Raw genomic sequence first — 72089 nt, forward strand, 5'->3', positions numbered from 1 at the left:
CTTCCACCTTCTGTGGCAAAGGTAATAAAATATAGACTTTAAAAGTTGTAGAAAAAACGTTTTTCAGAAGTTTACCGTCATTGATGCAGCGTCTTTTACACCACCTTTTCAACATTTGCATGAGTTATTCGCACCTGTTTGTGTTCTTCAAGACGTCCTTCGCAGCTTGGTTTCCCTTTTGGAATGTTTGATTGCCAGACAGACAAATTTTTTTATCTCACTATTCGTTGTATACGAGCGATCAGGCACATTCAGAGACAAAATCTTGCTAAACTACAGGTTCGTTTTCCGATTCATGTTCAAAATATCACATTCACTTGAAATCAAGTTGTTCCTCGATCGTTAACTGATTTTTTTTTGTGGCCAGACAGACAGACATACAAAGGCAACCATTTCCTTAACCCCATTTCTCACTTCACACGGTGCATCATGGTATGAGGGAGTTTGGTCACAGTTCAACGAATTACTAAGACGGCTTTGCCACCTTTCTCACAGCCTGCTGTGTCGACGCCCCCAAGACCCTCGTCTGCCTTTTTCTTTAGCCATTTGGCCATGTAGATAATGCCATTGCACGTGCAGTCCCAGGGGTTGTTGGTCAGCTGTATAACCTTACAGGTATCTCCTGATGTACGACTTCATCATAGTAATACAATGGAACCAAAATGATTCGTATCGACATGCATGTAGAGGTAACACTTTAACAGGTGTGAGAAACTTACTTTTTTATTGATTGCTGTCTTTTACGGAAACCTCCTAAGTTATTTTCTTTATCACGAGTTACAACATTTGTAAATCAATAACTTTGCGCATGTTTAAAAGGTCTTTGCCAATTTTTTGCAACCATTGTATCTCAAAATCGTACATCCAGTCAGAACCGACTTGGAAGACTTCCAATTCCTTGCCTGGACGGTGTAATCATTCTCATTGGTTTCAAATACGTATTTGGGATCATTTATACGTTGATCTTGAAGATTAATTTGTGTAAATAACCATTGAGATACAATGCAAAACGATCCTTTTTCGAAAACAATTGCAAATAACATTCTCAGCATGAAATATTAATATAAGGTTAGGGGTGATAGAGGGGGTCATACATGAGATAGGGTGGTGGGGAAAACCCCAGACTCAAACAAGCAAGTGGATGAATGAACAAGAAAAGAGGAGAGAGAATGAATGAAAGATAGTCATTTATATATAAGAGGGGTGGGGATTAAGGAGAGTAAAAATGATCAGGGATATGCATATAAGATGACATAGTGGTGTACGACATACTATATTGCAGCTCGGGAAGGAAAAGAAAGATTGCACTAACTCAGGCAGGTGGTTCCATGGGTGGGATAAAAGAGGAATAAAGGAGTGGAAGGGATCAGTAAGCATACTTTTTGGGATTTATCAAGGAAGGGGTTCCTGGAAAAATGTGTACATCTTCAATAGGCTGGAAAAGGGTGGAGGACAGATAGAGCAAGCGAAACAAGCCCAAATGACAGGGACAGGCATTTGAACACAAACCTGTCTGTGATGAGAGCATTTAGCCAATATACAGTATGTATATATGGACTCGCAGAGTACGCACCCACTCGGAGGGTCAAGTTTGCGTATTACTTTGTTAAAAATAAGTATAGTCTGTATTTTGTGAGAAGACTATTAGATGTTTGCATGATGTGTGCTTAAAAGGGTCTAATGGTCTCAAGGGTACGTTCCAATAGCAATTTGTGTCGAAGGGGGTCGAAAGGATCTAATCTCTCAAGCAGGTAAAAGAGTCTAAACCTCTATAGGGTCAAGGGTCCAAGCTGTCTCTTCTGTCTGAAGGGTGTAAGGAAGACCCTTCAGACCCCTCAGGACTCCTACAGACTCCAAGATCCTCAATACCCCCAAAGACCCATATAGGCTATGAGCCAGACCACCCAAATTGACCGGTCGGTACCATACAGATGGAGTAAGGCTCATTGTGATTTTTAGCAAGATATATGTCCCTAGATATGAAAAAAGTGATAGTGTATAACTCTCGACCATCTCTGTGTTATCACCCGAAATATTATTATACGCCCGCTTCACTTCGCCAAAAAATGTGATATTTGCTAAAATTGGAATAAATTTTTTTTTAAGGACCACAGAGTGCCAATAATTTGCATACTGGATGCCAACTAATATAGTAATAGAAATATAGAACATCTATGGGGGTTATTTGTCAAACTTTTGATATAATGACAAAAAATATGTTAAATTTAGTGAAAAAGTGGCCAAAATCGCTTCGAGTTCAGAATTCACATTGTACGTTTTTGTCAATATTTAAAAAATGAAAACTCCCAGAGTAACATTTGACCCCTCAAAATCTTCGCAAGGAACCACTGCATTGGAATATATCATTACTTTGTAATATGGTGGTTGTTTGGGGCACATATTTTGGCAAAGTTCAACCATACCCCCCAATTTTATTATTTTGGAACAAAACATAGATTTTGAACATTTTAGGTTTATTCATCTACTTTTGGTATCTGTGTAATTTTTTGTTTAACTATTTAATATTACAAAAAAATAGATAAATTTGTAACATCCCAGATGCAATATTTCACGAATTGAAACATCTTCATATATCTACAAAAATGCCTAAAAGTAGTGGATAGCCTTAAACATTACTGTATTTCCATCTGTATTACCCAACTAAATTGTTATTTCCTTTTGTCATTCCAGGTAATGTGGTAATAGTGGCGGTGGTGGTGTTAGTGCTTGCCCAGCATGTGTAGTTGCTAGTACAATCGCAATAAAAGAACAAACCAGAGATGAGGCCGAAGAGCCAACTAGAAGACACTGTATAATTCACAAGGAATCACTGAGTATTGATCCAAATGAACAACTTACCAGTCCACAAAGTTTTGAATCATGGAAAACCCTAATAAATGCTGCTCAAGTAAGAGATCACTCCCCTATACTTGACATTGCTAAATCGGTGACAGACAAGAAGATTCCAGTGATCTTCTACCATAGGAAATGCAGGAGCATTTTCACGATGAAGAGAGATCTGGAAGCCCTTAAACGTAAAACAGATTCAAGCTCAACTGAGGAAGCTGTTGCTGGGTGTTGCAATGCTAAGCGACCGGCAAGACGATCCTCATCAGAATCACGCATCTATGACTACACATGCATTTTCTGCGAAAATGTCAAGAGATACAAGGGAACGTCAACTCGGGAAAAACGAGTCCAATCTGCGGAGTTGAGATCGGACCAGAAACTTCGAGCTTGTGCAGTCCGCAAGTGTGACACCAAGCCACGAGCCATAACGAGTAGGGACATAGTTGCTGCTGAAGCACATTATCATGCTTCCTGCTACAGGGACTACACAAGACCAGCACCTGGTCTCGATACAGAGCCTGCTCCTTCTCAGGAGAATGATATTTATCTCGAAAAGCAAGACGAATCATATGCAGAACTGTTTCATTATATACGAACTGATATCGTTCCCAACAAGCAAATTGTCAGAGTTACAACGCTTACAGAGAAACTGCGAACGATGATGTCTGCCAGAGGCATACATAGTCTAACAGAATCCACCAAGAAACATCTCCGTCGGATATTGGAGCAGGAGTTGGGAGACTGTATTCAGATTTTCACTGACACAAAAGGAAAACTTGTTGTTGTACCTGATTGCATAACAATGCAAGATATCGTCAGTGAGTATTGCGATATGGAAAGGGAGCTGAAAACTTGGAAAGATAAATCAACAAATGTCTCAAAGATCATTGATCAGTCATCGTCATTTTTGAGAGCAACAATAAAGGACGAGAAAAAAACCAACAACCTGGCCCTATCACCCGTCCGACGTGGAGAAGGAATCATTCACTACACCAGAATATCTTTGACGGTTTCTGATCGGTCTACTAACTGGTGATCCAGAACACAAACACCCTTCAGGGAGAGTAACAATGCTCACGGAATCCTTCAGTCAAGATGTGGTATATGCAGTGACATGTGGTATGCAGAAGCCACCAAAACATATACTGCTTCCATACATGGTTAAAACACTCACTGGGAATACGGAGTTGATACGGACGTTGAACAGATTAGGCCATGGGATATCTTACTCTCAGCTGGAAGAAAATGACAGCCTTGTGCTTACAGAAGCTCGTAGCTAATCTAAATCAGCAGACACTCATACCAACAAGTATTTAACCATATACGTTTACCGACTTGGCATGGGACAACATTGATAGATTGGAAGAAACATTGAGTGGAAAGGGAACGTCACATCGTGTGAATGGTATCGTGGTACAGGCCAGAGTTTATGGACCACATCTTCCGAAACAACCGCTTCCTGAGATAGCCAAGAAAAAGCAAAGATCTTTGGATATCTCTGATCACGAATTGACAACATACATTGCTGGACAGCGCGTTGGACCACAATTGCTCATAACAGACACGAGCATAGTAACAGAGTACACAGCTACGAACAAAAACCTCATCTGGATACTTACTCGAATGACCGACGCAGAGAAGCAGCACATACCAAGCTGGATGGGTTTCAATATAAACACCAGAGATTCTCTGACAGTCTCAAAGGATGTTGTTGGTTATATGCCCACGATCAATGCTCCAGCTACGGAATTGACTACAGTCGCTGAAATATTAAACCAGTCAGAACTTGTGAGGAAGGCACTACAGTTAGAGGAGATTGTCGTAGTGTTGGACCAGGCATTATACGCTATAGGCAGCCGAAATCATCTAGAAACACACTGACAAGTATTCACGAATCATTCTCCATCTGGGTACTTTCCATACAGTCTGCAATATACTCGCAATTCTAGGAGCTCGTTTTCAAGATTCTGGTCTCCGGGACCTGTGCATAGAAACAAACCTCACAGCGGAAGGCTCACTCGCCAGTGTGTTTTCTGGGAAGATGTACAACCGCGCAGTGTATGTGCACAAGTCTGTGTATGAAGCATTCATGAGACTGGCATGGGAGGCATTCATTCCATGGGTTGAGAAAAACAAACCAGAAGAAAAGAACAACATAACGTCTGTGTCAGAAGAAGTGAGTGATTTGGTCGAACATTTGTGTCAAAGAAATTTGACAGTCTTCTGGCAAACCCCAAATACATGGAGTTAGTCACCACCTGGAACGAATTCTTAGACCATCTTTGCCATGAAAATGGAGAACTCTCAGCCTTTTGGATGTCTTATGTGGACATTGTAGAAAACGTCTTGCTTGTTCTGCTGCGTGCTGCTCGAGAAGGAAATTGGCTCTTGCATCTCTCTGCTATCCACAACATGATCCCCTGGTGTTTTGCATACGACAGATTTAACTATGCACGATACCAGCGTATTATGCTGAGATGACCAATCTGACAGCCATTCATCCAGCTGTGTACCAGGCCCTCTTGGGTGGTTCGTTCTCTGTTCAACTATCCAGTCACAATACATTTGGACGCATTCCTGTTGACCAAACGACTGAAGTCGCTGTGAACAAGGATACACAGACCCCAGGAGGCACAACAAGGTTGAGTCTGAAATCAGGAGCAGTCAAGCACTATTACATTACAGCAGAACACAGGAGTGCCTTTCTTGGTCAGATGAGGGAAATGGTACATGAAGACGGATCAAATGTTCCACATGCTGACCTGCACGAAACGCGTGTGAGGAAAGATGAGGATGCTGTTTCGACAATCGTACATCTGGTGAAGAGCTGGGTAAATCCATTTGAAGAAGCCCACATACTTATCAGTATCTCGACAAAAAAAAGCCCCCGAAGATATCTGCTCGGATTTGAAGAATGCCAGAGGCATTGGAGTTCAATGCTACACAAACTTCAAAGCTGAGAGACTCGAGACAGACCCACCAATCAAACGCTTCCATGATCCAATGAAAATGAACAAACTGAAAACCTTCAGTAATTTATGCAAGAAGAAACAAGTCAAAATGAGTGGTAGATCTGTGATTCTTCAAGCTGACAGAGCATTGTTTGGTCGCATCATTGTGATGGCACAGGGACGAAATCTGCAGATGGCTGATGTACTATCCCATCCTCTTGGTCCATTACCATGGGCACTGGCAACCCCAGAAGGTCTCCACCGTAAAACCAACAAGGCTGCTCTTGCTAGTTATCTACAAAAGAATGTAGCCCCAGCTGACCAACTTCCTGATCATTCTGCAACCATAATAGATGGAATGAGCATAATCCAGAAGGTGAAAGGGGATCAAGTCAACTTGGGGGAAATTGCCCAGTTTGTTTTGTCGATGCCACTGAAGGATGGTAGCACTAGTGACAGGATCGACATCGTCTTCGACACCTACCAAGATACATCCATCAAGAACTGTGAAAGGCTCACCAGAGGAGAGGAACTTGGACTGAAGCTTCAGGACATCATAGCATCGCAAATTGTAAGGCAATGGAGAAGTTTCTTGGCCCATGTTGGGAATAAGTCGAGCCTCATTTCCGAATGGAGGAAACCAGATTACACCAAGTGTCTGAATGGAAAGGTCTTATTTGTAACAACTGAAGACAAATGTTACAAAATAACCACGGAAGGACACCAGGAGGTGCTTGAGCTGCAAAGTACACACGAGGAAGCAGATGGTCGACTCTTCCTTCACGCTGCTCACGCTGCACAGACTGGATATCCAGCAGTCGTAATCAGCTCCGATGACACTGGCGTATTCATCATGGCATTGGCGTTTCATACTGAAATTGCATCAAAATTGTTCCAGAAATGTGGCACCAAAGAACGGAAATGAATCATTGACATTACCAAAATTGCAGCTTCAGTGGGCGCAGATGTTTGTCATGGGCTTATAGGGATGCATGCTTACACAGGTTGCGACACTGTCAGCACATTTGCCGGCAAAGGCAAACTCGGAGCGCTTAAACTGCTTAGGTCTAGCAAAGAGGTCCAAGAAACGTTCGCCGAGTTGGGATAAGAATGAAATGTGGTCCGAGGAGCTTATGGATAAGCTGGAGAATTTCACATACCTCCTATATGCATCCAAGTCTGGTACAAAGGAACTTAATAGCCTTCGATACCATCTATTCTGTGCGAAGAAGGGCGGGATTGAGAGCCACCAATAGCCTCCATGCAATGACTGCTTCCGAAAACATGTACAGCGGGCCAATTACCAGGTAGCAATTTGGAAACGAAGCCTTCAGAGGCACCCAATGACCCCCAGTCCAGTTGGAAAAGGATGGAAATGGGATGATCAGGATGGAACAGCTCTGACTGTGGACTGGATGAGTGGACAACCAGCACCTCAGGCTCTTCTGGATTTGTTGGCCTGTAATTGTTCCAGGAGCTGCAAGCTACTAAGTTGTGTCTGCATTGCCAGTGGACTGAAATGTACAGACATGTGTAAACTTGCCGCCTGCGACAATCAGCCATTGTCTGTCGAGTCAGGCGACGACAGTCTAGACGAGGATGATCCATCTGACGAGGAGCAAGAATATGGGTTCTGAGCCAAATATGCTGCGCATCTAAAAGGAGGGACACTTTCGTGATGTCATTTCAGACATTTATTTTCTGTTATAAGTGATTTAAGTATAATATGTATGACGTTCATTGTAATTTAAAGTTGCCCGATGCATAAAAGGAGAGGTTCAATTTATAAGCATTATTTAGTATGTGTTTAATTTAAATGCCTGTAATCGGTGTCAATTGTGTTAAAAATTGGTTGGTAATAACAATGCATAATAACAAGGCGTATTTGTTAGAGAGATCAGTTAATGATAACAGAATTATGATAAACCTAGAGTGTGCAGCAATTTTGCATGTATTGTGAAATATAATGTACCTGATGTTACATACCTACTTTAGGATACTAGCTAATACCAAAAATTACACTGAGATACCAAAAGTAGATGAATAAACCTAAAATGTTCAAAATCTATGTTTTGTTCCAAAATATCAAAATTAGGGGGTATGGTTGAACTTTGCCAAAATATGTGCCCCAAACAACCACCATATTACAAAGTAATGATATATTCCAATGCAGTGGTTCCTTGCGAAGATTTTGAGGGGTCAAATGTTACTCTGGGAGTTTTCATTTTTGAAATATTGACAAAAACGTACAATGTGAATGCTGAACTCGAAGCTATTTCGGCCACTTTTTCACTAAATTTAACATATTTTTTGTCATTATATCAAAAGTTTGACAAATAACCCCCATAAATGTTCTATATTTCTATGACTATATTAGTTGGCATCCAGTATGCAAATTATTAGCACTCTGTGGTCCTTAAAAAAATATTTATTCCAATTTTAGCAAATATCACATTTTTTGTTGAAGCGAAGCGGGCGTATAATAATATTTCGGGTGATAACACAGAGATGGTCGAGAGTTATACACTATCACTTTTTTCATATCTAAGGACAATATATCTTGCTAAAAAATCACAATGAGCCTTACTCCATCTGTATGGTACCGACCAACCCCCTTGGCTCATAGCATAATAAGACTCTTAAGACCCCAAGGATCTAAAGAGTCTTTGGGACTTTTTGGGTCTTAAAGGGTCTTCAAAGGTCTAAAGGGTCTCAGCAGTCAAAAGCGTTGTTGGGTTCGATAGGTACATTCCAGTAGTACGTAATTAATAGACATACGTGTCATCAGCATGCTACTGACGCTAAACGAGTACGTAATTAATTGACATCTTGTGACACACACGCATGAACTGAGCTTTATACACAAGATTGTTGCGGTCATGGTTGGTCCGGATAACTCCGGTCTGAATCCCTGAATCACATTAGTGTGACCGGAAGCCCCAATTGACCCTGAGCAAGCGATCAGGCCTATGTGTCGCACTGCCCCCCGGTGGAGCTGAAGATTTGAGCGAGGCTCCTGCCGAGTCATCACACGACCTTGTGATTCAGGAGGCTGAGCTTACCTTGTCACGTGATGACCTATAACCTAAGAATTTTCCTTCAAATCACCACACCACCCTCTATGGCCTTTGCCGCTGCTTTGGTAAACAGAATGCACCACACTTAACAGAGACCAAACATTTTTTTACACGGTTCCCATCGTGTGCTGCCTTTTTGGCTGCTGGTTGCATCATTGGTTAGGGGCGCGGCTATGCCGCTGATGCAGTGCCCCAATATCCAATATTATACTGGTTCTCATTTCGCCGACCTCGGAAGGATAACAGGCTGAGTCAACCCCCTGGTGTTAATTCAATGGAAACGGGGCTCAAACTCAGGACCCGAAGATCCCAAGCTACCACCCTAACCGCTAAGCCAACACCAGGCATTTTTACACAGTTCATTTGTAATCACATATGTACATCAGTAATTATTGAACACAAGCAAACATTTCCCTGACCTGAATGCACCCACGAACTCTCGGAATATTGAACATCTAATTTTAGTTTGCACTTCTACAATCAGGGCCTGCTTTTGTTCCGACAAGGACAGAGAGAGAGAGAGACACAGTTGGGGAAGACAAGGCGGACCCCCCTGACCTGGTGCGACAGTTCTGGGAAAGCAGTGCATCCCTTTGGGAGTCTAGGTGATTGCACAAGTTGCAAAGATTTCACAAGAAGAGTGGGTGCCTGGAGTCCCCCAGGGAGGAGAGATGGCGACGAGTTAAGTCAAGGTCAGTGCTTTGCTTGGTCCTGATTCAATTCACAAGATGAGCCTCACAAGCAGCACAAAGCACTTCCCACACTGCACCTCTCCACACACCAATAACATTCACCGAGTTTGGTACCATGTGAGCCAGCCAGCTCACGTCCGGGTAAAGGCGAACCCCTCATACCCCTTCTCTAACATTCATCTATCAACCTTACTTTTTGAAGTTTTTTTTCCCGGAATGAATGTGGTGCCTAAGTTATTTGTGATAAGTGATTGTTCAAAGGAGGAAGCTGTGGATAGATAAGACTTTCTCATGTGTGCCTTTGTTTGCTTTGTAAATATGTGCCTTGTTGGATTATAAAACCTCCCAAACTGTGCATTAGAAATAGTGTGCTGCATCATGGAGTTTACCCCAGCTGATTTGTTACAAATGGTTAGAGGCCAACGTGTAAGCCTACGGTAAAGCTCGGCCATGTCCTGGAATTGGTTGCGCATTTGGAATCACAGTACCCGATCTTGGGGGGGTTAATTTGCCGGGAAGGTAAAGTAAGATTTGGATGCTGGACCCTACCTAAATTAAGGGCCTCAGATGGCGTGTGTGGTTGTTTAACAACCCGTCACACTGCAGAGTTAGCTGCAGAGTGATGGCTTCAGGATCCAACCCGAGGTGAATCCGTAACAATATCGATATATAGCATGAGAGGCCGTGGCATGTGAGAGGGTACAGTATCTGGGTGAATAAGACTCTGCCGAGATGGCTATATATGATGCTGATTGACGCTGCATCATATGATGATAAATAAAGCCTCCATATCCAAAACATATGCCTGGTGTTGGCTTTATGGTTTGGGTGGTGTGCTTGGGATCCTAAGATCCTGAGTTCTAAATCCGACTTGGCTGTTGAATTAATGCCAGGTGGAGTTGACTCTGCCTGTCATCCTTCTAAGGTCGGGAAAATGAGTGCCAGCTTGCTGGTAGTGGTAGTGGTCCTGTGTTGGAGTGGTGACCCGTCCAGGACTGTGTCCAATAGCCAAGGAGACTGCTTAGGCAGTACCAATGCTTTGCACAGAGTGTAGTGCCAATGGATGGATGGATAGTTATCTTGAAAAAATGTTGATTTTTGAAAAACTGTTTCAAATATACTCATTTTGCTTGAAAACCGATATTTGTAGGTCATGCAGCCTCAAGTAACACTCAATTGTGCTCGATTAAATCTCTTCCATTTGACACAGAAATGAACAATAAATGAAAATATTCGCATTTGTTTACACATATTAGCATGTTTCCACAAAATATTAGCATATTAGAAGTTTCCACAAGCACTTAACTCCAATACAAAAGCACTAATTAGTACAATGACAAGGAATATTGTGTCATTTCTCTGGATATGTAACATTATGATGGCATAAGCATCTAGTAAGCTTTTTCCTGAATGCTCTAACTCGAACAGGACCTTATCAAGATACCCATTGCTGTGTTTAGCACAATCAATCCATCATGTTTCTTGAATCCATCATGTTTCATATCCATCCTTGAAAAAAATCCATTACCTGTTTATCAATTGAAATGGTGAATAAACAGTTATTTCTTTTGATTTCAGGTCTGTAGTGGATGGACCCTTCAACACCAAAATGCCCTCATATAGACCCAGGGATGCCATGGGTACTCTTTGAACCCTGGCAAGCTTGAGAAGTTCACTCTCGAACCCTGGAGGCTATATAAAATTCTATAATGCTGACAAAAGGAGAAAAGACTCTGTCTGCAGTCATTCAGAACAGTATATAGAAAGAGAGCTTGCATTACCCAAGTCAGTGACTGGGTTGTACAAGCATCACAACTGCTATGCATCAGACACGAGAGTCAAAAGTATTGCACTTGCAGAACAAAAAAATGGCAGGGACAAGATGAGTGGGACACACCGAGTCAAACAGCCACCGGATCTGATCTACTCCTATAGAAGTTACAACCAAGAAACTGACATGATCCAATGTACCACAGTCTGACATATCTAAGTGTATTATTTGTCAAAAGAACAAACGTTCAGAGCAGGATCGACAAAACTAGAAGTCAATCCTCTTAAACTTTTCTCTGCCGTGGAAACGTTGAAACATGCTGCTACCATAAGAAACGATGAACGAGTTGCACTTGTACTCTGAAGGTTCTCGAGCAGGTTTTGATGCCATTGCTGGTGATATTGTTGTTCACAGATCAAGCTGTAGTTCATACATTCACAACAAAAGCCTCCAGTTCTTGCAAGGAAACAATTCCAGATACAGTGCACATCATGAGGCGTTTAGAAGTCTTTCTAATGAAATCATAATAAGAAAAATAGGGGCATTACCCCTGGGTGCTCATCTGGGAGCAGCTGGATAAGATTATCAGTGAACCACTGGTTGGCGTGGATGACACACAAAATATGTAATGGAAAAGAAAGTAAATTCCGATTTTTTGGGGGGAAACACCTGATTTTTATTTTTATTTTATCCATCCATCCATCCATTGGGACCATACTCTGTGCAGGGCAATGGTGCTGCCTCAGCAGTCTCCTGGGTTATTGGGCACAATCCTGGAGGGGTCACCACTCCAACACAGGACACCAGCAAGCTGGTACATATTTTACTGACCTTGGAAGAATGATAGGCAGAGTCAACCCCACCTGGTATTAATTCAACAGCCAAGCAGGATTTGAACTCAGAATCCTAGGATCCAAAGCCGACCACCCGAACCATTAAGCCAACACCAGGCATGTTTTTATGCCATGAAGAATCTTTGGTACATCACAGGTGATGAATGTTGCAGTCAAGTTTCATCAGAATTGTGTGTCGTTTCTGAGAAAAAAGCAAATACTGTACCTATTTTGGGGGGCAACACCCAACCCCGATAAACCCCTTCGAGGCCCAATATATATATATATATATATATATATATATATATATATATATATATATATATATATATATATATATATATATATATATATATGATTTATTTTTTATTTTAATGCCGTGAACAAACTTTGGCACATCATCGGTGATGAAGGCTTTTTTTTTCTTTTCTTTTTTTTTGTATACCTTGTTGAGGCTCGTGTGAGAGCTAACACACAACGCACATCAAGGGGGCATGAGACAAGAGGGGCGGGAGTGGGAGGGACAAAACAGTGGGGAACAGACACATTAGGTGAACTGTGGAAGGGAGAGGGATGGGGATGGGACGGGGAACATGGCGAAGAGAAGATGGACATTACAGGGACTTTCAGGAAGGAAAGCAGGGAATTTAACGGAAGTGGGCTTGGGTGGATTATCGGGGGGTAGAAAAGATCGAGGATTTGGATGGGGGTGGTGCAAAATGCATAAGAGGTGGTGGTGAACAGCTGTTTTGAAAGCCTGGAGGGAAGAATGGGAAATAATAGAGTGAGAGAGTTTATTCCAAAGGCGGGAAAAAAAGAGGAATGAAAGAGTGAAGATGAGCAGTGATTCGTGATTTTGATAGTTTTACCAGAAGGGGGTTGTTGGCTGACCTTGAGCGCCCTGAGGAAATGTGGTGGGGACAAATAGCAGAGAGAGCAGGTGGGCGAGGCTTGAGAGGAGACGGTAGAAGATAGAAAGACCACCGACCAACCTGCGGTGATTGAGTGAGAGTCCCAAAGACTCAGCCTCATTGCGGGAGATGCCAATGATCCGAAATGCCCTGGTTTCTACAGCGTGAAGCCGAGAAAGGTGAGAGGCAGGAGCACCATCCCAGAGGAGAGAGCAGTACTCCATCAGGCTACGGACAAAAGCTTTGTAAGTGGTCAGGAGCTCAGGAGGGCCGAGGAAAGACTTTGTGCGACGGAGGATTCCCAGTCGGCGACTGACTTTGGAGGCGAGGTTGGAAATGTGGCTTTCCCAGGAAAGGTCATGGCAGATAGTGAGACCCAGAAGCTTGAAAGAAAGGACTTCTTCCAGAGGATTGTTGAGAAAGTGGATGGGTGGGTTTTCTAAATGGTCTTTTCGCAGAGACATAGTGAGAGTGTGAGATTTGTCCGGATTGAAAGACATGTTCCACGTGTTGGACCAGTTTGTGATTTTAAACAGATCTGCAGTGAGCGAAGAAGCTGCTGCTTGCTGATCTGAGGGATAACCGATGGTACGCAGAGGGTGGAGTCATCAGCAAAGAGATATAGAGGATTTTCCAGAGAGTCGGAGAGATCATTGATGAAAGCCAGAAAAAGAACAGGGCCCAGAACGCTACCTTGAGGAACTCCAGCCTGGACAGGAAGGGGGGATGAAAGAATTCCATTTAGGGCCACACGTTGATTGCGACAGGAGAGGAAGTCTGCGAGCCATGAGTGGAGATGGCCTTGAATACCATGGGAAGAGAGTTTGGTGGGTAGGGCAGGCTGCCAGACTGTGTCAAAAGCACGTGATATGTCCAGGGATTTGGCTCGGATTTCCTGTCTGGCATTGAGGACCTCCATCCATTGTTGGGAGAGCAGAAGCAGTATATCCAGGGTAGAGTGACCTGGTCTGAAACGAAATTGATGATCGGAAATCAAGCCATTAGAGAAGAGGAAGGATTTCATGTCTGAAGCGATGATGGATTCCATAACCTTGCTGATGATTGGGAGAAGGCTGATTGGTCTGTAGTTGAAGGGATCTATTTTTGCACCTCTTTTGTGCAGAGCAGTGATGTTTGCAGATTTCCAAGCAGATGGCAGATGACTTTGAGCAAATGAGAGGGTGAATAGAACAGAAAGAGTGTGAGCAAGAGCAGAAGAGCAGGCTTTGAGGGCACGTGGGCTGATGCCGTCTGGACCGGTTGCAGAATCAGAGTCGAGGTTTGACAGCAAGCTCTCCACCTTGTCAGGAGGAAAGGACACAGAGTCCAGGGATAGTTGGGTGCAACTGGGTAAGGTGGGTCGAGAAAGTGATGGGTTTTTGACACAATATTTAGCTGCAAACACCAAGTTTAGGCATTCAGCCTTTTCACGTGCGGTATCAGCAGTGCGTCCATTTGAGGTAAGGAAGGGGATGGAGGGGGAACATACACCAGAAACAGATTTGATTAAACGCCACCAGGATTTTGAGGAGGGAGAGAGGTTTGAGAGTTCAGACTTGAGATGAGAAAGATGTTGTTTTCTGGCTCTCCTGAGGGTAGATACAAACTTGTTCCAAGCTTTATGGAAGGAACTGATATTGCCCTCAGTTGGGTTTGCTTTCCATGAGGCAAAGGCAAGTTGTTTCAGGCCAACTGCCTCGCCACAAGCTTCAGTAAACCAAGGGCGGGAGGAAGGGTAAGACAACTGAACACGAGAGGGGATAAATCTGTGCATGAGGGAGAGCAAGTTTCTTTGAAAGAATTCCCAGGATGAGTTGATGTTGGAGAAAGTAGTGATAGGAGACCAGTCTATAAGTTTGATGGCTGCTTGGAGACCCTGCCAATCGGCTTGAGTGAAATGCCAGACTCGACGGTGGTGAGGTGGTTCTCTGATAACAGCCAGAGAGATGTCCACTTTGACAAGGACGTGGTCAGAAGAACCGCTTGGAGCGGAGGAAGAGCAGCAGATATTGTCAGGGAAATTTGTCAAAATCATATCCAGAAGAGATGGAGTACCATTGGTTGAGATCTGGGTCAGGAATTTGACCGATTGAGTCAGTCCCAATGAATCGCAGAAAGCTTTTGCTGAGGTGCCATGACAGGTGAGAGAGGTACCCACACCTTGCCTACTGGCGTGATGACAATTGAAGTCGCCACATAAGAGGAAGAGAGAGTTTGGATGAGAAGATAGAAGATGGTCCATGTTTTCGGATAGTGAGGTGTAGATGGAGTCATCACTGTTAGGTGGACGGTACAGTACACATATAAACATGAGGTGGGAGTGGAGGGGAAGCCGTAGCCAGAGGTATTCCTGGGGGTGTCGGGGAGTGAGGGCAGTGCATGGAGAGTGAGGAATAGAGTCTTTGATGAAGAGAGCAACTCCTCCACCCGGACGAGGCTCAGGTCTGTCATACTGGAGGAGGGAGTAACCAGGGAGTGATACTTGGGAGTCAGACAAGTCATGGGGGAGGAAAGTTTCTGTTAGGCAGATTATGTCTGGTTTGTCAGTGGCAACCTGTATGGAAAGATCTGAAAGGTTTGAGCGAAGGCCCCGGATATTTGAGGTCCACACTTTTAATGAAGAGGTAGGGGAGGAGGCTTTGGGTGCAGGGGTGGGGGGGAGGGGGAGGGTAGAACAGGGGACGAGGAGGGAAGGTAAGGAGCGTTGTTGGAAGCGTGTGGGGGATTGCAGAATAGCTAGGGGAAGGGGCTGGATGAGGAGGAGAAATGGCTCTGTGATGCTGGGGGAGAGGGGGGACAAGAGAGGGGGAAGAAGGCAGTTGAGGATTTGAGGAGGTCAAGATTTGAGGAGGCTGTGGTCAAGTTTCAACAAAATTCTGTGTGTTTTCAGAGGGAAAAGCAAATACCTATCTTTTTTATCGGGAGGGGGGGGGTCAAACATGGACCCACTTTGATCCCAAATCGACCCCATCAGGCCCCGATTTTGTTTCGATGACATGAACAAACTTGAGGTGCAACGTACCAAATATCATTTTAACCAAGTTTGGTCGCAATCCCATCAGCAGTTTCAGAGAAGAAGTTTTAAGTGTTTACGGACTGATGGCCGGGCGCCATTCCATAATCCCCCTATTGCTACGTTCCAGGTGAGCTAATAATTGATGGGTGTGCAGTATGCACGATGGATGTCTTATCTACGAGAGAGATTTGTTGAACTACTTTGTGATGTTATTGTGGATTAGGCAAATTATCGAACAGAAAAGTTGAAAAAGGTATCAAAAACACATTTGGAGAGAGAGGATTTCCTTTTTGATTTGACTTGGTACCAAAAGGCATATATGCAGAGGCACATGCCTCCGTTTCCAGACATACAGCTGAAGAATACATCGAGGGTATTGACTATGTCGAAATGCATCTTGATGCGAAAGCTGAAAGGGTATGCTACATTTACTTTGCATCACAGATTGTAGAAAGTGAAATAAAGAAAGTGCAAGACATGCCATGGCCGCCATCATCTCAAGACATCTCACGACAATCTGCTGAAGATTTCTTCCCATTTGCACTTTTCAGTCTCTTACCTTGGATTCTTGTTGGGATCGTTGAGAATTCTGATGAAATTATATCCATTGAGCAACGAGTCGATGTGCCTGAAGCTACGGAGAACCAAATTACTTCCATTGCCTAATATATTGTGTACTGCACTCGTCATGGGAGAATTCGCACCCCAAAGCATGGAGCACTCGCTGCTTCAGTAAACCATTTGATGGGAAATTTGGAGCTGGCATCCACTCTGAACCGGTTAGGACATTGAAGCTGATGAAGGATGATCAAACATTCCGAAGTTCGATGATAAACCTAGGCAGATCATTTTCCATTGATGCCAGTGTGCTGGAAGAAGGAGATGGTGCACATTTTGAACCTTGTATGGTTAGGAAGGGGAAGAAAATGTCAATAATTTACTCTTCACTGTTTAGATCTCGAACAACAGACCTAGCCAAATTACCACCATGTAAGGATGCATGCAGAAAGCAACTAAAGCATGCAAACTACCAAGTTACTATTTGGAAAATATGCTTGGAACCAAGGCCAGTGGTACCAACAGCCCCATGGCAACGGTTGGGAGATAGATGGCCATCATGTCAAAGTGCACTGGATGGATATACCAGCAGCACCACAATCTGCCCTTGAGTGTTTGAGTTGTAAATGTAAAAAATGTCCTGGGAATCACTGCACATGCACATTGCACCACCTAAGATGTACTGGGGTGTGTACATGCAATTCAGATGAGTTTGAGAATAGACCAACTGCTTCCGATATGGATGATAACCATCTTCTTTCTGAGGATGACTCAGATCTTGAATAATTTGAGACAACATTGTGAGGAATCACCACAATGTGCAATTCTGTTTCTGACCACCAAAGTGACACTTTTGTTCTATAATTTTGTTTAAAAAGTGTTTCAAGATGAGACAGAGGTTGTACTGCTCCAGTCTTGTATAATTTCATACTGCATTGATTACAGCGAGCAATGTGAAGAAAACTATGATGGTATTGTCTCAAGTAATGAGTGGAACAGTAGTTGTAATATCTATTATGGTTGACTTTGTAACAGCATTCAAAGATTAGGGTATTGTTTGGTACTCTTAACTCAATTTCAACTATCTGTGTTGAATGGTAATGTCTGCTTATTACGAGGATTTTTAGTAATGTCAAGCCTGGTGTTGATTTACTGGTTAAGGTGACTGGCTTGGGACCTTAGAGTCCTGAGTTTGAGCCCAATAACCGTTGAATTAACACCAGGTGGGGTTGACTCAGCCCATCATCCTTCCGAGGTTGGTAAAATGAGTACCAATGTGTCCTGGAGTAATAACCATTTGGGGTAACCTGTGTTGGAGTGGTGACCCATCCAGGACTGTACTCCTTGTCAATTAAATTGTCTTGGCACCCCTATGTGCCTTTATGGCATGGAAGGAGTGGTATTATATTATTATTATTATTATTATTATTATTATTATTATCAGCGATGTACGGTGGCAGTTGATAAATACCAATATCTTGCTTTATATTCAATGTGTTATCTTCATTTGTTTTTTTAAGGGAACGTTTTGACAAAAACTATGAAGATGAGTTATTACATGATGTCATGCATGGTCTATTCACTAATCTAATTGAATTATGTCAGCATATATTCTGAATTTTTCATGAAAAGACATGGTAAATTTGGTGAAAAGTCCCTAAAATCACTATTTTCTTCATCTGGTATGTTTTTTTCATTTTATCATGATGCTTCTCGTATCATTTGCAATACATGTGCCAATTTTATATTATGATTGGTCAATCAACGCATGTTATATCACAGGAAACATGTCTTGTGCTCCGTGTGCTCCGTCCATGGCTTGCCTCATGCATATTTATGTTTTTCCTCATGCACATGTATGCTCCACCCATGTCTTGCCTCATGCATATGTATGCTCCGCCCATGTCTATCCTCATGCATATTCATGTTTTCCCTTATGCATATTTATGCTCCGCCCATGTCTTGCGTCATGTATATTCATGTTTTCCTTTATGCATATCTATGCTCCGTCCATGTCTTGCCTCATGTATATTCATGTTTTCCTTTATGCATATTTATGCTCCGCCCATGTCTTGCGTCATGCATATTTATGTTCCGTCCATGGCTTGCCTCATGCATATTCATGTTTCACCTCGTGCATATTTATTCTCCGTCCAGATGTGGCGTCATCTTCCCTGCTGAGGGCAGGCAGGCGCTTCCCCGGTGTGGCGGGGCGTGTGGTTTTGTGGAAAAGGCACGGTTTTTACCGATGCACTTGGACTTTAACCTCTGCATTTGAACCTCTGCAAGTGTTGGTTAAACTGCCTCGAGCATTCTTATTCAAGAATCTGGACACATATGCCGTTCCAAGATAATGTGAACTCTCTAGTTCTTATTGTTACTCTTTCTGTTTCATAATCCTGGGGACCATATCAGTTTATATTTTTCCAATTCTCACTCTTCACAGCCTTGTATTATAACCATTACTTTTAGGATATTTCTCCAAAAATATCAAAACAGTTGTTAATCATTTTACTATTTTGCTTCTCCGACTTAATGTCACATGCAAACTTCATAACCTGTTAGTTACTTCTAAATCTAGATTCCTTATGTGATGGTCCCACTATTAACCTTGGCAAAATCACATATAGTTCTGGCATTCCATCATGGCATGTGATGATGATAGAGCATACACACACACGCGCGCGCGCGCACACACACACACACACACACACACACACACACACACACACACACACACACACACACACACACACACACACACACACACACACACACACACCTACCTTTGAAATAATTCACAGCTAAATTGGGAAAAACAAGGAACAAATTTCAACAGAGAAAGACTAATCCACTGATGATTCACAGACAGTGTTGCTTTTATTATTTCGACCAACATTGAGGCACTGAAAATTACAATGGAAGAGCTAATTTTGAACAGGCAGAGCATTGGATTAGAATGAATATGACAAGAATAAAACACATTCAAACACAATGCCCAAGAAAAAAGAAATTCAAATTGATGTTTGCAAAATTGAGGAACTCTTTGATTGCATTTACTCAGGCCAGATGATGAAAAAGGATATGGATCACTTTGAAGGAGTGCAGGATGGCCATCATTCTGAAAATTAAATAATATCATGAGAAGCAAACAGCCCTTGTGTTTGAAAAGTAAAGATTCCAATCGATGTGTAATATCAGCACTGACGTATGACAGTGAAACATCGTCACTTACAAAGAAGATGGAGGAATGATTTATCAACATGTAAAGAGCCGTGGAGAAATGGTCAGAAATAACAAATAACTCAACAATAACAAATATGCAAGAAGAGAAGCCAATGGATCAAACAGAAACGAAATTTCACAACAAATTGGAAATCTAATAAAACAAAAAACTGAAATGGAACTGGGATGGATACACAGAAAGAAGAACGGACAACCGATGGACAAGAGGAATCATACCAACTGGCAACCTATGTGAGAAGAACAACAAAGATTAGATGGAGAGTCAATAATTTTAATTCACTGTGGTACAATAGTGCCGAATCTTGGAGAACATAAATAAATGGACAATGTTGAGGTTGCTAATTTCCTTAACTCTCCTCTGTGTAGTGTGTGGCTGAGCATTATCAATGTTACAGAATAATGGTCACTGGGCTTTACGTCTTGTCACAAACTGCATGTTTCGACTTTTTCAGAGTAGGCATGCAGCGGTCGTCCTTGATGGTTTCCCCACGATGTGTGAAGTCGATCATTGTGTCGGCTTGAGCATCCCAGAAGACAGTTCCCATAACCAAAAGTGGTCTTGAATTTTCTTCTCGGTGGGGATTTTGTGTGTCGCCACTCATTACTCTGCCTTTTGGACTCCGGTTCAAAATGATGGAACACCAGGGTTTCATCCCCCAATACAAGGTTCAAAGAAATTCATCTAGAAATAGATATCTCCAATAATAAAATGAACAGTTCATCAGGATTTCGAAAAATATGTTTGGACTTGGAAAGATTTAGCCAACACTGTTCGCCAACCAACACTGTACCATATATAAAGCACTGTAGTTTTGTTTATTAAGACGATGGAAAGAAATTTAAATAGTAACGTAGTCACTAACCTTTAGTTAAATGAGAAGCATCCACTTTAATACATCTTATGAATGCTCCCTTGATTGGAAGCTATCAATAAATAAAGGAGTAATTTTGGTTAAAAGGGAAATCTTCCTGAATCGGAGCACGCGTATCTCCAGGAGATGATTTGTAATCTTGGTGGTTTATACAACTAAATATTGTACAAACTGAAAACATGCAAGCATTAAATTATTTCGTTGATAAGGTACCAAGAGATATTTGGTACCAAGAGTTAACTGGATAAACAGCTGATTGGGAATGATGACTCTTGAAATTGGTGAAGTTTGGGCCCATGATAACGTTTTGATGGGTTGCAGGTATCAGGTGTGGCTGAGTAATGAGGAGGAATGAGTGTTTAAGTTGTCTGGAATGATATAAATGTTGATGGCATCGGTAAAGATTTCCCTCAAGGCAGAAGTATATTTACTCAAACTACGAGTAACACCCACGGACTAGAGGACACCGGTTTGTTTTCGGGGCATGAACAGACTCTCAGAATCTGTAAAATGGTCTTTCTGTGATACTCTTGATTCTCTGTATTTTTTTTCTCCTCTATTTCTTGAGGTACAGATAAAGTTAACTCTTTTGAATTACCTTAAAGGAACCACTTCCTTATGGCATCCCTGTTTAAACCTCAGTGTGTGTTTGCTTTTAACGTCATTTTACTCCATTCTGCAGCCTTCCTAGTGACTGTTTTTGTGGTAATTTGCCTTTTCCGCCAAGAAAGATTCCGTAAACAAGATTAAAGGCTATCTGAAAACACACTCTGTCGTTATCAACTGACGTTCATTTTGTTCACTCATTATCTCCCGCCTAGTTGAGCTGGACTAGCACTTTGAAAGCGTCCAGCCCTCACAAAACCCTTAAACTCCATCTGCATTCTGCAGAGAAGTGATGACATTCTTATGGGAATCTCATCGGAATCAATCAATGGCAAATCATAGGATGTTTTTGGGAGGGAGGTGATAAATGATCCAAGTAAGGCCTCGATACATTTCACACAGGTGGTAATCAGACAGACGCAACCTGTTTCTCGACAGTGGAGTTTTTAATTTTTTTTCAACCAAACAATGAATCATATTTACACAGATTTCCTGTTGCATTCAGTCAAATAAGTTTTATTAGTAGCACACCTCCACACACCAGGTTGAGTTCGTAAAGTTAGTAAAAGTGATTTAAATTAATCATACGACTTCTAAGGGATGGATTCAGTGTGGACTTAAGCTTGACTATAACCCGAGCAATGTTATCTGTCAGGTGGAGCCATCTACCTCCTTCCTCCCCCTCCTCCCACACCCAACCACAATAGATACACATCCTCCTCGAGCATTACAATATACTAAACATTTCTTCTTTTTAAATTGCCCATTATACCATCATCTGAAGTCCTAAGGTCAGGCTACTGAACATATTGCCAGCACCGAGGACGTAATACGGGGTGAGGAATGGAGGGAATCTTCCTCAATCTTTCTTGACCTGATTGAAGATGATCTCACAAAGGAGGTAAGCACAGAGTTGTAAGAAGACCAAAAAAATTTCAGAATGCACAAAGAAGCTATCTGTGTATATTATCAAACATTTCATACAATACGTACAAACAACTTGTCTACAAGGTTAAAGAAAACAAATGAAGCAAAGTCATTAATGACACTCATTTAAAGTCGGCAAAGTCATACTGAACAATATCTACGAACACTCGATTACAACCAGTGAACAGACGGTTAAACAAGCAATTGTCCGCGAAGAAAAAGCATAGTTATTGTTAAACATACAATGATAATAGCGTATAATATTCCACAATAAGCAAATGGCAAAATGGCCACAGTCACGATATACTGCAAGACAAACGTCACAGAAACAAAGCATGAACAAATTCTATGGAATGAAAGTGAGCGGCAAGTGAGACACTGGTTCAGGCCTTCTTGAGAAAGTGGAAGACGTACAAAATGGCAGCAGAAGTGAGCATGAGGGACATCATGAGGCCGAGGTATCCAGAAATGGACATCAAGCACTGTGGTTGGGTGGGCAGATGGTCTGGCTCTTGGTATCCCAAGAATTTCTGAAAGTTTTCTTGCGGCACTTTTATCTCGTGTATATCATCGTAAATTACTGATGCCGGTGTCATAGTACTTGTCGGTATCGCTGTTGTGGTATTTGGAGAGACGCAATCTGAGGCCGCATCCTTTTCCGTGATGTCTAAGACGGCTTTGCTGGTGTTTTGGGTCCTTTTTTAGGACAGTTTTGCACTTTCCATTCCTCATATTGTCGTTTCCTCTCACATCTTCCACACCTCCTCAACTCCCCAACCCTCATCCATACTCCTCGCCCACTCTTCTCCTCTCACCACCCCTCTCCTCTCACCACCCCATGCCGCCAGCCTGTCGGTGTCCACGGGGATATTGCTGGGAATGGCTGTGAGCCTTTTGCTGGAGCAATCAACGCTATTCTTATTGTTGTTGCAGCTACAAACACCACCATCTTTTTTGCAGAGTGCCTCGTTCGCTTGGGAAATCCATGCAGTGGACAAAATGATGAGCAGACATGCAGCCAAGACCGGACCCATCATCTCTGCAAGAGCACCTGCGGTGGGTAAAGGACAAAATCAGAGGTTTTAGCAAAGAGACAGGGAGTAAGTAGTAGTTGACATTTTCAATGTAATATTGTCATGAGCATGCCTAATGAGCATACCAAATTACGTCATGAGCATACCTAAGATTATATGTGGCATACAGATGGTGCACCATTGCGATAATGGTCGACAAATAAGCGTGCATGTGAACATACTTTACATTGTGAGGTTATCTTAACGGTGTTTTTATAATGCCAGTAATATTCATAAGACAATTGAGGACGAACTTGCCAGACTACACCACTAAAGGGCAGCCAGGCGATGGAACTAGCAATTCCCAATCCAATGCGGCCCACAGTTGCGAATTACAATCTGATGTGGCTTTGTTTTCAATTAGATTACCTATCTGCTTCTTGTTTAGAAACTCTGTGTATTTGTATGCACATGATAAATATGAGGCTCTGTCATGTAACCAAAATCTGACCTTGTTTTTTCTTCCACTCTATAACTGTTATCTTGTATTAAAAAAAAAAACCCTTACATCTTATTGGTTGAGTGTTACAATTATGTCCTCTTGAGAGTTAGCCACAATTCTTCATCAATGAGCAGCACTTTATGGTGTGCTGAAGAATATCAAAATATTGGACAAAAGCATTAAATTGATAACATTTCACCAGAAAAATAATTTGAGTGTATCAATTGTAAAATTTATCATAAATATTTTTTCCATCTCTTTAAATTAATTATGCTCAAGCAACAGTTTCAAAACGTTCATTGAATATCAGCGCTTGAGCCGATGGATTACGTCACATTGTTGTGGATTGTTGAAGGATTATAATAATCATTATAATGATTTTGGTCTTCATAAAGCATTCACAAATCGATTAAAAAGAACACAGTTTGGGTTAAAATAGAGTCCATTAGGTTGCATTCTGTAGCTCGTGATCTTTCCAGCAGAGTCTGGAGGAAAGGGAAGGGGAGGGATGCATTGTGGAATATGCCGTCTGAGCGGCTGTCTTGTTTTGGTCCAATCATGTGGACGTTAAATATCTCAAGGGTTGTTTTTCCACCGAGACGAATGGAATTACTATATGAATGGAATGTGTGTACATAATGTAAAGTATATGATGCAAAAAATGTGAACTCTGTTGGTGTTATCTTAGTTGTGTCAATTTCAAGACACAAAGGTCAAACGGAGTAAATGGAGAAGTGTCACACGTTAGTTTAATGAAAGCAATTGCTACCTCCCATCCTGCAAAGTACAATTGTCATATGACCTAGTTTTACATGAGAATATAAACATCTTTCATCACGATATGATGGATTTTTGTGATAAGTTTGCATGAAAAGTGAAGGCTGCTTCTCTTTTAGAGTTATCAGTTTGAATAGTGGAATGGATTTTTAAAACACACAAAAATATCCCAAGCGAAGTAAAAAGTAAACTATATTTAGCCTGTATTAGACCAATTCGACGTACAGTCGTGAGACATGCGGAATGAAGGTCGATTATGACAGAAGAATGGAGAGGACAGAGCTAATGACGATGAGATGGATGTGTGGGGTAACACTAAAGGATAAGAAGAGTAGTGTGGACATTAGAAAGAGGCTCAAAGCTATAGTAGTATTGAGGAAGAGTTGAGAAAGAGAAGACTAAGGTGGTTTGGGCGTGTGATGAGAAATACAGAAGACTAGTCTGTCAATAAAGTCACTAGTTTAGTCATTGAGGGGAAAAGACAAAGAGGTAGACCTGGAAGGATGTAATCAGTAAAGACATGCTGTTGTTGCGGTAAATGGAGGAGGATGATTTGGACAGGGTGAAGTGGAAAGGAGCAATCAGCTGACCAAACCCCTATAAATACAGTACAGGGAAATGGTCATTTAAGTAGTAGTCATCATAGTAGGTGTCGTTTGAAAACCAAATCTATGTCTTATAAAAGAGGATAAAGGGTTATCTTGACATTTTTTAACTCCCCAAGTTCAGCTCCCTCCTCCAACCCCCCTCCTCCTCCTCCTCCCACCCCCACCCCCTGATCATTGTGTATGTAATATGTAGATGGAGAAAAATTATTCTGAGTCTTAAAGACCTTCATAAAATAGGAACAATTTTTCTATAGACATTTACATTTTATCCTGTTTCCCCACAAGTAGCCTTTACATAATTTACATAATCGGCTGATTTTACACTCCCGCCTTTTGAGAACTTTCTCGTCGATATAATGACGTTAATAACTGGCACATACACACTTTTAGGATGGTCATGGAATGGATTGGCATTTGATAGGACGAGAGAACCATGGAAGAACAAGAAGAAAGAACAATCCCGTGATGAATGGAATAAATGTAGAAAACAACAAGAATAATGCACTGTGATGAATGAGCTTAAAGCACCGCCCACCGGAGTGTCGTGTCGTCATCCAGCACGCCAAACACTTTGAGAAAAGCCTTCTTTCAACTGGGTCAAGCCGAGTAAATGGAAAGGTTGAAGTGAATTTAAATAACGTAATCACAATTGTAAGATTTGGCAAATTATGCCGACAAAGTTTGGTGACAATGCAATCGGAGAGGAGATAGGATACGTAACGGCCAGCCACCATTACATTATTTATGCAGATAGGAATATACAGCAACAATAAATAATGTATATTAATGTAGAAATGAAACACGGCTGAACTACCGATGTTATCTGAATATTATTCTCATACCCTCTCCCTCTTTCTCCTTTCCACGTCACGATCCGTATCTGTGTGATGTCATAGACACCTTCCCCCTTTTATATGACCAACATCTTTCCACCTTACTTACTATTGATTCATAAATAGCGTCACTTCATCAACACTGCTGATTACTGCATGAAACCTACCACTCATTTCTATGATCCAGTGGAGTACGAAAGAATTTGAAATTAAATGATATGTCGGGAAGAAAAAATGAGAAGGAAAGTGAGACTTGTGGAAACAAAGCAGGAGAATATGAAATTAGTTTTTACATCATTGAGGAGGTTGAATAAAAGTCTGAACATGCGTTTAGTCTCTTGACGAGGAATTGCTAAAAATACGGAAGAAAAGTCACAAAGAAAATAGTTGATGTTTTAACTCCACGCAATTTGTACCAGTGAATGACGGCCATACCTTTCATACACCTGTCGTTGTGTTTGTGTGTTGTGTGTTCTCCATCCTTAAATAATATAATACATTCATACATTTGAACAGAAGTCAAGGCTGGGAAGAATCAAATAAGGGGAAATGTATTGGCGATGGTTTGGAACTGTTTGAGATTTCAAGTACAGCATAGTGTGCGTGTGTGTGCGATCACCTGTACAGTAGTTAACCGGTGAATTCAACACCTTTAAACACTCAAAAATGAATCAAAATCTCATTCAAACATGCATGAGTGATCGATATAATTTATGTTAGCGATATTTAGAATTGGTTGTAAATTTACGCAGTGCGGTGTAAATACTGTAATGTGTTATTTCTTCAGTATTGTACCGGGAAAAGAAGAGGGAAAGTGTCAACAAAACGACGACTTACTTTGACAGCCGATGCCAATTGTAACCTGTTTTTATCGTTATAATATAAACGGTTATGAAGCAGATCGGAGTAAAGTAAAAGTGAGGTAACCCTCTCACTGTTCTCCTCCAAATGATCCCATGAGATATGCCCCCCCCACCCCCACAAACTATGTATCAAACTGTCCCCCCACAAGCCTTGTTTTCATTTTGTCCCCAAGGCTGTGAATGGGCAAAGTCCCCCAGGTTATGTTTCCACTATCTCCCCAGAGTTATGTAGCCACTGTCTGCCAGGCAATGTATCAGCTGATTCTTATCGATCTGAAACAAAATGTCCTGAAAGTGTCCAAAGTTATTTACATTACACTGTATTTCCTCTATGACCACCAAACAGATTCCTCAATGGTCCTAATAATCCCGAAGGTTGATCTGTAACTTCGTGGCCTAACGTAGAAATGGAAACATGTAAAATGAGGGTGATTGCTCAGTTGAGAAATTAATGTCATGTTTGTTGGACAAAAATTGTTTCATTTAAATTAAGTTGAAATTGTTGTGCAATGACTGGGTAGAAAAATAACTTTTGTTATTTTCGTTAAACGACGACGAAGCCACTGATCGGATGCCGAGGCCACAAACACGAACACACACATTAAATAATGAAATAACATGATAATGTGACACGGATCGCTTCTGTTATTACAGTGTACTAGTATGTGTCAGGAGTGTGATTATACGTTATAAGAATGATGTGAAATGCGACACTCGACCCGTCGTAGAAAACAGCACTCTCAACAACAACAGTGAACTTGAGTTATGATTGATGTCAGTGTGGATGATTCTGATTGATATTAAAATCAATTTGGTGGGTTTTTTTTTGTTTGCATTCTGTAAACATGAGTTCCATTCACCCAGAGCTTAGAGACAGGGTACAGAGAGGTTTCTTGGGGGTTGGGGTTAGCGGCAGATTGGATTTGAGACTGCCCGTTTGACTGTGCTGGGATTTTGGGTTTAGGTTTGGGGTGAACAAAACACAAACCTGATCCGCACACATTGACTTTATCATTATAATCTGTACACAATGCAAACAGAATACAATTTGTATTGTGTGATATAAAAATAAATAAATAAATAAACAAATATCCGTATCTGTGTGATGTCATAGAACCTTCCATAAACAGGTATATGTGAAAGATATATATATATATATATATATATATATATATATATATATATATATATATATATATATATATATATATATATATATATAATATTATATATACATACCTGGAAGTATGTGATCATGAGATGATAGGTGTTTGCATCATATTCATATATCAGACATACGGTATTAACATTCATTGGTTTATACTTCCTTTAACATTCCGTGTTTGACATAATTTCCATTCACAACTACATTTTTATTCAATTTTTGCCGAGTTAACTTTTTTGAGAAGTTATATTAAAGGGTGCAATATACATCATGTCTTATGGTCCTAAAGAATGGTGCAGAGGTGCTTTAGTCTGGGTTTGATTCCCGCTCGGATTGATGTCTCGAGTGCAACGCGTTGTATCGATGTGTGTGTGTGTGTGTGTGTGTGTGTGTGTGTGTGTGTGTGTGTGTGTGTGTGTGTGTGTGTGTGTGTGTGTGTGTGTGTGTGTGTGTGTGTGTGCGCCGTCCTCAGGTGGATGTTAAACCAGGTGTTCCGTCTGTTAGCATCGGTTAGTGTGTTGAAGATCTCACGGTGTGTTTGACAAAGAGTAGGCGAGTTATCGCTGGCACTCTGAACGAATTACAAAATTCCTTTCGGAATCACCTTCACTCGACCGTCAGGTCTGACCAGCCAGTTTGTGAAAGACTTCAGGCAGAAACTTTTTCGGTCCAACTCCACCAGAAAGGTGGAATAATTGAGTAGTAGCAGAAGTAATGGTGATATTTATACTCATTTGGGTTGTTCAATAAGTAGTAGTAGTAATAGTAGTAGTAGTAGTAGTAGTAGTAGTAGTAGTTGTAATATTCAATTCAATTGTCGTCTGAGTCGCACAGTGTTCATCGGTCAGTGAAACCTCATGTCATACCATGTTTTCCTCTTCCTGAGACCATCACGATCCATTCGCCAAGATTTCGGATCAGCACTGCGTGATTACCGTAAAACCAACAACGTAGATCATTATAGATTAGACAAACACAATAATGGTGATTGTTCAGTAAAAGGATGAAAAATGTACAAAAACAACTACGTCGTTGTTAACGTCGCTTTTAGACTTTTTTTTTTGTTTTTAACAAAAAGAAATGTGTCAAACGGACTTACTGATGATCCCTCTAGCTATATTGATCGAAACTCGAGTTATTTTTATATATATATATATATATATATATATATATATATATATATATATATATATATATATATATATATATATATATATATATATATATATATATATATATATATATACCTATCGGATGAGGTGATGGAAGTGAACCATACCTTGAGGTTATCACCACTGGTGTCTCGTATGTCAAAGCTCCAAAAGGTTCACCCTCTCGAAAGTAACGGTCCGCGGACTCCGCGCTCTCCTTTGCCCCTCCGTCTGTGTACCCCGCCTACACTTATCGAAACAGATCTGCTCAAACTTTCCTCTCCTCCCTCACTCTTTCCACTTCCAGCTTCGACCCTCTCTTCTCAAGCCCAAGAGAGTATAGAACCCTGAGAACTAATTATCATCTCCAATGGAAGAACCATCTGGTCCCACCCTCACACCTCATCCTCCAACGGCACCATAAACAAATTACAAATTTCTGCCCAAATCATCTTCTTTATTCTAACAACACGCCTGGCCAGCCGATTGGTGAGAGACTAGACAAAATTGTTCACTGGGCGACCCCACAAAGTGAATATTTTTTGGGGCCGTTAAACTGTAGTAGTTGTAGTAGTAGTAGTAGTTGTTTTGTTAGAATTTCCACAATTCGATTTAATGTCGCTCACTTTCTTCATCTCTGCAAGCCCATGGTTAGAACTGCAGTAGTTCTAACTACGAACTTGCATCTTGCCGGGTTGCAAGAGCTATTATATAATGGAGCGAATGGATAGTAGTAGTAGTAGTAGTAGTAGTAGTAGTAGTAGTAGTAGTAGTAGTAGTAGTAGTAGTAGTAGTAGTAGTAGTAGTAGTAGTAGTAGTAGTAGTAGTGGTAGTAGTGTTATTTTCCCAAAACAAGCTGTTAGAGCAAAACAAGCTTATCCCATCAAGCGTGGCACCCACTCAATCTCTCGATCGACCTCTGCAGACCCCAGGGCCAGTCTTATCAGTCCTACCAGCCCCGCAGATGGTCCAACATGATGTCAGTAATCTATTTATTATGTACGTAAGCTGAGGGAAATTGTGAAAATTCAGAGGAAGGATATTATTAACCCTCAACGGCACGCATACCAAAACTCACACATTGGCACACCTGGGGTCAATTTGACCCCATTCAAAACGGTCATTGATTTGGTCGATACACAAGCCAAATGTTGCTACATTTGTCAAATATATCATACCTAGTTAGTACAAAACAGTGTAAAACATTGAGAAGTTGATGATACATTTGAAATGTATTCGATATCTAGTGATATCCGTAACAAAAACAATCGGAAATTAATGTGCGAATGGCCACACATTTTACGAATTAACTTTTTTACACAGAAAGCCGCAACAGCATAACATACCAAACTAAAATATGGCAGTTTCCAAAATATTAAAAGAAATATGAGTCATTTTTCATTGTAGTGTCTAGATTTATGAGGTTCATTGTTCTAGTTTTGCTTCGCGATTTGTACAAGTAGTAACAGTGGTTGAATGAGTACCACAAACATATTTGTTGCAATTTGAGCAGACAGTTGAGGTCTTATTGTCCTGTGGCCTCCTGCATAATTGGCATCGTTTCCTGGCAGGATTTCTAGCCTGGCGTGGTCTCTGGATTGCTGCAGAAACCTTCCCAAGTTGATGTAATGCGGTCACGACAGCTGGAGAACATGAACATTCTGAGTGCGCAAGTTAATCCAGTCGTTGGTGAGGCCGTATGCCAACTGCTTGAGCTATTTACGACGTCGTCGACCCTTTCTGTCATTTGCAGCCCATTCAGGATTTAGAGACATCCATATGACAAATCCAGCAACTCTAGCCACATCCAACAGGTTGTAAAACAAGACCATAGGCCATCGGTTTGATTTGCGCTTGCAGGACAGTAATGTAGCCAGGTGATCCATGTTATCCACGCCGCCCTTTTTGGCATTATAGTGAAGAATGATGGAAGGCTTCTGTTTTTCGCCTTCCGTAGTTTCGTCGTGATGCATGGTGGATAATGCCAGAACAGCCTTACCTTTAGCAGAAACATATGATGTGATTGTCAGATTACCAGCAAATCCAAACAAAGACGAACGCTCGGGTCTATTACTTGCAGGCTGCATTTCAGGTGGTATTTCAGCTTTGTTACGGCGCAGAGTTCCAACAATTGTGGTATGTTGTTGAAGCAAATTTTCTGCCACAGGGATGGACGTAAACAAGTTATCACATACAACATTTCTGCCACTTCGAAGCCAAGGGCCAGTAGTATTCGACACCACAGTTGAACCGAGACCAACTTGTCTGGCCTCAACTGGTTGTCGACCAAGATATACCTCGCCCTTTAGTGGATAAGAGGTTTCTGCGTCACAGTTCCACCATATTTTTATACCATATTTTGCAGGCTTGCTTGGTATGTATTGCCGAAAAGGACATCTACCTCTAAATGGGACAAGTTGCTCATCGACCGTCATATCTGGTCCAGGAATGTAACATAACTTCAGACGATCCTGGAATAATTCCCATATATCACGGAATGCGGCCAACTTATTTGTTGCTCTCATTACAGCTCTTGTGTTTTTATTATCAAATCGCAGAAATCTCAACAGAATTTTAAAGCGATTTAGAGACATCGTCGCAGCAAAAATGGGTCTTCCAGTCTCAGGAGACCATAATTCACGTATCGGTTCCATATGTGCTTGGTGTAGACCAGCAATTTGTAACAACCCAATGAAGGCCTTCAACTCAGGGATTGAAAGAGGCGTCCACTGTTTCACGTTATTGGGATTTGCAGCATTCCATTCAGCATAAACTTGAGTTGCTTCCCTATTAGTTTCTCTCATGATGATATCCAAAATAGTTGGTGTTATGAAAAGATCATATGATGCCTCCATTTCCTGGACGGTACCTGCTCTTGTAACAACAGGTGGGTTGCGAAGAATGTCTTGCAATTCTCGTCTATGTGGTGCAGCTGCATTGACATCCCATACCTGAAAATACCATAATTATCACATTCGATATGACACAAGATTTCGACGTACAAAATGTCAATCAAACTTTCGCAAACCAATTAACACAATTAGGCTCAGATGCCAATTAGCTAGACAACACGGTACACTAACAGCTTGCCATTTTTTCCTGTCAAATGGTTATCGGTAGGAGCAGCTGGTTGAACAATACGACCCTCAGCACGCCCAGGAGCACGACCTCTGCCCAGAGCTCGACCCCTGGCACGACCGCGACCACGTGGCCTTTCTGCTCTGGCCTGGCCTTGCTGAGCATCGTCGTTATCAGACTGCTTGTAAGAATGGCCAGAATCAGCAGATATTTCATCTGGCTGTTCATCAACGTCAGAAACCTGATCTTCATCTGATGTATCACGGACTGCAGCCTGATCTGGGATGTAGGAATCATCATCGCTTGGATCAGACAAAGACTCACTGTCACTTTCATCTTCAAATATTTGTCCAAGAACATCAGCAACAGAATACCATGCTCTCCGTTGGTTGGCCATGGTTTGGAGGAAAATGCCAATACACGAGCGTTATGAACTGCAGTTTCGATTTCTGGAATATCCCATTTCCAGGAAAGAGCAATTCCCAGAACCGTTCCAATCCCCTTTTTGTCACAGAATGATACAGATTATAACAGAATGAAAACAATTGGGAAACACGTTTATTGTTATTCGAGAAATAATAACAATTTCAGAAAAGAAAACGGGATAAAGTGTTCATAGTTATGAACGTAAATGTTTTTTGGGAGTTCTCCCAGCGTGGGTCATATAGACCCCACTATTTTCTCCTGCAAATATCTCCCACATGCGTTACCCTATATTCGCTAAATTTTACAGCGATAACAAACATATATGGGGTGAGGATAAACAGAGACCGTGGGCTGATATCGGGCTAATATTTTTTTTTATATACACAAAAAACCTGCATGTTGGGTCAAATTGACCCCAGGTGTGCCGTTGAGGGTTAATATGAGTGAAAGAGGTTACAGTAGGTGAGTGTGAGAGGATTGGGAAGAGAAGGGGGAAGAGGTGTTGAAGTTACGAGGGAAAGCAAGAGGTATAATGATGGTTTTTTGGGTGGGGGGGACGACAAAATCTCGCCATATTGGCTACGTCATAAATATATTCCTCTTATCGGCTTTGTGGATCGATTATAATCACTTGATCCAGGAATATTTCCAGTCATTTGATTGTTGTTCCTATCTGTTGAAGTTTTAATGGTGGCTCCATGCGGTGGGCCTATCTGCAGTGTCGTCCATACTTCATAAAGGGCTTGAAAAGAGGGACATTAAGCTGGTTTCAGGTCATATGGGAAAGCTGCGATGGTGTCGGCATGTTTCGGTCGAATTAAACGGTTATACAATGTTCAATTATTGACCTTTTTGACATTAATTGCTGTTTGCACCGTTAAACGCTTCGATCCCTGATTTGCGATTGCACGGTTTCCTCTGAATAATCATGCAAACACCGTGGGACGAAAAACGTTATAATTGATAAATACATCTACATATAATGAGTTTGAAAAATAAAGTTCGGCAAACGTTCGGTTGTACACCACCGTCGTTGCCGTCGTCCGTTACACCGCCACAATCACTCTCGACTTTAAAGTGATCAAACGTGATTTCTGAATAACAAAAACCCGACTTGGAGCTACATGTTGTATATTTTTTAGCCACATACTCGAAATGTCGTGTTTTGAGGAAATTTTGGTTTTTCCTCAACGGGTGAAAACTATATCTTGCCGGTCACGTCTGCCTTTCTCCAAGGACCGATGACGCACACGAAATGCCTTTATTCAGTCAGGTGCAGTCCATGCCGAGTCTCACGATACCTGAATGGCGGAACGATACGAATTTGCGACGTGGAAATGCATCGGCTCGTTTCTTAAACTTGGGCGATGTATGTCTGCGCTTCGTTAACAGCATTCCTGGCACCACGTAAGTATGTATAATGTATATATATATATATATAATTATCGCATAAAAATTATGATTGATCTTGATTAATTTCATGTCTTGCACATAATATCCTGAGGTAGAAAAAAACTCGCTCCTGAGGTAAAAAAAAAAATTAAAAAACTCGGTTCTGAGGTAAAAAAAAAACTCGCTCCTGATGTAAAAAAAAACAACAACAACAACAACGACAACAACATCATCACATGGATCAGGTTTCGAGGCTGGTTCGATGTAATCGTCGTTCGAGTGCATTGTGCCGCAGCTTGACAGCTGAGAGGCGGCCCGGGACCTGCCTTGGCTCGTGTGTGCGCACCGAACCGACGGGATGCAGACCGCGGAGGAGCCATGGGACACGTTGGAGTCTCGGGACGTGCAGTCACTGACTGTGCGGCGCTACGAGCCCGGCCGGGTATGTGTTGTACACGTCGCACGGACGGACACCCGTGTGTACAAACACTCTAGTCTAGTGTAATGTGTGTGTTGTGTGATTATCTCCATTTCCCGGTCTAAGTTGTCTTGTTCTCAGAGTTTTGTTCCGAGACCTCTTTTCACGATCGTCACTGAGCTCCGGACACCTTCCAACTGTAGTTGATTTGCGGTGACGTTCCCAGGGATGGTTTGGAGGGTCTTGTTGAGGTTCTTCTTCATCATTACATTTTGCTCCAATTATATCACTGGAACAATTTTTTTGTCCCCTTCAGATTGCAGGATCTTTTCACTTCATCCTTTAGTTCTTGATATTTTGTCATTTTTCTTGATTTCTGTGTTTCGACCAAAATCACTGGGAACTGAAACCTCAATTAACAATAGCAGTTTTTATTTATTTATTTATTTATTTATTTCATTCCCAAGTGCTATATCCAGTCGCAATGCTGCGTCTGTGTGTGTAAAGGTACAGCACTATATCTAATTACAGCGCGTGCGCTGTATACAATTGCACCGAGTTTGAAATGTCCCCGGTGTCTACCACGTCTCTGGTGTCCCGGTGTCCCTCACCCCTCCCCCACGTGCCTGTGACAGCCAATGACGGCCATCCGGTAGATGCAGTGCATAGCCTAGACCGAAATGGCGACAATTGAGGGAAATACCCGAGTATTTCAATGGAAATTTGTGAAACTAATGTGTTATATATGTGAAAACCATTTAATTTATTGCTTGACGGAAAAAAAGCAAGAAACGCGCCCCTCTCATGTACGAACGACCGAAAGACGTCATTTCCGCTCACCATCACATTTCGCGCCGAAAGGCGTCATTTCCGCCCACCATCGCATTTCGCGCCGAACGCTGAAAGCTAAGTTCTTCTTATGCCATCATTCTTTTGTGGCCTCCTGCCACGCTGTATCGAACAATTTCATTCCTTCTGTTATATATAAAGGTGCTTATCACAATAATAACAAGATTTTTACATTTCAAATATTAAGTACGCTTTTTAATTGTTTTTCAACTGAAAAAGCATAAATTGCATATTTTAACATTAGTGTACTCATTTGCTTCACCACACGCACTGTCTTGAAGGATTTCACTTGTTTGCATAGTAATCGAGGCTCGTGGAAGAAGCAGGATGAGCCACCACCTCGTACGTTTTTCTCCCCTCCCACCTTCGTGTAGCGAGTGTTTTAAATTAATGTTTGAGTTGTGTAATTAATGTGCTTCAGTAAACTAGTAATACCCGCTCCCTTCAGGTGCCAAAAATAAGGTGTCAAAAATCCCCCTGTCTCTCTGGAAGCGGTCAGTAGTTGCACTATCTTACGTGTACAAGCGAAAATTGCAAGTAGTCACCTTACCCTCGCAGGAGGAGGAAGGGGGGGGGGTATTTTGTACCCTGGGTGACCCCAGCAGGTATGCAAAATTTGGTGGAGATCGACCAAGCCGTTTTCGGTTCTATGAGGTTCAGACATGCACAGAGAATTGCCAAGTTTTGGTATGATCGGTGTGAAGAGCCGTTTCATTTCCACCGATCGGAGGAAACGTTGACTTCCGCTTTAAACAACAGGTATATGGATATCTAATCGATTGTTACATGTCAGATTGTGATGAGACAAACTTCGATGGGTGAGTAAATCGAAACGCTAACCCGACTAACGTATTCAACCGGTTAGAGTTTACATTTATTCCGTTAAGTTTTATTTGTTTTGTCCTCTATTAATGTTGTTGTTGTTTCATGGTTCCGATTGGTTTTTGTCATCTCCTAGTACCTAGTAGTAGCTATCATTGAGGGATCATTCATGGATATTTTTCTGATTAACAGAATGTTTTGAACATCTGATCCGTTTCTCACCTACTATAAGTTTTCTGGTATCGAGCACACTTAGCAGTATCCTTTTGACCTTGTTAACGTGCAATATTGTTGTTTGTTAATTTTTTTGCACAGGTCTGTGTGTTGGTCAATTTTTTTGAAAACCATTCCAAACATGAAACTTGCTGTTTTTAGGGATAAAGGGCCCAAACAGGAGGCATGAATAAATAATTTAATGTGTTAAATAAGGTGGTGTCAGACGGCCTATCCTAATGCATCAATGGCGGTGAACTTCCGATTTCAATCCGGGACTTTCAAAATGACATTAATGCAAAACGAGACCATTCGTTGCACGTGCTGTGTGTTTTCAGTGACTCGGTTCTGCTTGCCAAGCACTCCTCCTCCTCTTCCTCGACCAATCACATTTGCCGATCGCGCTCTCATGGTGGGGGAACATTGATATCAAGACAAAATGCCGTTGTCCGGCTCACTTCATCCAAGAAAATCTGTCTCTTTGTTGCATCTATTTCTCAGATTGTTTGAAAACCGTCAGTTTCTCCAAGCGGAGTTGGCAGAAGGTTTGTGATTACGCAAATGCGTGGATAAACCTCGGTGGTGGCGAAAAACGCATCTCAGACAATCGCCAGCTCTGGACTATTCCGTTTGATCCATCAGCGTCACATGGTTACTATTGCGCCTGTTATTCAAAGTTCACAAACAAAACTAATATAGATCGTGCTCGGAAACTCAAAAAGCAATAGTTGAAAAGGAGGAGAGGAGATGTCCAGGCAGCCAAGCATCTGTTGGAGTCCTACCAGGAGAGGACAGGAGAGGGGAGGAGGGTACCCATAAATTGATTGATTGGGCATCCTGTGTGCTGCCAGAAGCTCCATGTCTTGGCTCAGAAAGGGTAGGGGTAACCATTCCCATGTCCTTTTTCTCTAGACTGGATGGGATTAAGTGTTCTTTGAACTCGAGAGTTTGTAATAGTGAAATTATCTTTATTTTTATTTTGGGTTTTCGAGGTTGCCCTGGCTTCAAAGTGCTCATGCAAGCAAACGTGACCATTGGAGAAGGTGATAAGGCCCATTATGCTTGAGTCACATCCACGGCCTCAGTCACTCTCCACAACCTCAATCCAATGCAACACCCATTCAGGGGCAAGGCAAACAGCAGGAAGATGACAGGGCCAAAGAGGTACATAACAGACGGGACGTGAACAGTCTCCACATGTGGGGAATTTTTGGTGAGTTGGGGGAAGGGCTGTTAGGTGAAGGTTGCATTAACGCAGATGACATGCCATTTGACAACACCTTCAATTCAGAATCAATATCTTTACTTATACATAAAGCATAACCGTCCATCAGCGAACGCCAGCAGATTCATGCGATCCCTCCTTTTCCTTTCTTTTTGCAAGGAGACCAGTACTGTGATGTCCCAGGTGATATGAAGCTATTTGAGTGTCACATCCTCAGGATTACGGAATGGCCTGGTGCGTGTGTCTGTTCTACCTAAAAAAAACAAGAAACGCACATTGAGCCAGGATAAGTGTCAGTCATCAACATTTTCTCCTTGTCAGTATCCGTCGGTGTCTGTTGGTAGTTGGTAAAGTCCAAGCAGGAAGCTGAGGTAGACAGTTTTAAGATGAGGCAGATGCAAACGGTGTGATGATGACGATTGACATTAAACTGGCTATCTTATCTTGCCGGCATTAGTTGGTGAATATAAAAGCTTACACTGTGTCCTTCGTGAAGAGTAGCCGAGCGATTGCCGTCGTCATGAAGAAATTACAAATTGCTACTCGGCACCACAGCTGCACCCCCAGCAAATGATGCTGCCTGCAGCCTTGTGCTGCATTTGAAAGACGAAGATGATGACATGAGGCAGGCAGCTTTTTTTTGTGTGTACAAAGTTCATTTGGAAAAAGCAAGGTGGCAGAGGGTAGAAAACAATGCACTGACAGTGGGGATGGAGGGGACAGGGGAGGAGGAACAATTAAATATCACCCTGTAAAAGTCGGGGGGGGGATGGTGTGGCCGTGTGTGTCAATGAGGTATAAAATGCCATGGGGAAAGATTGAGGATGACGAGGGTAGAAAAGATCACGCTTTTTGGATTGGGGATGATCTGAGATGGTGAGGAACAGCTGTCTTGAAGACCTCGAGTGAAGAATGAGATTGAAGAGAATGTGGACGTTTGTTTCACAAACTGGAAAAACGAGGAACGAATGAGTGGAGGAGAGCAGTGATCCCAACGGATCAGGACAGGTTTAACGTACCTGAGAATAGGTTGTAAAGAGATTGATTTGGATAAAGATGGAAAGAAGGTTTTTGCATAGGTGTAATTGCAGTAATTTCCACTATTATGCTCTTTCACCACGGGTGCTGACGACACAGGCAGCTTGAGGCTTGCAGCCGTGATGCAATATATTGCAATTAGGTTATCTCGGCTCGGTCTCCCCGTCATCTCTGCAGCACGGTCCATGTTGCTGGATGAGCAACTGTAATCGGCGCCCTCGTTTAGTACTACATGTCACCCTGCAGGGAATGGCAATGAGACGAAGGCGCGGTACTCTAATCTCAATGTATTTCATTTGCATGGGTAAATGAATTGAGTAGCTGTGACTCAATGTGTTGGTATTTTCAGCTGTAAGAAGTATAAGCACTGGTAGACCATCTTGTGCCCCCCCTCTTGTGCACTGGTAACCCCCCCCCCCGCCCCTCACTCCACCATCTTGCCACCCATGTGTGTCCTGTGCCGCATCACCTCCAGTAATATATATGTGTATATATATATATATATATATATATATATATATATATATATATATATATATATATATATATATATATATATATATATATATATATATATATATATATATATATATCTTCTTCTTTCGGCTGCTCCTGTTGGGGGTCGCCACAGCGGATCAACCGTCTCCATTTCGCTCTATCCTCCACATCTTCCATTGACACTCCAACCGTCCGCATGTCCGCCCTCACCGCATCCATGAACCTCTTCTTTGGCCTTCCTCTTCTCCTCCTGCCTGGCGGCTCCATCCTCAGCATCCTTCTCCCGATATACTCCGCTTCCCTCCTGTGCACATGTCCAAACCATCTCAATCTCTCTTCTCTCACTTTGTCTCCAAACCGTCCTACCTGCGCTGTTCCTCTAATATACTCCTTCCTTATCCTGTCCATCCTCGTCACTCCCAACGAGAATCGCAGCATCTTTAACTCTGCCACCCCCAGCTCCGCTTCCTGTCTTTTTGTTAGCGCCACCGCCTCCAAACCATACAACATAGCTGGTCTCACTACCATCTTATTCTTTCCCCTTCACTCTTGCAGCTACCCTTCTGTCACAAATCACTCCTGCAACTCTTCTCCACCCACTCCATCCTGCCTGCACTCTCTTTTTCACTTCTCTACCACACTCTCCGTTACTTTGGACAGTTGATTCCAAGTATTTAAACCTATATATATATATATATATATATATATATATATATATATATATATATATATATATATATATATATATATATATATATATATATATATATATATATATATATATTGTGACAGATTTTCAGAAGCTGCATGGAAACTAACTCCACAACGTAACATTGCAGTCGGCTATCAGGACGCATGTACTCAGTTTTCTTTCCTCTTAATTTGAGAGTCTGAGCACGCACAAATTAAAATAACCTTGCACCGAGATGAATCGGCTGTCGTGGTGTTACCGAGTGCGAGTCGAATGTGGCAGCTTACACTGCATGGTATCCATGAGGAGATGGTTGTTGATCTTTTGGGATTTAAAAACAAACAAACAAAGGGATAAAATAGTTAACAAATCATGGGAGGCTCAGTGGTTAGGGTGGTGGCTTGGGATCCTAAGGTCCTGATTTCAAGCCCCATCAGCCACTGAATTAATACACCAGGGGGTTGACTCAGCCTGTCATCCTTCCGAGGTCGGCAAAATGAGTACCAGTTCCAGTGTGTGTACTGGTAGAGGGGCACTGCATCAGCGACACAGTCGCGCTTCAAGAAATGATAGCTACCCCGGCAGCTAAGCTGCCATATGACCACCACCACCACGGGACAATAGAGCGAAAACGAGATTGAGAACTAGAGGGGGAGCACTCGGTAGAATGCAAAACCTCCGCCGCCAATACTGCTAGGTCACTCAAGTGAACCTGATATCCTATTCATTCAATTTGACGTCAACAGTGCTCACAGAGTTATAGTTTGCAACTTTCCCTTTTACTTTTAACTTTTACATACCCAATTCATTCATCATAACTAGATTCCTTGAGACAGAAATTGATTTTACGTGGGTATATCCACCTAAAGTTCCAAAATCAGCTGCAATTATAATTTTGGCATGTTTCTTTGTTGGAAATCACTTATAACATGTATAAATGCAAAAAAAGAAATCGAAATTTTGTTGAAAAAAAAGTTGCAAATTTTTTTTTCTCTAGCAATTTTTTTGGGGTGGGGGGTGGAAATCACTAAAAACATGTAGAAATGCAAAAAAAAAAAACTTCAAATATTTTTTTCAAAATGGCCGCCATAGCGGCCATATTTAACTTTGAACCAAGTCCGAAATCTAATGACATGATCCTTGGACCATACCTAACCCCCCCCCCCACCAAGTTTTGTCGAAATCTGTCGGAGTTTTTCCGTAATACTGTTCACAAACAAACAAACAAACAAACAAACAAACAGAAAGGGGTGAAAACAGTAACCTCCGATCTTCGATGGCGGAGGTTAATGAAGATCATATTATAATGTAACAATTGAAAGAAACGTATTTACATATAACATACACACCGCTAACTTTGAGTGGGCACATTTCTGACGATACCAAATCCACTTTTTATTAAATATATGAACTCGGTAAGGTGAAGTGCTGCTCTTCAAACTGTTTGATTTGTAACAAAGTTCTGGGGGTCCACCAGTCCTTGTGGAGCCTTCAATGGGGGGAAAATGTCCAAATTTATTGCATTGTGTTTATTGGGGGTGGGTGGGGGGACTACGAAAATTGTTTTTTTTTGTTATCATAGCTGTAGTTATGGTGCAAAGTCCTTTGATTGTATGAGCGAGCATTTTAGTGCCCATCCTAGACACTACAATAGTGTAGAGGTATGCCAGGTGGCGTAGAGGTATGCATACTCACCCTTGAGTTGTCTCGCCTGGATGGGAATCCCAACTCGGCAATAAACTGTCACCCTGCTGATTCATCAATGTACGATCCGTCGGAAGGACATTGTGTGCCGGAGGACCTGTCTGCCAGTACCGATCATTAACCTCCGCCATCGAAGATCGAAGGTTACTGTTTTCACCCCTTTCTGTTTGTTTGTTTGTTTGTTTGTTTGTTTGTTTGTTTGTGAGCAGTATTACGGAGCAGTATTTTTATTTTTTTTTGCATTTCTACATGTTGTGTGATTTCCAACAAAAAACATGCCAAAATTATAATTGCGGCTGATTTTGGAACTTCAGGTGGATATACCCACGTAAAATCAATTTCTGTCTCAAGGAATCTAGTTGTGACGAATGAATTGAGTATGTAAAAGTTAAAAGTTAAAGGGAAAGTTGCAAACTATAACTCTGTGAGCACTGTTGACGTCAAATTGAATGAATAGGATATCAGGTTCACTTGAGTGACCTAGCAGTATTGGCGGCGGAGGTTTTGCACTCTACCGAGTGCTCCCCCTCTAGTTTGTGGATGTCAAAGATCCCATGGTGTGCTTCATGAAGAGTAGACGAGTTATTGCCGGCACCCCGGACAAATTACAAATTGGTGCCCAAGTTATCTTCATTTGCATTTCGGACCTGTCCATCCGGTTCATGAAAGATTTGGGGAAAAACTGTTCCTCCGCTAACCCCACAGGTAGGAATAATTGGAGCCACAATCATGACCATCATAATCGTAGTAGTAGTAGTAGTAGTAGTGGTGCAGATTTTTTGTGCCCATCTAAAGTTGCCCTGGAGGCATTCACATGCAGTGTATCCTTTCTCTGCAGCTGTAATGTTTTTGTTGTTGTGTTTGTACTTTTATTTATTTATTTATTTTTTTAACTCAATTTTTGAAAAAAACAAATTGTGTCAAATTGCCCATTCATTGCTTCTGTTCTATTCATCATTTGGAAATGATTGACATCATTAATCTCCTTAACTCCAGTGCTTCCTGGCTCTTTACTGAGAATTGAGGAAAAGAAGAAAAAAAATTGAAAATAACTTTCATGAATCGTACTGCAGATCGCTCCATTTTGTTTCTTTCTGAAAGGTTTTAGAACCTTTTACAAACGACACTTAGCAAGGGTGGTTTGGTTGGGACATGTGACAACATGAAGACATAATAAAGGAAAGATTCTTGTTCAAGGGACAAAGGCTCACGTGTGATGTTCTGATTACGGTTTACCTTTCAATTGTTATTTACAAGATCTAAGGCTCGTAGTGGAGCTGCCACACATATGTCACACACATGGACATACAGACGAATACACAAGACTGTCTGTTTTGTTTGTTCGCATACCAAGCCATTCAGGCTGGGTATCCTGTTGTTTTTCTTCTGTTTTATTCTCCTTGTACGTTATTAGTAGCTGATGGGGAATTCGTTTTAACCCCTGACCTCCCAGACTCGAAGCAGACGCTCAAACCATTACACCTATGAGTCTGGTCTTTAACTGAGACTAAGGGGGAGAGAGATTATAGACATGTTTTTCAAATAGATTTGTGTCATAATAAAACATCAATCCAACTGATCCACAACCAAGACCCCTGAGGAGAGGAAAAAAAAACAAAAAAACTTGTGTTTGGGTTGTTAGCAAACATCCTTTTGACAAACATCACCGGGCCTCTTCCTGGATTGGCTGTGTGTGGTGATGGCTGAATTGGCTGTGTGCAAAATGGAAAGCATGGCTGGTGAACTGTGACCCAATCAAAACGACAATTTTTGTTGTATTGTAATCGTAGTTTGATTTTGCCCGATGTCCACAATTCCCCCCCCCCAACCCTTTTTTTTTTTTTTAGAAATTTCCATTTTGATAACATTTGTGTGCTGTTGTGATGTGACGTTTCATCTTCTCCCCATCTATCATCGAACTGGTGTTGTGATAATGAATGAACATGTACTGGTTAGACGTCTTCAAGTCTATTTCTGTGTGCTTCAGGTGCTGACGGGTTTCTCTGCACTCGTGTATCTGGACATGAGTGGAATAGGCTTGGCGCTCATTCCCGTGGAGGTTACCGCTCTTGTCGGACTAAAGACTTTGCTCGCCAAGAACAACCAACTCGAAGATGCTTCACTACCGAAGGTCAGTGTGTATTGTATTATTTATTTTTATATCTCATCATCTTTGTGTTCTTTGACATGCCTCTGTTCACACATTGTTTTCACCATTTCCTCTCCATGTTACTATCGTTTCCTTCCTCGCTCAGGGCTTCGGTTCGCTGAGAGCACTGCAGACCCTCAACCTTGCCGGGAACCAGTTTTTGACCATTCCTCCACCAATTCTGGATCTTGAGGGTCTCAGGGAACTCTTTTTAGGAGGAAACCAAATCCGCAGCATTCCGCCTGCCATTTCACGTCTCTCAAAGTACTCTTGCCCACCATAGTCTTGCATGTGCACCATTAAACCCAGAAGCCAATTGTTGATGCGGAGCTCTTTTTAATATCCCCAATTTATGCATTTCTGATGCAATTAAGATTATTATAGATGCAAAAAATATGGTGGGTTTGTTTTATTTATCATTTCTTGTCACCACTACCACCGAAGGTGGACAAAAGTTATGTGTTCACCTCTCTGTCTGTCTGTCTGTTTGTCTGTCTGTGAGCAGGATATCTCAAAAAAGTTCTGGATGGATTCGGATGAAACTTGGTGGACAGGTTGGTTGTTTGACAAGGATGAATTCATTAGATTTTGGTGAAGATCTGAGAATTATGTAATTTTGAAAGTGATTCTTCACCATTGAGAGGTGGGACCAAAAAACGATATACAGCATAATATTGTGATGTCCACGGGACTTGAACAGTCCCGCTAACGTAGAATTAGCCGAAACGATGGAGGCAGTTTATTTCTTATAACCCAAAGATGGTGGTTTTAATCGCTCTACCGCAAACGGGACGAGGAAGGTGGCACTTAGGTGTCATTTCCCTGGTCTCTATTTATGCTCCGACTGAGGCGAGTGATCTTACCGTGAAGGATGCATTCTACGCCACACTCGAGTCTGTGGTTGATCAGTGCCCCAGACGAGATACACTTCTAGTCTTGGGGGATTTCAATGCATCGACTGGAACTGATAGGGATGGTTATGAGGTGTGTGTTGGTCCCCATGGGTCAGGAACTATGAACCAGAATAGCACTAAGTTCCTTGACTTTGCAAGAAGTCATGGACTTAGGGTGGCTGGTTCATGGTTTCAGCGCCCACAAGCTCATCGCTGGACTTGGTATTCCAACGCTGGCGGTGTGGCAAAGGAGATTGACCATGTCCTCATTGACGGTCGTTGGAGGATGATCCAGAACTGCAGGGTCTACCGGAGTGCTCAGTTCCTCAATACTGACCACAGGCTTGTTGTAGCAACTCTAAAGCTGCACCTTAAATCCTGGAGAATGGTACCATCCCAGCCTAGGCTGGATGTTGCCAAGCTCAGGGATGAGAGAGTAGCTGAGGAGTTTGCGAACAGGCTGAGTGGACACTTGGGGGTCTGGGTGCTTTGGGGGTCCTGAAGAGTTGTGGAGCACCTTCAAGACCACCGTCCTTGATGTTGCCGGTGGATGCCTTGGAGTTCACCGCAGGGCAAAGAAGAATTTTGTCTCTCAAGGGACACTGGATACCATTGACCAGAGTCGCAGGGCCAGGCTGAATGGCAGAGCTGAGCTGTTCAGGGAGCTGAGGCGTAAAACTGTACGTGCACTGAGGGTGGACAAGGAGGCCTATGTGCGAGGAATCTGTGAGGGGGTAGAGCATCACCTGTGGACAGGTGATTCTCGTCCCGCTTACAGGGGAATTCGCGCATTACGTTCATCCAAGCCCATCCCTCGGAGCAATGCAGTTCGAGCAGAGAGTGGTAGGCTCTTGACAGAGGAGTCTGAAGTGAAGGCCCGCTGGGCCGGTTACTTTGAGCGGTTGTACCAGGCTGATCCCCCAGCTGTCGAGTTGGACGTCAAGGGTGTTACAATCCCTGTTGCTGACCCTCGAATCAACTGTGGTCCACCATCGCTTGTGGAAACACGGGCTGCGGTGAACCAGTTGAAACGGGGCAAAGCTCCAGGGATCTGTGGCATCCATGCTGAACTTCTCAAGGCTGGTGGAAATGCTGCACTCGCGTCGTTGCATGCAGTTTTGTGCTCTGCCTGGAACACAGGCATCATCCCAACTGACTGGAAGAGGGGCCTTGTTGTCCCTCTCTGGAAAGGAAGGGTGATCGCCAAGACTGCAACAACTACCGAGGGGTGACGCTGCTCTCAGTGCCGGGCAAGGTCTTTGCTCGGATAATTCTTGATAGGGTTCGCCACCATCTGCTTGAGCACCAGCGTCCAGAGCAGTCAGGCTTTACACCAAAGAGGTCAACGATTGACCGTATCCTTGCTCTTCGTGTCCTCACTGAACGCAGACGAGAGTTTCGGCAGGGGCTGCTTGCAGCCTATGTTGATCTCTGTAAAGCGTTCGATTCAGTGAATCGGGATGTCCTCTGGAGGATTCTTGGTCTTCGTGGGGTGCCACCGAAACTGATCGATCTGATGTCTGAACTCTACTCTGGTACTGAGAGTGCTGTGAAGTGTGGTGGTACCGCCTCTGACTTATTTCCAGTTGTTACTGGAGTTCGTCAGGGATGTGTACTTGCCCCCACACTTTTCAGCACTTGTATGGACTGGATTTTTGGGAGGATGTCGGAGAGATCAAGTTGCGGTGCATCGTTTGGCAATGTCAAGATCTCGGACCTTGATTTTGCAGATGATGCAGTCATCTTTGCGGAGACTTTAGACATCCTCTTGGGGGCCCTCGAGGTGCTGAATGAGGAGTCGGAGCCATTGGGATTACGGATTTCTTGGGTCAAAACAAAGATCCAGGCTTTCGGTGACATCTTGGATGCTGCTGTCCTGTCTGTGTCTGTTTGTGGTGAGGATGTTGAGGTCGTGGATAGATTCACTTACCTTGGCAGTGATATTCATGTCTCCGCAGGTTGTGAGCCGGAGGTCAATAGACGTCTGGGTCGGGCCTGGGGAGTCATGGATTCACTGGATCATGGGGTGTGGCGCTGCCGGTACCTGTGCGGGAGGACGAAAGTCCGAGTCTTCAGGTCCTTGGTACTTCCAGTCTTGCTCTATGGGTGCGAGACTTGGACTTTGACCAAGGATCTGAGACGGAGACTTAATTCCTTTGGTACCAGGTCTCTTCGGAGAATCCTTGGCTATCGCTGGTCGGATTTTGTGTCCAACGAGCGGTTGCTGAGAGAGACTCGGATGAGATTTGTTACCTGCATAGTCCGTGAGCGTCAGCTGCGGCTGTATGGACATGTGGCTCGTTTTCCTGACGCTGATCCTGCTCACCAGATTCTCTCAGCGAGGGAGTCTCATGAGTGGAGGAGGCCAGTGGGCCGACCACGTGCCTCATGGTTGCAGCAGGTTGACCATCATCTCAAGGAGATGGGGATGGGCCTGGCATCTGCCTGGGGGATGGCCAGACGGAGGCCCCCGGAGTACCGGCGGAAAGTGGACGCAGCGACGCGCTGTTCTGGCACATGCTCCCATACCTGACCTGACCTGAAGGTGGCACGAGTCGCTTTTCACTGAGTTGATAACGTTTATTCCTCTAACCAGAAATAACAAGACTCAGCAAGAGGAGGGATCCGGGGCGATTCGACGGGATGGTGGTGTGGGTTTGGGCTTGGGGAAGACACAGACAATTCCAATAAATATACAAATCTCAAACCCTCTAAGGCGCCAGGTACACACACGTACACACACACACACACACACACACACACACACACACACACACACACACACACACACACACACACACACACACACACACACACACACACACACACACACACACACACAACGTAGCTGGCCCGTGGTGCGGACGCAACAGTCCCTGGATTAGCGCCGGACGAGCTGGCGTTGCGCTCGTCAGGGGCAGGAGACACCGTGGTACTGTCGACCTCCTGGTGTCGGCCCAAGTCCGCTCACAGCCGCCAGGGAACGAGTTCTGGCGCCAAGTTGCAAGCAGGAGAGGGAGGCAGGTCCGCCCGCCGTTCGACCCCGTACTCCGAGCCAGCAGAACCCCAGAGCCAACCGAGGTGAGGCACGAGGCTCAGCAAGGCTACAAGACACGATGAAACCAGGGCCGAATCAGCGCAACAACACAGCACGCTCCCAGCTCAACAGCCTCCACCAGAACGGTTTTTCTGTCCCGATCTTCTTCCTCTTTCTTTTCGACCCCAAACGGAACCTTTTTATCCTCCCGTCCTCGTCACTTCCAATCGAGCCGTTTTATTGGCCCTGCGCCGTCGCCTTCCGCCAATCGTGATCACGGGGCAGAGCCATCTGCAGCACTGTCCTGTGACGTCACGGCAAGCCTCCAGGGACTACTAAAATGGGTTTACGCAGACACACTTACCCTATCCCGTGTCCCTATCTAATGATGTGACAATTATCATTTCCCCCTTGAAGAAATGGACATTTACTAGACAACTTATCACCACTGAATTGCTACTTATTACATCGAGATCCTGGTAAACTCGAACAGCATGGCATACCTAATTAAACATCCTAATTACCCTTTGAATGCATACCCCTCCCCCCCTCAAACGTAACAATATTTCAAAAGGTTGTTGATGGATTATGACAAAACTTTGTGGATGATTTGGGTGCGTGACATGAACAAGCTGATTCAATTTTGATTAAGGTCCGGTTGCAGATCCAGACTATCAGTGGGATACAAAATGTAAACTTTTCAGCCTGTTTTTAGGTATGTGTCAGGTTTATGATTGTGCCATTCTTGTTCATCACTGCAGTCTTAATACCTCCACCACCGAACGTGAAGGAGGTTCTGTTTTCACCCCTTTCTGTCTATTTGTTTGTCTGTTTATCTGTCTGTGTGCAGGATATCTCAAAAAGTTGCGGACAGATCTGGATATGAGAATTAATTAATTTTAACAGTGATTCTTTATCATTGAAAGATGGGGCCAAAAACTATATATAGCATGATATTACAAAAATGCATTGATTTGGCCAGATATGTTCTCGTGGATCAGACATTCCGTGGCGGAGGTATGCGCTGTATCGAGTGCCCTTCTCGTTTCAACTATGATTTGATTGATCGTAAATTTTCTTGGCTATGCAGGTAAACATTTTCACTACAAAGTGGTTACTAAAAATGCTCAAATGATGGGACACAATGGTCTGGTCACTGGATGATTCCACTGTACTGTTGGTGCATGCTGAACATATTTCCCTGACTCCCAATTAAAATAGAGCTCTGTAATAGGAATCGTAGTTTCACGATTCAGGATATCCTTATGATAAAAGTGTGCTTTGCAACATGACACAAATACTGATGTGTGTTTGTGAATTTGAAAATGGTATTTGTTCCAGTTGTGCTTCTTGTATTCTCAAGCTGCTGTGGTCACACAGGTTGGAAGACCTGTACCTAGGTGGGAATGAGATCTGCACTGTTCCGGAAGAGATCGGCTCTCTCGGAAATCTGCGCCGACTTGTCCTTTGTGCCAACCATATCCAGAACATACCACCAGAACTTGCGAAGTCAGTTGTGGTTTATCTTTTCTTTTTTTAATGTCTGTCCAACCACACCGCTCACCGCTTTCTTTGGAATTATTTATTCTCCTCTCGTGTAAAACCTTCACCTAATTTACTGTCCTTTCCTGTTTCCTGTCTAGTCTGAGCAACCTGCGTGCCCTCAGCCTTCACAACAACCGCTTGTCTTTCCTACCACGGGAGATTCTCGCGCTGGTCAAGCTGCAGGAGCTAAGCCTACGCGGCAACCCGCTGGTTATGCGGTTTGCACGGAAAGCCGCCTTCGCTGCTCCACCATCTTTGCTGGAGCTCTCAGGGCGAACCATCCACCTGGCCTGCCTCGTGACTTCTCCTGGCACCCTACCTCCACATTTGCTTTCCTACCTGGCATCTGCACGTAGCTGTCCAAATCCAAAGTGTTCTGGTATGTCCTTTGTGTCCACAACACATAGGTTCAAACATTGATATTGCAACCTTGTTTTAACTGCAGCTCCCACTATATATCGAGAGCATACCAGCAGAACTTGCAAAGTTATTTTTTCATGACGTTTATCATTTTAATTCTACTTAAAAAAAAAAAAACACCCAAAACACTAACATATCAGTCTCTTTGTAACCAAATGGCAGCAAGTTCCAAGTTGTATTTGTGATGAGTGACATAAATGTCACTTGTGTCTTCTAATCCTTTCTGGATTTGCCTCAAATTCCTTCAATGTTATTTTTTATTATATAATCTACATCTTATTTTTCTCCTAATCTTCCCCTCCCCTCACCAACCTCCACGCCAAATCCTATTACCCTTGTTTTTCTGATTCCACCCCCTCCCAAAGGAGTGTACTTTGAAGCGTGTGTCCGTCGGATGCGCTTTGTGGATTTCTGTGGCAAGTTCCGTTTGCCACTCATGCAATACCTCTGCTCACCTTGCTGTCTTCCTCCACCCTCACCCCCATCAACGTCGCCATCAGACTCTGATTCAGACCAAGAACCTCCGGTTCCTGTCGAGCGTTTGCAAAAGGTCTTGCTCGGCTAGATGTAATAAATGTGCCTTTTCACTTCTACTCTTAAGGTGTGTGTGTGAGTTCGAGTTTGACGCAGGTGCTCATGTTCTGGACGTTCTGAGCCAATTGGAGCATCATGAATGAGTGGCATGTTGGGTGTTGTTCAAAGATCTGAATTATCTGCATGTGATCAGATTATAAAAAAAAAAGTTATTTTTCGGATGAAGGAAGGAGGGAGGCGGTAAGTTCGTGGGGGTAGTGATGCAAACTGTCCTGCATGCAAAGTCTTATCTGAGTATGAATCCCTCGTTTGATGTGAATACTTTCGCTCATGATGCTTGCACACACAATGAATTTGGATTTCGTCACTAATCAATAAATCGGATCAAAGAATAGATGAGAAGAGGCAACTAGTAGTAAAGGTTGCTTATTGTTCATCTTCGATTGATAATTTTACATTTAATTTCAATTACCTGTGAACTGGCTAAAAAAAATAACGCACAGAAGTGGAGGCACATTGACAATTGGACTGGGAGTAATTAACCACCTCTGCTTTTTATTTTTATTTTTTAAATTATTTTAAAAATTTTCTTCTTACATAAATATATAAACAAATAAATAAACTTGCATTTATTTTTGTGTGCCGACGAAGATCGTCCCAAAATTTTTACCACTTTTGCATTTGTATCGTCTCATTGGTCGGTCTGTTTCTGGTGGTCCACCCTCAGGCAGGTTCCAGTGCTGCCAAAGCAGCCTCGCAACAAGGATTACAGTGGGGGGATTGCCTTTGCCTTCTCAGCAGTATTCAGGGCAGGAATTTGTAATTTGTTCAGAGTGTGCCAGTGGTAACTCTCCGACTTTGTGAAAGACACGGAGGGATCTCTCACGTCCTTCAGGTCTGCTGCGAGCAGACGAGCGATATTCACTGGACATTGATGTTTAGTGACTATCAAGTTTCTTACATTGTGCGTTTCATTTGGAGAATTAGAATAATGGCATTTCATGACCAAGAGCGTGGCAGAACGTTTCGGTCAAGAAGACTTCCGGACTCTCGTCAGTTCTGTAGTGATGCAGAAGAAAACGTGCATTACATCCACCAATAATTTTTCCTCATAACACTTGTCTGTACCTGAGTAAGTACTGTTCAGCGATGGATATAATCCTTAGGGTGGAGTGAGGGAGGTGTTCAGATATTTCTAGCCACATCCACCACATTAATGGCACGTCGTAAAGAAGGATATGTTCTCGTGTTTTTTTGCCTTGTCGGGAGATGATGTTAGTGCCTTTAACAATGTAGGAAAATTAAAATCCAGCAATGTGCTGGGATTAAAACATTTGTTGATCCTTAGTTGAAGTGCCTGTAAGTAGCATAATGTGATTATGAATAAAGTTTATCAGTAGTACTACGTCTGTTATGTAGTTGGGTTGGAAACCTTTGGCATGACCCTCGTATATAAATTCGCTTTTGTAGTCTGTATCCAATTACCATCTCTGAGGTGTGTTCTTCCCCCAAGGGTTGTCTTGCTTTTGTTGAGCAAAATTGTCTCCAGGTATCTCGTTCCAAACTACAGTTCGCAGTGGATCTCAATGGAACCATTGAATAGTAATCTGACCGGTCATAAAACCTGAAGGTCTGAGAGTTCACTTTGGGGAGGAAATGAATGTTAGCAGGTGTTGCACCCAACCATATAATCACGTACCTCCACCGAATGCGTTCACCTTGAACAACACTCAGTTTTACTCCTCATTTGCTAATTTATGGATAGATCAAAATGGCAGATGGAAGCGAGGAGACCTTATTTGGTTGAAGTGAAACGATTTCTCAAACCTTATGAACTGGAGATATCAAAATTGGAATGAATCACTTTGCTTGACTTAATTGCATAGGGCTATGGTCACCCCCTCGCAATCTGCATTCCAACCCATTTCTTCCACCACTCTGTCACCCACTATCCTTTCGGCCGTCAGAGGCATCCTCACAAATGTTGTCCCGCCATCTCTTTACTCGTAGTCCGCTTGGCCTCAGATTGTTGAACGACACACAAATACCAAAAATTAAGGTCATCTTCTCACTATAATTCACCGTCTGTCTGTTCCCAGGTACCGCAAAAACGGCTGAACCGATCACAACCATTTTTTGGTGTGTAATCCCGGGACCCATTGGAGTAAAATAGGCATAAATATAATAACACGACCCCCTAGGGAGCAGTTGCTTCTAGTGGTTATAAATTCAAACTTTGTCTTGTTTTTAAATATCACAGAAATCTTGATCGATTTGTCTGTAAATTCTGGATAAATGAAACATTATCATTGCCGGATGATCCACAGCTTCAGTGATGCCAATCATTATCATGTTGGAATGCAGCACTTGGCTGTGCATTTGCATCAGTTCTTTCAGGGGCATGGCATTGCCGTTGATGCAGTGCCCCTTGTAGGTTGTTGATGGAATTTAGAATTTGTCCAAGGTCCTGGCGAGAGCTCGCCTACTTTCGGTGGCATATTGATTTTTTTACGATGAAGAATGACGTCATTCTTATGAGATTTCACTGAAGTTTAAACTGTCCAGCCTCTCAAGAATGTCCAAGTTTCCATGATCATTGCACTTTTTCTTTTCTTTTCTTGTTTTTAACAATCAATTACTACCAGCTGAAGTCTCGCAAGCCTCGATTCCCCAAGATTTCTTGTTGCCTCCCCCCCCCCCAATTGTCCTGGCACAAACTACAAAGTTTCCACTCTGTACATGTTTGCACCACTGAGTACATAAGCGTGCCTTCTTGTCCATTTCCATAGCATCCTCTGCCAATAGCTTTGAAGAACACATCGTATCTGTAATTGATGGGGAAATTAATTAAAACACCTGCTAACCATTCCATCCTCCCAAAAGTGAAAATTCAAAATGTTTCCACCACTTTTACGTTTTGTTTGTCAGGTTTTGACCAAGAAATTGATCGCTTTAAAGTTTTGTAATTGCTTCAACTCTTGCGAAAACGACCTCCCTACATGCACAACTTTTTAACACCGCTGCTTTGACGCAGCACATCATCCCTCCGGTGGCAATTAGCATCACCACTTCATTGTCATCCCTCCGGTGATATATGAAGATGATGGGGAAGTTTGGGAGGGGGATGGAGTAAAGGCGTTGTTGTAATATAAACAAACATGGTTTGTGAAAAGAAATAATGAAAAATACACTTTTTAAAAATTTATTTCCCAATGGCTCGAGGTTGATGAAACGAAGAGTTAAGTTTACGATAATTATCACAACAAATGTGTTTTAAGGTGATTTTGTGTGCAAAGGCGAGGGATACATGAAATGCCTTACCAAATGGTCACCTGCAATTGCGATTCCTCGAAAATTAGTTTGTACTTCAAGTCTGAAGTAGTTTCATAATCAGGTGTGTTGGTTGTTTATCAGACTTGTTGGTTTAGGGTGTAAAATGCTGTGCTTATAAAAACCCGATTTATTGTGCCTTGAATTATGGTCGAAATTTGAAGGCCGGTGTCGTGTTTAGGTGGGGTGGAATATCAGCACTTGATGAAGCACAAAGTGTGTGTGTGTGTGTGTGTGTGTGTGTGTGTGTGTGTGTGTGTGTGTGTGTGTGTGTGTGTGTGTGTGTGTGTGTGTGTGAGAGAATATTTATGAAAAATGTGTGAGTTTAGGAGGGAATGTAATGTAGGGACATTGAGGAAATGACAATAGGAGGAGAGAGGGGTGAATGAGGATAATTAGGTGGAGGGGTGGGTTGAGGGGGGTCAGGGGTTGGGGGACTCTAGCAAGGGATGGATAAAATTCAAACTTCACCAGATTAATGTACTTGGAAGAAATTTTTTTTCTCGGTGTGTGTTACTAATCCCACCCACATGCCTTACCACCCTTGTTATCTCAATCTATTTATCATTTTGATTGAAAAAAATTTCCCCCTTTTTGCTTCTCTTGTAGCTCCAAACCTCAGTGTTTGTGTTTGAATCTGTAAATCTTCCGCTCCCATGATCCGTTGCTCCAATGCTCTACAGTTTTAGAAACCATTCGACTGGCTCCTCGGTCGGTGGATTGCTACCAGTTCCCTGCCAGCACAACATATCCAACCCTTGACCTAGTGGGAATGCGTTGTGTTGCTGAATTGGTTTCAAACTTGGCATGGCTTGCATTTGCTGCCTTGGCGGAACAAAATACAAACAAATGCTTTAAAAGATCCCAAGTGCATTCAATTGTGGTACAAATTGTGTGACAAGTGTGATGTCCCGACGCGTAGTTTTATAGGATGTTACGGCTCTCAGATTGTGATTATGTTGATGGTATTGTTTTATGCACTTAAAAGTACAGCAATGTATTATATAACAACTCTATTGCACAGATTGCAAAATTCCTTTTTAATGTGTTTCAAGAGAGCTTAGTAGATGGAAGTTGTGTGGACAAAGGAATAGGAACATGGACAAAGTGAAGTTTTAATAAATATTAAATTGCCCAAGTTGCTTACATCAAACTTTGTTCAGGAACTCCTTCGTTTTTTTTTAAGGATGCTGGAGATTAATGTTTGTGTGTGTGTGCACAAGCTTGCATAAAAGAAGCGTAATGACTCTGTGGCGTAATTATTGGAGCATTCGCTCTGAGTCTGCAAAGTCTGTGGTTCGAACCCTGGCCGAGTCATTCCAAAGACTTTAAAAATGGTACGTGCCGATTCCTTGCTTCACGCTCAGCATTAAAAAGGATAGTGCTGGGAAGATAAAAGGACCCAAACGATGCTGGGAAGATGATGGCAAACCACCCAGAATAAGCCTCGCCAAGGAACTGCTTTGGTAACACCAACACTCTAAAGTGTATGGCACATCAAATAATATTGAATATGTAACACACGCACACCCACAAACCAAAATAGCACCACATGGGTCAACTCAGCCTGTCATCCTTCCAAGGTTGGTAAAATGATTACCAGCTTACTCAGAAAGGTGAACCAGTCAAATGTCGGAGTGGCGAGACGTCCATGATTGTTTGCCCTAACCAACTAAAGTGCTTCGGAAGCCTTATGTGCCCGATGGCATGCTGGTAAACAACCAATATCCATATTTATTTGTTCTAGAAATGACTTTGGGGTTAATGAGGAGTTCATATGCCTGGTGTTGGCTTAATGGTTAGGGTGCCAGGCTTGGGATCCTAGGATCCTGAGTTCAAATCCCCCTTTGGCTGATGAATTAATACCAGGTGAGGTTGACTCTGCCTGTCATCCTTCTGAGGTCGGCAAAATGAGTGCCAGCTTTCTGGTATCCTGTGTCGGAGTGGCGACCCGTCCAGGATTGTGCCCAATAGCCAAGGAGACTGCTTAAGCAGCATCAACGCTCTGCACAGAGTATGGTCCCAATGGATGGAGGGGTTCATTATTCAATAGTTTTACCTTGAGTTTCAGCATAATGTTACAGTATATTCACTTAATTGTGCTTTGGAAAGGTTACGTTTGACACCGTTAAGTTTTCTGTTAAGTCACAACTCTAGAGTTTAGAGAACACAGACCCCACACACTATTGTTCCAGTTTCTACTTCACATTTAATAAAATGATGATTTTAATGATCGTTTCAAAAAAAAAAAATCCGGAAGTTTTGCACTATTGAAGCAGTCTTATACACAACCCTTATACACTGTAATAATATGCCGGTAAGTTGAACTTGGGAGATGAAGGCTTTATTGATCACCATAGAGCGCAGTGGCAATCGGCATTGTACATCGTCATATTTGTGGCCTTTTCTTCAACACGATACTGTTCCCCCTCATGTTACATATATCGATTTTATATAGCATGGTTCTTCGAAGTATTATGAAGGTAATTTGTTTTCTACAATGTTCAAGTATATAATTCATTTTAAATAAAGGTTTAAAGGTGTATAAATAAATTGATTCCGGGTTTTACCGCCATTTTACCCAGCGTCTATTAGATCACCCTCTCTAACAAGTTGCATTAGTTCTTCGTGCCTGTTCTTTGTGTCCTTTATAGCATCCTTAAAAGCAGTGAATTTCTTGTTTGGAATGATTTTCAGTTGTTTGACTGCCTGGCAGGCAGAGTAAAAACGTGATCTCGCTCCACTCCGTGCCTGTGCGATCATCGGGACTAATTAAACGCCAAAGTACTGTTAAAATGGCAAACTTATCTCCCTAATGTTCCGATTAGTGTTCAAGATATACCATTCAATTTAATCTGATCAAACGGATGAACAGACAGAACCATTTGTTTTACCCCACTTTTCGCTTTGCATGCACAAGGTAACAACAACATGAGTGTAAAGGCAACAGCATTGGAGAAACGAGAGGACGAAGGAGGAAACGGGCATTGAGACATCTCTTGAGCTGCCACACTCTACGGAGGGAGGAATATCATTTTAAAATAGACATACTTAGTAAAGGAGGAATCGGGGTATTCTCTACGCAAACCTGTGAAGGTTTAGTGACTCCTCGATTCCTTTACCATGACGGATAAATGTTAATGCACTGTGTGTGGATATGTGGAGGAGATTCAGCTTATCTTCATACATCTACACTTTTTAGGTATTCTTCTCCCCTGAGCTCCCCCAACTATTCATTGGACCTGCATGTTGGACATTGCACTTCACTTGTTATCTTGGCGATGATATAACAAGCTGCTCCTTGTATTCCCTCGTTGGTGCCATTTTGGGTGATTTACGCGCAATTTAGAGAAGTCGCTCCTTTTCAGCTTGGAGTTACTGTCTTAATTATCTGTGGTGCAGCTTTACCTGCTGACAAGTTCTTCTCCATACTTCGGTGATTCAATTTCTGAAGACTGGTTTAATGTGATTGACTGCCTATGTCGGCTGTACCATTTGTGCGCACCCTCGTGACTTTGATCCTTCCAATGGGGCTCACTGCCAACCCTTCATTCATTCAACCCACTGGGGTTTAATGTGCAAATGGCTTGATTAAGCTGAGTTGCCACGTCGAGAGTCGCGAGTGAACTTTGTGTTCAATTTAAATACTGTATACCTTTATGAAAAAGAACATCTTTGTCAAATAACCAAAATTATACACAATATACCTTGATATAAATTAATCGTGAGTACTTCCATCCTTCTCCTTCAAAACAATTCTCGGGACACTAGAAATTCTTCTCGGGACACTTTCAAAAAAGTTTGTTATAAACTCTTGTGAAATGGTGTTCCACGTTTCTTCCAAGACCTTCCAAAGACCATCTAAGATGCTGGGATTCTTTTTTGCTTTTTCTTTGTCCAAATAATCCCAAACAGCTTCAGTGATATTGAGATCTGGGTTTGAGAGGGCTATTCCATGCCTTGATGTACTCCAACTTCCTCTTTATTTTACAAATAATATTTAATTATTCTAGCTACCGGGCATAGTGGCGTGCGCCTGTAATCCGGCTACTCGGAGGCTTGGGTTGGAGGATCGCTTGAGGACGGAAGCTCTGCGCTGGTCCGCACTATGAGAGGGTGTAGGGCAGCCCGGAATCATGGCGAAACCCAATCCTTATCCCTGTGTCATAAGAGGCGACCAGGGTTGCGTCGGGAAGGGCATCCGGAGTAAAACCTATGCCAAATCAGTATGCGGATCATAACGGATGATCCGCTGTGGCGACCCCTAACGGGAGCAGCCGAAAGACGAACAACAACAACATTTAATTATTCTAGCTGAGTGTTTTGGATTATTATGTTGCTGTAAGATGAAGTTTGGACCAATAATTCTTGGACAATTGGGGATATTATGGTGGTTTAAAATTATTTATTCATACCTTTTGCTGCAGTCAATATACCATTCCATTTACAGTAATTTTCCAACACCACTTGAGGACTTGCAGATATGCACCCCCCCCCAACCTTGAATTGAACACCCCCCCCCCAACACACATATTTGTTTAATTGTTAGCTTCATTTTTCCATCGTCTAACATATTGTCTTTGATTAGAACCAAATAACTGAAATTTGAATCGTCCGACTAAAGCACCTTTGAATATTGTTCCATAGTCCAATTTCTGTGTTATTATTTATATTTAGGCTTTTAATCTTGTTCCCCTTTCTTAACAGAGGTTTACTTACTGCAACACATCCTTTTAAGTCTTGATTTCAAAAGCGAAATTTGTACGACACCTGAGCCTTCTGCCAGTTCTGTTATCAATCCAATGCTTGTCTACCTTCTATTCCTTAAGGATATTATACTCAAGTATTACTCATCCTTGTAAGACAACTTTTTGGCGTCTTCCAGTCCTGGGTTTGTCAATGCGCGACTTTCAAAATGATGTATAAATGCTAAATGAAGCCTTTTGCGTTGTGTGTGTGTGTGTGTTTTTTTTTTGTTTGTTTTTTTTTTTACACTGACTCGGTTCGGCTTGCCGAGCTCTTTTAACCTGCTGTTATTAGTGCAAAATCCAGAATTCAAATCGTCTTTTAAATATAATTTTCAGCATTTGGATGGAATAGTGGCAATTTTAAAATGGTTAACCATAACTTTTCTGTTCCTGAATGAAAATTACTCACGGAAATATGACAAATACCTGTGGGTGAGTGCGAGAGGTGTTTATTTCCTATTTCATGTTCATACAATTAGTGGCATGCAATACATGCAATACATGCAAAAATGTCCTATAATTTCTCTCGTGAACAAACGATATACGTACAACACCCCCCCCCCAGCGCTCCGACCTCCCCTCTCCCCAACAGTAAATATCATCATTTTAAACTTACCTTGCACATTCAAAAGCCCAAAATAGTCCCTCCCATCGATGTGAAGAAACAACTCATGCTGATACACAGTCCATTCACTGGCAGCTGTGGAAGAAATGAACTCTATTTCCACTCAGGTTCAGCATACAAGGAGAATTTTTAGTAACATTACATACGTGCACACACACGGGAGAAATCTCCGTCAATGAAACCCTTCAAAAAAAAACCCGAACCCAAGTCTTATGCAATCGAGTGGGAAAGATGATTGAACAAGCAGGATAAAAGAGAAATAACTTTTCATCTGCGAAAGAGTAACTATTCCCATAGTTTGAAATCGATAATATAACTGCTTTCTGCTACTGGGGAAAGGGGTGAAACAGTCTAAACTAGAAGGGCACTCGGTAGAGTGCATACCTCCACCACGTAATGCCTGATCCACGAGAACATATCTGGTCCAATACATTTTTGAAATATCATGCTATACAGTACTATATAGTTTTTGGCCCGATTGCTCAATGGTGAAGAATCACTTTAAAAATTAAATAATTCAGGTATCCAGCTCCGGATTCGGATCTTCACCAAATCGAATCAATTATTCCTTGTCACACAGCCAAACTGTCCACCAAATTTCGTCCGAATCCGTCCACAACTTTTTGAGATATCACAACGTATCATTTTTGGCCCTTTCTCTCAACGGTGAAGAATCACTTAAAAAAAATTCTAGTAGTTGGACCCGGATCCGGATCCTCACCAAAATCAAATCGGTTCGTCCTTGTCACACACTGAACCTGTCCACAAAATTTCATCCGGATCCGTCCACTTTTTGAGATATCCTGTAAACAAACAAACAGACAAAGGGGTGAAAACAACCTCCTTCACCTTCGGTGGTGGAGGTAACAATGTAGGCAAGGCCCAAGTACAGCCAATCAGAAAAGAACACAACAGACCCTTCAAGGGTCCTCCACAGTGTTTGGAGGTATAGACAGTTACACAGATAAGGGGAGTGAATCATTACTTCGGCACGTTCTCAGCATTGATAAAGAACATTACATTGACTGTCGCTGCTCACAGAATCTCAGCAGCTTTTACAATGCGTCTACACAAGAAGCCATGCATTATATTCATTAAATTTGTGAACTAAATCAGAAATGTATAAAGTTATGTTTAATCGTGTACTAATTGATATACTTCAGTCTTCCTGAAACTTATGCAACGTTTCCAAGTTGTTACGTCGTTTTAATCAAAAATGACAAATCGATATCAACTGAAGGCAGATGTATGTTTTACAGAGAGCAAATGCAACAGAATACATGGATAATCATGTTTACAAGGGAATCCTCTCGACTGCAGCATTTTGCCGAAGTTCAAATAATATTTTATGAGCGATGAACAATGTCTTTATTAATTCGCACCAATTACAAATGCTTAAAGAGGAAATCTTCAGCACAGCAATCTGTCGGCGGGTTGTGTACCACACGTCTGTCTACTCGAGTCTTGCACCGGTCCACATGGTTGGAGTTTGCAGCACCGGTGGCTGCCCGTTCGGTGAGCTAAGAGAGGTGTCCAAGTCTTCCGTTGTGCAGAGGCACAGTCCTTTCTCTCAGGTACTTTTCCAAGTATTTTCACATTATTTTGGAAGCTTGTTGAGCTATTGTAACAATCCGTATCTAACGGACAATATGCTTTACGATGCCTTAAAGCCGTTAGCCGTTGGTTGTGCCTGTCAAAACAGCCGAATGACCTGTGAAACACCACACATATCTCCAACATCCGATTGAAATGATGCACATGCATAGAATCGCAGCAACACGGACAATTGGAGGGGATTCAGCGCATCGCTCCTCATCGTAGGTTGATCCAGGTCATTTTACATTAGATTCAGCAGCCAACAAAATGATCGCTTCGAGAGTCTGTAACTCCAGACAAATTTGATATTGCCATACTTCTCCAGAGGATTGCATCTATCCTTGAAGATTCTCAATGTCTGTAGGTGAGACTTTTGCATAATAGTGCTTGTGCACACACACGTACACACACCTTTTCTAATGGTATGGCTCGTACTTGTGAATTGATTCATGTTTTATTGAAATTAATATGTTTCGATGATGAAGTTCGCTCTTTGTTATTATTCTTTGCTCCTGCATTTTATGTGAAGTGAGGTGCATGAGGGCAAAGACCAGCTGGGCAGGGTTGAGCTATATCAAACACCTTACAAGTTCCTCAGAATGGAAATTTTTGTACAACTTACAGGTGATGAAAGTTGGTCATAATGTTGAGCAATTAATTTTTTTTTTTTAATGTTTGCAACATTATGAAATTTTTATTCAGTTTAAATTAAATAAACTTGTAATAGGCATCCACCACCATCCTTGACCATGTTGTGGAACGTCGGCCAAGGCCTTCACTTTCTCTTCCACCCCCATTTTTTTCACCTTTTAAATTAGTTTTCTCCGCAACCACTTGAGCGATTGACAAAAAAAAAAACTTTCAACATCTGAGCACCTGCCTCGTGGAAAATGTTTTAACAAAGTTACATAATCATTGGATGGAAAATACAGCCGGCATTCCAAAAAAAAAAAAATCTTTTCTGTCAGGCATTGGTAGCTGGCTGTTTCACGCCTCAGGGATAAACTCGGCTGAGTAAAACATTTTCATGTCTGATTAATTTTTTCCTGATGCTTTCTTCTGAGCACATCAAAAAGATTTTGCCTCTTACAAAATCCCTTGGTGATGTCACAAAGACTGCTCTGTCATTAACTTTGTCACAACCCATACAAAGCGGTTTCTCATTTTATGGCTTGAAAACTATTCCGACAGTAAATTTAGTTTGAATTGTAGTCGATACGTTGTAGAAGCGCCTTTGGCAGCGATTACAGCTTCGAACCTTCTTGGGTATGTTTATCAGCTTTGCACATCTGGATTTGGGAATTTTCTCCCATTCCTCCTTGCAGATTTGCTCAAGCCCTGTCAAGTTGGATGGGGAGCGTCGGTGAACAGCAATCTTCAAGTCTTTCCACAGATTTTCAATGGGATTCAAGTTTGGGCTTTGGCTAGTCCACTCAAGGACTTTCACGTTCTTGTTCTGAAGTCATTCCAGTGTTGTTTTGGCTGTATGCTTGGAGTCATTGTCCTGTTGGAACGTAAATCTTTGCCGCAGCCTTAGGTCTTTTGCACTCTGAAGCAGGTTCTCCTCAAGGATTTTCCTGTATTTGGCTCCATTAGTTGTTCCCTCTATTCTTACAAGTCTCCCAGTTCCTGCCACTGAAAAGCATCCCCATAGCATGATGTTGCCGCCACCATGCTTCGCCGTAAGGATCAGTGTTAGATGGGTGATCTCTGCTCGGTTTCCGCCAGTCAGAGAGCTTTGCATTCAGGCCAAAGAGTTCAATTTTCATCTCATCAAACCACATAATCTGCTGCCTCATGCTCTCAGTCATTCATGTGCCTTTTTGCAAACTCCAGGCATGCTGTCATGTGCCTTTTTCTCAAGAGTGGTTTCCGTCTGGTCACTCTCCCATAAAGCCTAGATTTCTGAAATGCTGCACAGACTGTTGTCCTTCCTTCTGGCAGGTTCTCCCATCCCAGCCAAGAAAGTCTAGTTCTGCCAGAGTGGTTAATGGGTTCTTGGTCACCTCCCTGACCAAGGTCCTTCTTGGCCGGTTGCTCTGTTTGGTTGGACGGCCAGCTCAAGGAAGTGTCTGGGTAGTTCCATATTCTTTTCCATTTCCTAATGATGGAGCTCACTGTGCTGTTGGGAACTTTCAACACTCTAGGAATTGTTGTATACCCTTCCCCAGATCTATGCCTCCTCACAATTCTATCTCGGAGTTCTATTCTACGGACATTTCTCAAAGATGATCAAAGGAAATTGGATGCTCCTGAGCTCAATTTGGAGTATCGTAGCAAAGGGGTTGAAAACTTATTGACTCAAAACATTTCAGCTTTTCACTTTAAAATAATTTGTATAAATTTCTAAAAAAAAATTCCACTTACATTGTGGGGTATTATGTAGAGATTAGTGATAAAAAAAAAACAAAACCTCATTTTCATTCATTTTAAATTCAGGCTGTAACAACAATATGCGAAAAATCAAGGGCTGTGAATACTTTCTGAAGGCACTAAATTAAGATATAACTAATTAATCCCTTATCCCAGAGTCATGACAATATTTTATTCATCAAAATAACAGCAGAAGGCATGTACTTTTAGAGTTATAACTTGACATTACATTAGTAAATTAGTTACAATCTCTCTGATTGTCAGATTGTAGAAGATTGAACCAATTTATTTGGGTTCATTCTTATGCCACTGATATGTTTAACAGGAAAAGCAGAATGTGCTCCTAATCTGCAGGAGGACACCTGTGAAAATCCTGCATTCTACAGTTTTGCTGGAATTCTATTTGCTGGCCAAGCATCTTGGACTCCCTTCCCCTCTGGATCTTGAATCCAATCCAAAACCCTGTCTGCAGCCTCTGTGGCACTGCCCCAGTGCAAACTGATTCCTCCACCACCGTGTCCATAGCATGTCACCAACCGCATCCGTTGACCCTGAGATCCCCTCAACCACAACCTATCAAGCCTGACCTGTTTGCGGAAAGGTCTAAGCCCAACACCAACCCTCCAGCCTGTTTCATGATCACGTCCCCATGTAGTCTTCACACATCCAGAATTGCAGAGGAAATTCTTCCTTTCATCTTTGAGAGCAAACTCATCGTTCTTGCTGTCACCAATTGCATTCTTCAGAAATGGCATCACCGTAAAACACCTTGCCAAAATATCCCTCGTTTCACTATCTCTCACTCGTAGATCTCCATCTCCAGCAGCTTTTATCCCACCTAAAGTCACCATTCCACCTGCCCCAGGGTATATATATGTGATCCCATCTCCTACCCGCACAAAAGTGTGGAGCGAAGGAGCATACACCTTTACAACCTGCCCCCTTATGGGACAAAGGTCAGGGTCAGAGATGAGATGTGCTGAGCCCATTCCTGCGCAGAGCACAATCACGTCAGCCTGACCTTCGAGCTCAAAGAGGTCACACAAGTGTTTTTCGATGATATTTACACCAAGCGCAGTCAATCTGGCAAGAAGAAGAGGTAGGAAGAGGAAGGGCAAAGCAAAATAAACCATTGTAGGATCTGCACAAGTCATTGAACATGCTTTGCACAATTTGAATGTACGTTATTGGCTAAGGTGTGTGTGTGTGTGTGTGTGTGTGTGTGTGTGTGTGTGTGTGTGTGTGTGTGTGTGTGTGTGTGTGTGTGTGTGTGTGTGTGTGTGTGTGTGTGTGTGTGTGTGATAATTAGTGGTAAATGACAAAATATTTGTTAATATAATAAGTTTCCTTGGAAGGAACTTTGATGCAGGATGAGTCCATTTTACCCATATAAGCCTCCAGTGTTATTACCAACTTATGATTTTTTTTTCATGCTTTATCCTCTTCTTTTTTTTTTTAATGCTGAGCATCAAACAAGGATAGCAGCAGATACCATTCTAAAGTCTTTGGGATAACTCGGTTGGTGTTTGAACCGCTGACCTCCCAGATTCAAAGTGGATGCTCTAACCATAATGCCACTGAAGATGGATTGAGTTTGATTGGCTCAAACCAACCTCGGTGATGTAATTACCTTAATCGCTTTACAGTATCTTGTATTCCACTCCAGGATCTACCAATTAAAACGGGTCAAAAGTGATTCTGATTGCTCTGTCCTGCTTTGACAGGCTCCGACCCCACTCCAGTGGTGGTGTTGCCATGTACTGTATGTCAAGAACACTATTGCTTATTGCCCATTGCCAACACTAACTAACCCCTCCCCTAACCCTTTTTCAAAAGGATTTGGCTCCAAGCCCTTTGGAATACCTCTCCGCAACCACCTAATGTTTTTTTGTGTGGTATACCATTCACACAATGATGACGACTCCATACGTACCTCCATTTACTCTCATACGGATCAACTCGTAAAAATCCATCCCAACTATATGTTCCTCATCTGCGGTGATTTCCACTGTCACTATGCTAGCTGGCTGGGTGTTGTCTCAGCAACAACTAGCCATGACTGCAACAAAGACCTTTCAAAATTGTGTATCTGACTCACTTGGTAAACTTCCCAACATGGATCTCTGAAACTGGTATGTCATCCCTTCTGGGCAAAGTAATGACTAACTTTCCATCCAATCACTCATGTTCCTCTTCTGACACAATTGCCTCTTCTGACCACTTTCTTGCCAAAGCCCATATCTCTATTTTGTAAAGGAGCAACTTCAACAATGCAGAATATGGCTGTTCACAGGCCAAAGGGCAGGGATTGCAATCTGCCCTTCATCAAAAGGATTTGGCTGTATCTGATCTTGCTTCTGCCTGGGAATACCCTCACAAAAGCCTACTTTCGGATGCACCGATTTATCCCATCCCTCCAATGGCTATTCTATCCATCATCTGGGCCCTAGTATCCTGTGGGGAGAGGTGTTTGCAGTGAGGAAAGCAGCTTGCTTTCCCAACATAGAAAGCTAATCTGACTGAAGGCAACTAGAGTTCATTCGCTAAGGCTTACAACAAGTGTCCATCCTGAGGCCTGCCAGAAAATGTCATCTTGCAAATCTCAAGGTTTAACTCTCCAACCAGTCTCCTTCCAAGTCATGGTTGCACCTTGTCAAGTCCTCCTCTGATGTATGTTACCCATCCATCCCCTCCATCACATCAAATTGCATTAGTGCAGACTCTGCCCAAGATATGGCAGAATGTCTTAACTCTGTGTTTGCTTCAAAATCCTGTGTAGCCCATCCATCCCATTCTGTCCCCATCTTACCCTGATGTACCAACTGACTCTTGAACTCTGTGTCCTCGCCTGAGAAGGTAGAGAAAATTATGTCTGGCTTTAAGCCTCCTTCAGTGATGGGCCCAGATGACATCAGTGCCCATGTTCTCAGATCCAGATTTGCCAATCTTGCTTTCCCTTTGTCTGCAATATTCATTCTGTCTTTCTCCTTTTGGTGTTTCTCATCAGCCTGGAAGTCAACAAACTTTACTCCCATCTCCAAGAAGAGTGTAAATACAGAGCCGATCAACTACAGATTCATCCCATCTCGTCTTCAATGACCCTTCCCTTCTTCTTGCAGTGAGGCAGTTGCCTTGAAAGAAGTTGCCTTTTATTCCTGGAAGACAAACCTGACCAAAGGCAATCTCAGTGCATTCCAAAAAATCTGCAACAAGTGTCCACTCTCAGGAGAGCCAGAAAACGACATCTGTCCAAACTCAAGAATGAACTTTCAAACTTGTGTCCCTCCTCTAAAACCCGGTGCTGCCTTGTTAAATCTGTCCCTGGAGTATGTTCCCCTTCCACGTCTTCCTTCTCTTCAAATGGCACCACAGCCGAATCCACTCGTGAGAAGGCCGAATGCCTCAATTCTGTGTTAGCTTCCAAATATTGCATCCTCAACCCCTCACTCGCAGTACCCATCCTTCCCTGTCGTACCCAACTGCTCCTGTACTCTGTATTTTGCTCCTGAGAAGGTTCTTTCAACCCTTGACTGACTGCAACTGGACTGGACGGCATCAGTTTCCGTTTCCTAAAATCCTGCTCTGCTGCTGTTGCACATCGTCTCGCTACCATTTTCACCCTATAATTTGCTCTCGGTCTCGGCCTGGTGTTGGCGCAGTGGTTAGGGCAGCGGCTTGGGATTCAAAAGGTCCTTAGTTCAAGCCCCATTGAGCCACTGAATTAATACACCAGGGGGTTGACTCAGCCTGTCATCCTTCCGAGGTCGGCGAAATGAGTACCAGTATACTGGGCCGGTGTATACCCCTGTTAAAATAGGTGTACCATATCCCTGTGTCATAAGAGGCGACCAGGGTTGCGTCAGGAAGGGCATCCGGCGTAAAACATGTGCCAAATCACTATGCGGATCATACGGATGATCCGCTGTGGCGACCTCGAACGGGAGCAGCCGAAAGAAGAAGAAGAAGAAGAATTTGCTCTCGGTCATCTTCCATTTGCTTGGAAATCAGCCAACATCACTGCATTATGTGAGAGTATTTTGTGTACATCACTGACAAGTTTTTTTTTAATTTTTTTTATAATTTAATCCATTTTAAATTCAGGCTGCAACACAACAAAATGTGAAAGTCGAGGGGTATGAATACTTTCTGAAGGCACTGTATGTGCTGAATACAAAATAAGGTGTTTCCTCCCCTTGTCAATCTCTTCCTTTCCTACTTCTTTATTTCCTTGCTGGTTGCACTCAAGTTTTGCCCCGCTACATCACTGTCAATTTAACCTTGCTCTTTCACTGGTATCGCTCTTGTCGAGGAAAAAAAAAAATCCAGACAAGTTTATCAAGTAGGCATTGCAGCTATAAATTAAAATCTTGCTTGACTTCTTACTCCCAGGTCAATGTTACAAGTACCACAGATTCACAAACCTGTGCATTAGGTATGCCAGATATGTAGTGACCTCACACTTCAGGGTAGTAAAGTGAAATCCATGTGAACATCCTGGAAACATTGCCAACTCTTCATTGGTTACTGCTCGCAAACCAAAAACATCTGCAGTCCAAAAGGGGATTTCATTGTAGGTTGCATTGTAAAGTTGGTAACTGAAAAAGAGAAGCCAAAGAACCACACCATTAGTTTATTTTCAAGTCCAAAATTGATAACTGGTCACCCTGACCCTGGATTCCCCACTTTCATCCGTTTATATCTGTCTTACAGGGGTATCATTGTTGCTTTTAAAGAATGTTTGTTTTTAGACGACGTATTTCTGAGAAATGTGCATCCGAGAAGCATTTTTTAGTAAGAGTTGGGAACATGACTTTTTAACATAATTAAGGTATGCTGAATTCGACAGCCCTGTTCCCAAGCTCAATTTTGAGTTTTTAACCATCTAATTAGCATAAACAAAATGGCTGCCAAATTGACAGTTTTGGGCACTTTCTTGGGACAGGCACTACTATACCATTTAAATAAATGGTTGCACATTGCTCACATGTACGCATCTTAGAAATGTCCCTTGAGCAATAGATCAAAGCTACAGGCTAATAAAATTCGTAACATGCCAAAAATATATTATTATGCCAATTAGCTACCACCATTACCAAAAAAATCTATTTTCTGCTGTTACTTTGTTACTATGCATGCAAACCTGACAAATGAGATGTCTAGACCTACATTTTGAGGTCAAGAAAAACGATTAAGATATATTTGAAGCATTTTAATTAATGTTTACATAGTTACCGATGTTTATTAATAAAATGTAGAAGTTAAAGTTGCTAGTCTGTAATCATAAAAACCAAACAAAGTTCTATCATGCTGCTACATGAACAAATTTCAGTCAGCATAAACATTTTTCAGGAATGCCTAACATCTTTTTGGCAAATCACATTGTATTCATGCAAGGAGTCTGATCACCAATCTGTTGCTGGCATGCACACATTTATGTGCATCGTAATCCTGAATTCCGGCATGTGCAGCGTCGAGTCTTGCATTGTTTCCGACATGCACAGGCTACCATCGAGGCAACTGTCTGGAATGGGACTCATTGCCAACAATATGGGTTGCAGTCCTGATTTCCCCAAGTCTCCATCCCATTTCAGAGGGGGCAGGGAGCTCAGGTGTGGGGCAGTGGCAATTTCTCCATATCATCGCTTGATAGTGTACTCTCATCAAATGGAAACGGAGCGCATCACTTGTTGGGGCCATGGCTTCTGGTTTCCCCGTCTTGGAGAACAATAAATGCCATGCTGCATCAACAGAGTCTGTTGTGTGCACATTGTATATTCTGCAGACAAAGGTTTCTGAAGATTTGATGGTTTCCTCTGTGAGTTCACCAATGCCCAAGTTCTTCAGCAATTCATGGTGCTCTTTGAAGACCTTCCATGATGATCGTTTGGTGTGATTCGCGATGTAGGAGGTGGTGTCATACCCTGTCAATGCGTAATGTGCTAGCAAGGATGCTGCTGAGCCTCTTGGTAGTTTGTTGAAAACTGCATCAATCGGTATCTACCACCGTTTCTTAGATGTGCCCGACACATCCAGAGATGCTCGCATTGCATACGTTGAAAGTGGGATACCAGAAGCAGGAGAACATCAGTGTCCCTGGAAGACACAACTGTATTAAACTGGCTGTGGACGGCATGCAGCACCAATCTTGTGTCTGCTTCTTCATGTGTGGATTTCAGAGGTGTCAAATCAGTTGTACCTTTTGATGACTTGACCTCGAGTTCCTGTCTAAATCTCCCAGCAACTACAATTTCTTTATCCTTAGGCGCCTGTGAACACAGTTCCTCAGACAAGAAATGTGCTCGATATGCTTTATTATCAGCTAGTGACAGAAAATTTGACCAGTTCTTTGGAAGAGGTACATCACGACCTTCCACAAGCCGTCTGATTGGCCGTGCTGCTTTACTGCGCCGCGTTCTGGTTGGACCCTTGATTGTTTCTTCCCTGTATCTGTCGAACACAATATCAATTCTTTGATATTTGGAACCTGCAATCAGCACAGTTTTCACGTATCTGTCGGCCAGATCTCCAAAGGTTACAGCATCATCAGGCTTTCCAAGAGCTACTACCAATGCTTGTCCATCAATGATAAGGCAAGTTGACGTGTCATTAATTTTGAATTCTCAGGACAGTCTATGTCTTCTGTTATCACGTTGGCAAGTAACGACTTGTTTCCAGTGCGTAGTGTACCATTCATTTCGGCAAGGGATACAGGGACCGCAAGAAGCTCTTGTTTGAGTACAGATGGCAAATGAACTGGCCGACCCGCCTCATAGGCAGTAATTAGACATCGGATGACATTTCTGTCTGTCTTCAGAACAATTTTCTTGTCTTTGTCTTTTGTGTGTTTAACCACTTCGTATAAAGTGGAAAATGTTGTGGCGTTATTCCTGCGCAGATGGTCATGGATTGAAACATGTGGCTTATCACATTGCTCAGCCACGATGAACCCGTCCTGAACAAATTCCTTGACTTCTTCTTGTCCAAGCTCCTTGGCACGTAGTAGTGATTCTTGAATTGACTCTGTTGCTTGGTCTTTCGTAGCAAGGTTTTGCAACGTACCTGGATGTGATACAGATGAGAACACGCTGAATCCCTGGAAAGTGGAAAGTAAAGAATTCTCGTCATCATCGTCTCTCGTTCGTCGTGATTTGGTTGCTTCGTTGTGAAGGTCTGTACTCCCACGGTGGAGACTGTACATTCCATGGGTTTGTTCTGCTATGTGAGATCTCAGGTTAAAGGAGAGTGTCCACCTTCACAGAGCTGATGTCGTCATGGTGATACCAATGATACCACCTCCTTTTTTGCCTATGCCATTTATCCATTCCATGGCCAGGTCAGGATCTACTTGGCTGAACTTCTGAGCAGATCTATTGACTACAAAATTGCCTCTTTGGAACTCCATTAAAACAGGTTCTGGAAGCTGATGCATCTCCACTAGAAACACTGGACCCCATCGTGCATAGTTCAGGTGGTCATACCGCTTGAAGTAGGGCAACATCAGACTGAAAGAGTAAAGATGGAGATCCCAGATGCCATCACACTGAAATCGAGTGCATTGCAGCAGTATAGCGACCATGTCCATATGTTGCCACCAGAAGCTGAAATTCACATCATCAGATCGACTCTCAACAAAATCATCCAGGAGCCTCCTGAACTTTTCCTGATCCAGAAATGTTATCAGTTCTGGAATCTTCTGCGAGTCGTCATCAGAAGCCATCCTGGAAATGCAAGCATGGCAGTCCTCGTCCACCTCTGCAACAAAGGAGAGAAGGCTTGGCATCAGGAGACGCCACAGAGCTTGCAAAGTCAGTTTGTATGCCCTCATAGCTTTGTTGTATGCCTTTCCTGCCAGAACAAGTTCTACAGTGCCTTGCCCGAGCAGTCCACTCTCCACCCACACTTCAGCTTGTCCAGAACCATTCATATGATCTCCTATGGCCTTGAGGAAGTTCATCGATACGTGAAGGCCACCTAGGCAAGGTATTAACTTGTCCTGCTATTCTGGAACAGACCACTTTAGCTCCATAAGTCTGCAGTACAGCGCTTGGTCGACTGTGAGGACTATATGTTCCTGTCCAAAATGTGAAGATATTGCCATGCATCTTTTCACGGCGGTATTCAAAGTATCCAACTCATGAGCGGGAGCAAGGATTATAGGCAAATATCCTACTGCTGTCTGTTCTGGTTCCTCTGATGACAATGACTGATTGAATAGTGTCCAAGAAGGTTTTATCTCTGAATTTTGATGGCGCAAGAAGAAAGCTAGGTCTGTAGCTTTTGCTTGTCTTGCATACTCATTGTCCTCCTCAGATTTGCTGAAGCAGGCTTCGTCGACGGGTGCTGTGAATACTGGCTTGCATTTTCCACGAGTTATACTGACAGGATGCAGCTCCTCCAGGCCATTTGGCACAATCAAAGTATGTCTTGTGGATAGCTCGAGATTTTTAAGAGAAGCATCAGTTGTTTGGCCTCGTTGCCATGCTGCCATTTGAGTTGCATGGAAGGTATTCTTTCCATCAAGTGTTTCATCAAGGATGTCAATGTTATCACAGGTGTCGTGGATTAATTTATTTGCCTCAATGTTTGGTGGAATGATGGCACCAGTTGCTTTGTCCAATGATTTGAGAGTGCTCTCAGCCAAGGAAGTGTCTACTTTAGTCAGGTTCTTTATGTAATTTCGTTATAATTTTTGGGAGATTATGAAAACTATATTTTTGAAAACCTTGTAGCCTAACAAATCAGAAAAGGTTTGATTCCATTTTCTCAGATGTCATTATGGCGGCCATCTTGGATTTTTAAAACTTTCAACCCTCAAACACTAGTCTCTCAATATCTCGCCTCCTGGATGACCTCGAAACAAGATTCCAGTGGCCAAATCTACATTTTTTGGGGCAAGGAATCCAATGGTGATAATTACAAATGTCAATGACACATGTATGGCTGTCTATCTTGCATTTTAATATGCATAGCTGAACAGCTGAACAACAGAAAAAGAAAAAAGATTAGGAATTTGACACCCAAAGTTTACACACAAGCAAACTGTCATGTCTGTCTACACATCTCAATTGTCCTCACTATCATCATCACTGTCACTAGCAAATGTGATATCCTGAGAGTCTTCATCATTCTGGCAGTCAGTGCTACACTGACATAGTGCAGGGTCGCTCCACTGAATTGCACAAACATCTGTGTGAATAACAGTCTGCTTTTCATTGACATCTGACCATCTCAATGATGGCCTCTGGTGCTGGGAGGGACTCAGT

The 72089-nt window shown here is 42.5% G+C and overlaps 3 protein-coding genes and 1 pseudogene across 7 annotated transcripts in view; 2 read left to right on the plus strand and 2 right to left on the minus strand.

The window, feature by feature from the left end:
- The first annotated feature begins 1890 nt into the window (after nt 1-1890).
- Nucleotides 1891-5266, plus strand: LOC147012216 (uncharacterized; annotated as a pseudogene).
- Nucleotides 5267-21810: 16544 nt separating this feature from the next.
- Nucleotides 21811-29555, minus strand: LOC147012217 (uncharacterized). Its single transcript, XM_085856371.1, has 3 exons — nt 29351-29555; nt 23060-23361; nt 21811-23011 (listed from the first exon to the last, which is right to left on the minus strand). Exons 2-3 carry the CDS (start codon nt 23345-23347, stop codon nt 22694-22696), a joined length of 606 nt encoding a protein of 201 aa, XP_085712497.1. The 5' UTR covers nt 23348-23361; nt 29351-29555; the 3' UTR covers nt 21811-22693.
- A 4753-nt stretch (nt 29556-34308) lies between these two features.
- Nucleotides 34309-54731, plus strand: LRRC58 (leucine rich repeat containing 58). Its single transcript, XM_085856084.1, has 6 exons — nt 34309-34560; nt 43564-43707; nt 43832-43989; nt 49036-49164; nt 49299-49579; nt 49986-54731. Exons 1-6 carry the CDS (start codon nt 34477-34479, stop codon nt 50183-50185), a joined length of 996 nt encoding a protein of 331 aa, XP_085712210.1. The 5' UTR covers nt 34309-34476; the 3' UTR covers nt 50186-54731.
- A 3934-nt stretch (nt 54732-58665) lies between these two features.
- DDO (D-aspartate oxidase) overlaps nt 58666-72089 on the minus strand; it is a 90117-nt gene continuing 76693 nt past the window's right edge. For all 5 annotated transcript variants that reach the window (XM_085856078.1, XM_085856083.1, XM_085856079.1 and 2 more), the window contains 2 exons: nt 67248-67421; nt 58666-63909 (listed from right to left, as the gene is read on the minus strand). In XM_085856078.1, the coding sequence (XP_085712204.1) occupies nt 63207-63909; nt 67248-67421 (877 nt within the window). In that variant the 3' untranslated portion in view covers nt 58666-63206. The remainder of the gene's footprint in view (nt 63910-67247; nt 67422-72089) is intronic.

Source organism: Eptatretus burgeri, chromosome 15 (assembly GCF_056783735.1).
Source record: "Eptatretus burgeri isolate ZD-2024b chromosome 15, Ebu_testis_v1, whole genome shotgun sequence".
NCBI classification, from domain to species: domain Eukaryota; kingdom Metazoa; phylum Chordata; class Myxini; order Myxiniformes; family Myxinidae; genus Eptatretus; species Eptatretus burgeri.

Bases quoted from the DNA above. Each gene is read 5' to 3' on its own strand.
- LOC147012217 (XM_085856371.1), bottom strand. From the start codon at position 23,347: ATGATGGGTCCGGTCTTGGCTGCATGTCTGCTCATCATTTTGTCCACT. The intron at 23,012-23,059 runs TGAGAGGAAACG...AAACTGTCCTAA, and splicing joins TTGAGGAGGTGTGGAAGATG to AAAAGGACCCAAAACACCAG.
- LRRC58 (XM_085856084.1), top strand. From the start codon at position 34,477: ATGCAGACCGCGGAGGAGCCATGGGACACGTTGGAGTCTCGGGACGTG. The intron at 43,708-43,831 runs GTCAGTGTGTAT...TTCCTCGCTCAG, and splicing joins AAGATGCTTCACTACCGAAG to GGCTTCGGTTCGCTGAGAGC. The intron at 49,165-49,298 runs GTCAGTTGTGGT...TTTCCTGTCTAG, and splicing joins ATACCACCAGAACTTGCGAA to TCTGAGCAACCTGCGTGCCC.